General features: G+C 42.8%; 1 protein-coding gene and 4 gene segments (V, D, J or C); 2 read left to right on the plus strand and 3 right to left on the minus strand.

The window, feature by feature from the left end:
* The window catches only part of LOC115367544 (immunoglobulin kappa light chain-like), a 4,707-nt gene extending 927 nt beyond the window's left edge, over positions 1-3,780 (minus strand). Inside the window, exons 1-3 of the mRNA XM_030063342.1 lie at positions 3,732-3,780; positions 3,212-3,515; positions 1,592-1,625 (exon numbers count right to left, since the gene is read on the minus strand). Of these exons, the coding sequence (XP_029919202.1) occupies positions 1,592-1,625; positions 3,212-3,515; positions 3,732-3,780 (387 nt within the window). The remainder of the gene's footprint in view (positions 1-1,591; positions 1,626-3,211; positions 3,516-3,731) is intronic.
* A 14,071-nt stretch (positions 3,781-17,851) lies between these two features.
* LOC115367913 (Ig kappa chain V region 3381-like) lies at positions 17,852-18,324 on the plus strand. The segment is given in 2 exon segments: positions 17,852-17,903; positions 18,011-18,324. Coding segments are annotated over 2 exon segments (366 nt in total).
* Positions 18,325-28,521: 10,197 nt separating this feature from the next.
* On the minus strand, positions 28,522-29,094 carry LOC115367564 (Ig kappa chain V region 3381-like). The segment is given in 2 exon segments: positions 28,522-28,826; positions 29,043-29,094. Coding segments are annotated over 2 exon segments (357 nt in total).
* A 9,018-nt stretch (positions 29,095-38,112) lies between these two features.
* Positions 38,113-38,616, plus strand: LOC115367554 (Ig kappa chain V region 3381-like). The segment is given in 2 exon segments: positions 38,113-38,164; positions 38,272-38,616. Coding segments are annotated over 2 exon segments (384 nt in total).
* A 13,656-nt stretch (positions 38,617-52,272) lies between these two features.
* LOC115367546 (Ig kappa chain V region Mem5-like) lies at positions 52,273-59,411 on the minus strand. The segment is given in 3 exon segments: positions 52,273-52,786; positions 54,233-54,270; positions 59,116-59,411. Coding segments are annotated over 3 exon segments (666 nt in total).
* Between the last annotated feature and the right edge of the window lie 323 nt (positions 59,412-59,734).

The following is a 59,734-nucleotide window of genomic DNA, read 5'->3' on the forward strand; positions in this document are numbered from 1 at the left end:
GAAAAAAACAGACAAAATAATGTATCAAATTATTTTCATCCCACATGTGAAAAAAAAAAGATATGAGATGAAATTAAGAGTGTGAAAATTGGATACATTTATAGATTATAATCCTGATCCCCACTCTGTTCAAATTAGTTTTCATTCAGCTTCACATGTCATGTAAAAATATTAAATTAAAATCAGTTTGGTCAAACAGTCTGAAGGAACCAAAGCTTTGCATTCAACTTTTCTAACTTTGAGCCTGGTCAGTTTTAAACATTTTTCACAATTTATAATGAAAAGTCGAAAAGAAGTACTGAGCCAAACTAAGTTGTTAAGGAGAAAAACAGGCAAGAAAAAACAGTGACTATAAGTGATGGAAATGAACAAAATACATGTTAAAACCAGCCACTAACACTCACACAGAAGAATAAAAGTAACCCAGCAGCAGTAACACATTACATGATATTTAATATTTGTGCAGAAACTTACTTCCAAACTCCAGTCTGGTTCCTCCACCAAAAGTCAACCACAGTGATACAAACTCATTGAGCCGCCGTACAAAAACCTCTGACTGTAGAGAGACATGGCTCTCTCACTTTGTCAGAGAAAGCAACAACTACAAGCCCTCAAGATGCCACTTTAAAGAAATAATCTGGAATAAATGCTTTCTTTTGCTTTTCTTTTTCATTTTTGTTCTAATGAACTTCATTGAAAATAACTTAAATTAACTCAAATTAAAGAAATTTGATCGATCATTTGGATTCAGTTTTTCAAAGTCTCCTCTGATTTCACTACTTAGAGATCACTGTTGGCTTAAAATCAGATATTAACATGGAAAATCAAGTATGGCAGTTTGTTTCATGTAGTGCAAATAATATGAAAATGTAAATCTTTTTCTAATGGATTGATAAGAACATGAAATAATTAAACTTACTTCCAACATCCAGTCTGGTTCCTCCACCAAAAGTGTACCACAGTGATACAAACTCATTGAGCCGCCGTACAAAAACCTCTGACTGTAGAGATACACAGCTCTCTCACTTTGAAAACAACAAACTCTCCTCAGTCTCAGCCACCAAAACTGACCAGCTGATGGAACAATCAGCTAAACTATCAAACTATACCAATTTCAAACCCTCATTAATTAGATTTTTGCAGGATCTATTTTTGCAGGATCTTGTTAAACTTCTAAAGTAATGTTCATGTCTCCAAGTCAATAAAACAGAAAAAACAGCCCAGTCGACCTTTTCCAGGGCCACATCCAGCAGCTCCTCCTGGGGGATCCCAAGGTGTTCCCAGGCCAGCTGGGATACATAATCTCCTGTCAGCGTGTCCTGGGTCTTCCCAGGTGGCCGTGCCCAGAACACCTCCACCGGAAGGCAACCAGGAGGCGTCCTGACTACATCCCTGAACCACCTCAGTCGGCACCTTTAAACGTGGAGGAGCAGCAGCTCTACTCCGAGCTCCTCATACATGGAACAAAGACCAACTAGTAAACTGAGAGCCTTGCCTTCTGGTTCAGCTCCTTCTTCACCATGGCGGTCTGGTACAGCGACTGTACAACTGCTGCCGCTGCCCCGATCTGCCTGTGGATCTCCCGCTCCATTGTGCAGCTTCCTGACCTGAGGGTGAATGGAGCACTGCAAGATTTGGGTGTCTGTGTGTGCGGATCTGGGTCGAGGGAGGGCCCTCTAACTTGTAAATAATGTGCTGGGGGCTTTGGAGATCGTCTCGTCCTGCTCCATTCTCCCCTGAATCGTCAACAAAACCCTGACACTTCAACTCCTCCACTTGAGGAAGCAGCTCACTCCTCACACAGAGAGAGCAAAACACCTTTTTCTGACAGAGAACCATGGCCTTGGACTAAGAGCTGCTGATCCTCTTCCTAACCGCTTCACACTTGGCTGCAAACTGCCTCAGTGCATGCTGGGAGGTCAAAGGCTGATGAGGCCAACCGGACCACATCATCTGCAAAGAGCAGGGACGAAATCCTGTCCATAAAGATCACAAACAGAAGACAAGGAGCAGCCCTAAACTAAACTTGTAGATCTATCTTTTGTTTGAATTTGTTTTGAATTGGTTTGAAAAATCCTTGGTTTGTTAATATGGGAATCCTTACAGATATTGTTTGTCATGTCTTTTCTCATGATGGTGAATTAGATCTTAATAACATTTTCAACATGGTGAATAAAGCCTAAATTGATGGAATATAACTGGATGAATGTGACATGAATATTGAGCTCATTCCAAGGTCTCATAGTCTCCTTAAGATCAGAGAGTTCTGCTGTGCCTGGAAAAATCCTCATGAACAGAGTGTTGTTCAGCTTCCTGACCTGAGGCTGAATGGAGCACTGCAAGATGTGTGTGTGTGTGTGTGTGTGTGTGTGTGTGTGTGTGGCCCTGGGTCGAGGGAGGGCCCTCTAACCTGTAAATAATGTGCTGGGGGCTTTGGAGATCATGTCGTCCTGAGCAGGAACAAGCCACATGGTGGCGCTGGTTGGGAAGTCGACTCTCAGCAGGTTGGAGGTCGGCATGAAAAGGTCAAATATGAACAGAACTGGGTCCTGAGTCACGGAGCAGGATCAGTGATTGAGCGAGCTAACTTGTAGCTTCAACCTGGTTTAACAGGGTCACGGACGAGGCTCACCTCAAGTCCAGCTGGGTTGCCATGGTAACTGATGTCACAGAACTAACCTGCTGCGGCTCGGTTTTTGTCCAGGCTTTCTGATCCAAACAGGTAAAGGCTCAACCAATCAGCTGACCAATCAGCTGTTTGGAGAGATGCAGTGCTCATTCCTACAGGATCCTAGTGAGGACAAAAATGCTGTTTTTTAAACTTGAGGCGACAGATGACCTGCCATACGGTGTGTGATGTTCAGAGGGAGACGTGTGAACACACCAGCAGAATCACTTTTCTCTTTAAAGTAAACTGAAATACTTTATTATGCGCTGTGTTTGAATTTTCTGAGTTTGACTGAACAACAGCATTTCTGAACTCAAAAAACAGTGGAAAAAAAAAAAACAACGGAAAGTTGCCTTTGTAAATGTGAAAAAATGGGAAAAAGTAGGAATGTCTTACACTTCAAATGATTACAAAAAAATAACAAAATCTGTTTTGAATGTGTTTCTGTGGAACAAAATCTCTAGTGTTTTAGTGTCTCTGCAGCTGTTGAGTCAGATCAGTTCCTCTCCAGCTGAGGGAGGTTTTTGTACGACGTTGTTTCACTGTGTGAATGGGAAGCTGTTACATTGCTGACAGTAGTAAACTCCTGAATCTTCAGCCTGGACTCCACTGATGGTCAGAGTGAAGTCAGTCCCAGATCCACTTCCACTTAAACGATTTGAAACTCCAGACTGTAGGGTTGTGGCATATTTAATCAGGAGTTTAGGAGCTTCTCCAGGTTTCTGAAGGTACCAGTGGAGGCAAGTACTAACACTTGAACTGGCTTTACATCTGATAGAGACAGTCTGTCCTGGACTAACAGACTGAGATCCAGGAGACTGAGTCAGAGTTTTTTCTCCCGATGAATCTGGAAAATATCCAAAAGAGCAGAAAGGTTATTGAGACAAATACAGCTTGGAGAAAGATGATGAATATGAAAACAGAAGAGGAGGATTTCTTTAACATGGAGAACAGATGGAAGAAGGTGAATGCTGCTGGTCTCAGTGTTTCTCCATCACAGCAGAAGATGATTGTGGTAAAGCTGGTTGCATCCTGAAGCCAAGTTTTCAGAAGAGAGTCTCACCCTGAACAAGGAGCCCCAGGGTGCCCAGCAGGAGAATGTGTGACATCATCATTGTGCTGCCGGCGTGTCAGTGGCTCTGAAAGGCCTGGACAGCCACTGATCAACACTGGCCTCTTAAAGGGTGGAGAGCAGAGAGGCAGGACACATATGCAAACACACACAACTATTTGAATGATCCTCCAGGGAACAGCGGACCCCCAAAACCTTGCTGAGAAGATAGAGGTGACTGTGAATAACAAAGGTCTTTCACATCTGAGCGGCAACAGAGAAAAACTGCTGAAGACAAATGACTCATGACGAGGAAAATGTGCTGAGAAACACCATGGTGAGAAGCTGGAATAGTGACTCCAATGCTGAAGGAACGGCTGGAGAAGCAGCTTGATTTAGGACGTGGAGGATTTGCCGTCAGTGTGAATGGAACCAGGGGCAGGTAGCTAGGTGAGCGCTTTCTGAGCTGAAGAGCAGATCGGAAAGAGCAGGAATCTCAGATCTTTAAAGGGAGAGGCAGTTTGCCAGGCTTTCAGATGGACTGAGAGACGGATCCATCTGATGAAGAAACATGAGGTGGGTGGGTTTGATTGGTCTCTGTCCATTTCAGTGAGAAGACCAGAACATTGTGAGGAGAACAACAGGTGGAATATGCAGGGGGAAGCAGACAGGTGGAAGTCTATGGTTGAGGCTCTGAATATGGAAGATGTGAGAAAAGTGAAGGAGGCCAGCAGAAACTTGGCTTGAGTGTGTGGGCGTTATGTGGGTGGTGTCAACCTCAGGGAATAATGTTGATAGAAATGGAGAGAAGAACCAGTGTTGAGAGAAAGATGATGGGAAGGCAAAACGGACTCCTGATGTTGGAGGCCTCTATAGAGCAGAGACATTTTGGGCCGTCTGGATGAGGCTTGGAGCAGCAGTCAGCTGCTTGGAGAAGAAGCTGATGCTCCTGAAGCATCAGGCTTTAAGGAGTTTCTCTCAGATGGTTTTTCTGCTCCAGCAGTCACTCACTCACACACTGTTTCACTTCCCTTTAAGAAGCCTCTCATGCACATCAGCACACTAACATGATAGGAGCTGAAACCCTTTACATTACACTGGAAATTCATATTCTTAAAATTTCTCCTCCAGTTCAGGTCATATAAAGGCTATTACTGTATTTAAAGAACTGGAAATTAAAAATGTACTGAAAATATTTTTTTTTAATATTCTAGTAGAAAATCGTATTTGTTTACTTTGAGAGCTCAGTGTGAATGTACATTAATATATTGTCTGTTCTGCAAAAATCTGGAAAAGGAAACATTGAGGTATTATACTCTATTATGAAAGAATCAATTCAGAAACACCCTGATGAGAGTAATGTGTGTCCCTGTTGGAGTGGGTCCGAGCATTTCCATAGAGAGCCACTTTGCATCAGCAGCACCATGCTCCAGTGCTCTGGGAGAGTTTATAGTCCTGAGAGTTGAAGACTGGATGACTGACAGCTGTCCTTCATGACAACAGAAGCCCCAGAAATCCTCCTCATCCAAACATGACTTTGAGCTCCATCCTCATCTGGACTCTCCTCTGCTGCTGCTTGACAGGTAAAGTCCAGAGAATCAAAGTCCTCTCCTCTATGAAGATCCGTCCCTCTGAAATGAAGCGGAGAAAAGCATGACGCTGCTTTGTGTTTTTGTCTGTGTGTCCTCAGAGTCCAGAGGCCAGGTCACAGTGACTCAGCCTGGAGCAGTGAGGGCTGCTCTGGGAGCCTCCGCCACCATCACATGTAAAACCAGCCAGAATGTTTATGCTTCTGGAAGCAACCACTATTTACACTGGTACCAACAGAAAGATGGAGAAATTCCTAAACTGCTCATTTATAGGGCTAATACTCGAGAATCAGGGATTCCAGGTCGTTTTACAGGCAGTGGATCAAGGAGTGACTTCACTCTGACCATCAGTGGAGTCCAGGCTGAAGATGCAGCAGTTTACTACTGTCAGAGTTTCCACTATATCAACAGTCAAGCTCTGTTCACACAGTGAAAAAGCGTCGTACAAAAACCTCCCTCAGTCACACTGAACAGAAACTGAAGTGACTGCTGCAGCTGGAAGCTACTGCAGGGACTGATACAGTTCACTGAGGACACACACACACACACACACACACACAAACACACAAATACAGAAACACACACAAAAGACTTTTGATGGTGACAATGTAGAAATTTGATGATAGAGCACCAATAGGCCTACAAGATTGCTGTTGAATGAAATCCAGATAAGCAAACAAAAGCTAATAATGAACACAGAGAAGTTTTTGCTTCTTTGTGAGCCTTCTATCACAACTTGAAAAGTCTTCAACAAAACAATGAGTGGAGACCAAAAGAATTTAAGAATAGTAAGTAACCAGTTGTACTAGTACCTAGAATAGTGCCCCAACCCCCCATAGCTCCCCCTTGTGGGGCGTCCCTGTGTATCACCTGGTAGAGCTCGTACTTCATATTGTTATTGCAGTGGTCTGGGTTTGATTCTGGCTCAGGCCCTATGCTGCATGTCCCGCCCCCTCTCTCCTCTGACTTTCTTGCCAGTCTCTACTGTCACTGTCCAGTAAAGCAGACTTTAAATTGATCACAACTCAGGTACGACTTATTTATTTAGCTCTTCTATCAACGCTGGTACAGTGCAGAGACAGTGCAGTAAAGTTCAGTACAACACATTTAAAGTACAGAAAGGTAAATAGAGACAATGCATAAGGATTTCAAATTAAATTAAATTAAATTAAATTGAATAAATTCATAAATAATAGTCAATCTTTAACCAGCATTCACAAACACAAGTTTGAGTAAATTTAAATACATTCACATGATCAGCATAATAATCTCACAATCCCATGTACATGATGATAATTTAGTGGAAACGTCATGTCATGATGTGGACAGTTGCATTTCACTGACTCTATGTATTTGTTTGTTTGTGTGTGTGTGTGTGTGTGTGTGTGTGTGTGTGTGTGTGTGTGTGTGTGTGTGTGTGTGTGTGCGTGTGTGTGTGTGTGTGTCTGTTTGCATATGTGTCCTGCCTCTCTGCTCTCCACTCGTTAAGAGGCCAGTGTTGATCAGTGGCTGTCCAGGCCTTTCAGAGCCACTGACACGCCGGCAGCACAGTTCAGGGTGAGACTCTCTTCTGAAAACTTGGCTTCAGGATGCAACCAGCTTTACCACAATCATCTTCTGCTGTGATGGAGAAACACTGAGACCAGCAGCATTCACCTTCTTCCATCTGTTCTCCATGTTAAAGAAATCCTCCTCTTCTCTTTTCATATTCATCATCTTTCTCCAAGCTGTATTTGTCTCAATAACCCTTCTGCTCTTTTGGATATTTTCCAGATTCATCAGGAGAAATCACTCTGACTCAGTCTCCTGGATCTCAGTCTGTTAGTCCAGGACAGACTGTCTCTATCAGATGTAAAGCCAGTACAAGTGTTGGTGGCTCCCTTGCCTGGTATCATCAGAAACCTGGAGAAACTACTAAACTCCTGATATATTCTGCTACAACCCGTTACTCTGGAGTTTCAAGTCGTTTTAGTGGAAGTGGATCTGGGACTGACTTCACTCTGACCATCAGTGGAGTCCAGCCTGAAGATTCAGGAGTTTACTACTGTCAGCAGCATCACAGCTCCCCGTTCACACAGTGAAACAACGTTGTACAAAAACCTCCCTCAGCTGGAGAGGAACTGACTCAGCAGCTGCAGAGACAGTTTCACTGGAGAGACATTTATCAGATAAAATGATTGTAATTTCTTTATGAAAACATTATAATTACTTCAGTTAGTATACCAATAATACACAGTATGTACAATACCCCTTAGTTTTAGAAAGATTAAATTAGAGTTTGAAACAGGATCAGTGTCTATAGAAGGTGATTGTAACACTTCAGTGAAACTGAGAGTTGAAATTTTTTTTGAATATTTCATTTGAAAAATGTACCAGAAAATTATATTTGAATTTATTTAACCTTTATTTTGACAGGGTAGGTCCATTGAGAGCGGGCTCTCTTTTTCAAGGACGCCCTGTAGCAGCAGAATACACAGATATTACAGACACATCAAGAACAAAAAACAATGCAGTAAAAAATACAGACATAAAAACAAGGTAATAAAAATTTTGCAACATAGAAGAGATCAGGCTAAATGAAGCAGGTGCAAGCCTGGGACTGGGCCCCTGCTACTGTATCATGAAGTAATCTTTTAAAAGTATTCCGAGTAGTGCTTTATAGATGTATAGTAAGCAGTGCTGTTCTCTGCGGGTGGTGAGAGATGGCCAGCCAACCTTGCTATATAAAATGCAGTGGTGTGTTGAGTATGGATCCCCGGTGATAAAACGTATGACACTGTGGAAGATAGCGTCTAGGGGTTTCAATGTTGAAGCTGAGGCATGCTTATAGATTATGTCACTGACGTCAAGAATAGACATTACAGTGGCTTGGGCAATAATCTTTTTTACTCTGCGATGAGAAGCAGGACTTATTGCTATATAAGAAACCAAGTCTAGACTTAAGTTTGTTGGTGAGGTGATCCACATGATTACGAAAAGAAAGCTTGGAATCTAGCCAGATGCCCAGGTATTTGTAAGTGTTACCGATTTCAATGAGTTGACCATTTAATATGTGAATCTTCAGAGAGGAGTTCTTTTTGTGGGACCTTGTGAACAGCATAAATTTAGTTTTGCTAGAGTTCAAAACAAATTTATGAGCTACAAGCGACAGTTGGAAATGGTTGAAGGCAGATTGCAGGTTATCAACAGCTGAGTGGAGAGTAAGGGCAATGCTGTATAAGATTGCATCATCTGCGAAATAATGGAGATTGCAGGTAAGGGAAGGGGGAACAATATTGTTAACATAGAGAGAGAATAGAAAGGGGCCAAGAATTGACCCTTGCGGTACACCCTTGTGCAATGGAAGCGAGTGGGATCTAGCTCTGTCCGCAGTGACTATTTGCGTTCTCCCAGAGAAATAATTGGAGAACCAGTTAAGAGAGAGGCAGTCAAGTCCGATAGACGAGAGTTTGTATAGCAGGGTGTTGTGGTCTACAGTGTCAAATGCTTTTGACAAGTCAATGAAAAGAGCTGCACAATGCTAATAAGAGTCCAGTCCATTAACAATGTTATTGACAACAAGTGCTGTAACTGTGGTAGTGCTATGACTGGGTCTGAAACCTGACTGTTCTGGTTGAGGGATGCTATTTGAATCTAAGAAGGCTCGTAACTGAGAATTTACAAGAGATTCTAAAACTTTAGCTAGACAACAAAGCTTTGAGATAGGACAATAATTATATAAGTATTGGCATTACTTCCTTTGAGTAGCGGAACAACCTGTGCGGCTTTCCATACGGTAGGGATTTTACCAGATGAAAATGACACGTTGAAGATGTGTGCAAGTGGTGCAGCAATTAAGCAGGCACTCAGATGCAGTAAATGTGGGTCAAGGTCATCCTCACCCTTGGATTTCTTGGGGTCAAGGTGAGTGAGTGCTTTCATTACTTCGGCATGGCTTACCGGTCTCAGTGTAAACACTGCTGATGGATTGGATGCAACTGTGGAAACTGGATCTGGGGCGGGAACTGCTGGGACCATGCTATTATCGAACAAGTGACCGGAGGCTATGAAGTGGCGATTAAAGGCATCACACATATCTGATTTGTTAGAGATACAGGTATTACCGCATATTATTTGAGAGGGGAGAGAGGAGCTAAGTGTAAAATTTAGAGATTTTATGGTCTTCCAGAATTTGGCAGAATCACTTTGGCTGGAAGTGAGGGAGGATAAGTAATAAGCGGATTTAGCCCTCCTAATTGAGCTAATGCATTTGTTGCGCAATTTTCCGAAAAGCAACCAGTCAGATGGGTTGTTAGAGAGTCTAGCCCTAGACCAGGCCAGATCTCTGACATGGATAGCTTTGGATAGGTCAGCAGAGAACCAGGGATTGGAGCGATTTTTAATGAGGAAATTCTTGTACGGGGCATGTTTATCTATAAGAGAACTAAAAACACTCGAAAAATACTCAAAGGCCAGCTCAGAGTCAGGAATTAGGTCAACCCTTTTTAGGTCCGCATTAGCCAGGTCAATTAAGAATGCCTGCTCATTGAAATTTTTAAAGTTGCGCTTTCTAATGGTGCGTCCCCTGGAAGTCTGCCCTTTGGTCATGGGCATAGCTCTTCAAGCTTAGATGAGCAGGGAGACAACCAATCTAAGTTCAGATCACCCAAAACAATTAACTCAGAGTTGATGAAGGGAGAAAGTAGTTTTCCTAGCTCTTCTAAGGCCGAGTTAGGGGCTGAGGGAGGACGATAAATCCCACTAATTGTAAAATGACTATTGCCCCCGACACTGACATACATATTATGAGTCCCTTATACAACATTCAGAACTTAAGTAATCTTTTTTAAATCGTGGCATTCCTATAAATTTATGGTGTTGTTCAATCATGCAAACACTTCGTGTTATCACTCCATCAGAAAAATATAACTATAACAAATTAAATAATACTTTTCAGTGAATGTATTACATAACATTTTTTAAGATCTGTGAAGCAGACATCAATTCAGAAATGTGATCATTCAGCCCAGTGACTCTCATTTGACTTTTCAGCTCCCCATCCATTCAAAATATTTCTTCCACAACGTCTAAAAACAAGAAAGAGGCCACAAGTAAAATAATATATGATGATTCTAAACCTTTGTATTCACATTTTCCAGCTACTTCTTAGGAAATGGGAATACATCAAGGACATCCATTATCATGCCTTTTATTTGCCTCAGTACATCAGTCCTTTGTTGAGGCTTTATGCACACACAAAAGTATTTCAAGCATGAAAATTAGAAATCAAATTTATAAGATGTTCCCATATGCAGATGGTACTGTATTTTATTTTTATATTTGTAAATGGTGAAAATGACATTTGGCTAGATGAGAGCAATTTTAGCTCCAGTCATAAAAGCAGTAACAAATAATATGGAAAGATGCTTAGTGAAATCACAATACTATGCCCAGGAAGCATTCTTAATGAACTGAGGCTTTCCAGAAATTTGACACCCTCTGATGCACTTTGAAATTTTATAAAACATTATTTATGCCAGCTGAACCTAAAATCTATCCACTCCTCCATCCCCATTTTTTAATATCAGTGTAGATCAGGACAAAAGACCGAGCATCATGAGGCAACTGTTACTTTTGTTAATAAACGTAAAGACACAACTCATTTAGTATTTTTTTTTTTTATTATTATTTTAACATATATTGAATATCAGCATTGCAGCAAGAAAAACACATAGTTATTTAAAGATTTAATGTGTGTGTGTGTGGGGGGGGGGGGGGGGGGGGGGGGGGGATGAGGAGGATCTTTCTCAGATGATTCAGCACTGGGAGAGATTTGATGAAACTGGTCTTCAAGGTTTCACTTCCCTCTCTGAGCTCAGTAACCATGGCAACAGACAAACATCACTGCTCAACCATGGCAACAGACAAGTTTCACTGTTAAAAATAAAGTCTGAGAGCTGTACACTCTTGCTCCGATGTACAAAGTTTGAAACTTTGGTATCTGGTTTGCTTAAACATTTAAACCACCAAGACTTCTGTGCCACGGCCAACATGTTGTAACAGACAGTTTTCTACAAGTGTGATGAGAACAAAACTCGGTAAGAAACAGGAAGATGTGGAAAAACAGGACTTGTCATGTCCAGTGACAAAACTGTTTCTGTAAACAACATATGACTGCATGTTGCTGAAATTCTATCTTCATAATAATTGAGGATTTTCATTGGCAATTATGAAGATGCAGCATACCTTTAAAAGGATTAATCTGGTAGAATACCTAAGTACAAAAAAATGTTTTCATGTAACACACGTATGAACAACACAAGTTATCGTGATTTAAAAGTGATTTTAAAAAAATTGATTATTTTAAATAGTGAGAGATCTCAAAATAATAATAATAATGAAATACGTATAATGACTTTGAGTTTTTATTCTTTAATCTAGAGAACACTGATTTGCATTATCAAAAAGGTAAATTAAATTGAAAACAAATAATTCTTGAAACAATTTTAGAATTATCAAACTAAATATATCATAAACATGAAACATGGAACATGAAGTTAGTCACATTATCACGAGTTTATTAAAATTGATCCACTGATGAACATCCTGATGAGAGTAATAGCTGATATAATAAAGTTAAAAGTCTATCAAACTGTGCCACAATAAAACACAACATTCTTGAAGTAAAGATCAAGATGGCGCCGCTCTAGTGGCAGCTTGTTGCAGCAGCTCCCGTTCACTTGAACGTTTTTTTCCTTTTTTTTCTAGTTTAATCTTAACTTTTATTTCTATTTAATTATTTATTGGTTTATTTAACTGATCAGTGCACTATGGAGACCAAAGTCGCCGTGTTTGTTCTGGTCTTTCTTTTGTTTTTTTCACTTTTTTCGTCCGTGTCTGGAGAGCGCGTACGGGACCCTATTGTTTACAGTAGGGATCAGCTGTTGGCCCTCCATGGCACCGCGGTGCTCCCCCATGAGAGGCCCGACGTTCCCCGGGAGCTGAAGAGGAGGAGACGAGGGAGCCGTGCCGGAGCTGCTCGCCGCGCTAGAAGGAGGAGATACAGACCCGTCCTCCCGTCCATCATCATGGGGAATGTGAGATCTCTCCCCAATAAGATGGATGAGCTAGCGGCGCTGACTCGGCACCAGAGGGACTACCGGGAGTGCAGCATCATGATGTTTACGGAAACATGGCTGACTGAGCTGACCCCAGACACGGCCGCGGACCTGGACGGCTTCAAGCTGGTGCGGGCGGACAGGACGAGGGAGAGCGGTAAGAGGAAAGGAGGAGGGCTGGCAGTGTTTGTGAACGATAGATGGTGTAACTCTGGGCACATCACTATTAAAGAACAGCTCTGCTGCAGGGACATTGAACTGTTAGCTGTTGGTATGAGGCCATATTACCTGCCGCGGGAATTCTCGCATGTTATCGCGATAGCTGCGTATATCCCCCCCTCCGCTAACGCTGATGCAGCCTGTGATGTTCTCCACTCTGTCACAAGCAGGCTGCAGACAGAGCACCCACAGGCCCTCCTTCTTATCTCTGGGGACTTTAATCATGCCTCTCCATCCTCCACTCTGCCCACTTTCACCCAGTATGTTACATGTTGCACTAGGGACAGTAAGATACTGGATTTGTGTTATGCCAACACCAAGGAGGCATACACCTCATCTCACAGCCACCCCCCACTTCTCACCTCATCAACCCAACCCCCCGACTCACACCCTCCAGCACACAGCCCCCCTGCTCCAACCTGTCTCTCACAACGACCCAGGTGAGAAACCAGCTCCGGAGGATCAAGGCAAGAAAGGCTGCAGGTCCAGACGGCATCAGCTCCAGACTCCTCAAGTCCTGCGCAGATCAGCTGTGCGGGATTGTTGAGCACATGTTCAACCTGAGCCTGAAGCTGAGGAGAGTGCCACAGCTGTGGAAAACATCCTGCGTGGTACCTGTGCCCAAGACTCCGCACCCCAAGGATCTCAACAGCTACAGGCCGGTGGCGCTAACATCCCACTTGATGAAGACCCTGGAGCGGCTGGTCCTTGTTCATCTCCGCCCCCTGGTGGGACCATCACTGGATCCACTTCAGTTTGCCTACCAGCCTGGCATTGGGGTGGATGACGCTGTGATCTTCCTCCAACACCGAGCTCTCTCTCACCTGGAGAAACCTGGGAGCACTGTGAGAATCATGTTTTTTGACTTCTCCAGTGCTTTTAATACCATACAGCCTGTACTTCTGAGAGACAAGCTGGAGCACACCGGGGTGGACCACCACCTCACACACTGGATTCTGGACTATCTCACCAACCGTCCACAGTATGTGAGGACCCGGGACTGTGTGTCCGACACCGTAGTCTGCAGCACGGGGGCCCCGCAAGGAACGGTCCTGGCTCCGTTCCTCTTCACCCTCTATACTGCAGACTTCTCATACAACACACCCACCTGTCACCTGCAGAAGTTCTCTGATGACTCTGCAATCGTCGGCCTCATCACAGAGGGGGACGACAGAGAGTACAGAGAACTGACGCAGGACTTTGTGGACTGGTGCCAGCGGAACTGCCTCCAGATCAACGCGGGGAAAACCAAAGAACTGGTGGTGGATTTCCGCAGACGTGCACTCTGCCCCCCGGCACCGGTGAACATCAAGGGAACGGATATTGAGATGGTGACATCTTATAAATACCTGGGTGTTCACCTGAACAATAAACTGGACTGGAGCCACAACACAACTGCACTTTATAAGAAAGGCCAGAGCAGACTCTATCTGCTCAGGAGACTGAGGTCTTTTGGAGTGCAGGGGGCACTCCTGAAGACCTTTTATGACACCGTGGTGGCATCAGCCATCTTTTATGGAGTGGTCTGCTGGGGGAGCAGCATCTCAACGGCTGACAGAAAGAGACTTGACAAACTGATCAGGAAGGCCAGCTCTGTCCTGGGATGCCCCCTCGACTCAGTGGAGGTGGTAGGTGAGAGGAGGATGATGGCTAAGCTGTCATCCATGATTGTGAACGACTCCCACCCCCTGCAGGACACTTTAACTACACTGGAGAGCTCCTTCAGCGACAGACTGCTTCACCCAAAGTGTGTGAAGGAACGCTATCGCAGGTCCTTCCTTCCTGCAGCCGTCAGACTCTATAACAAGCAGTGCTCCCAGTAGACCACACACTCTCCAGGACTGCACTGACTGCACTAGAATGCACATTCTCAGCACCTTAACTACCCCCCCAACCCCCACCCCCCACCCACGTACACACATACACACACACACACACTGCACTACTGCACACACATAAAGACGGGAGGGAAGGGGAGATCCCATAAGGCAGGATCAAGTGTGACAGTTCCTGAGACCCAGTCCGGGAGTCAGGTTCTGCCACTTGGTCTCATGGGTTCACACTAACCCTGAACCTCCGGAGTGTGTTGTTCCCCAGGTTTTGGGTTTTTTTCTTCTGTGGTTTAAATTGTTCACAGAGTATTTTTCTCATTCCTTGTTTACAGTGTTTATATTGCTCTTTGGTAGTGTTATCTGTATATACTGTTTATTATGTAAATTGTGCTTTGTATCTTGCTATCCACTTTGCTGCTGTGATGCGTGAAATTTCCCCACCGTGGGACTAATAAAGGAATATCTTATCTTATCTTATCTTATCTTATCTTATCTTAAACATGTCAAGCCAAATGTAAATATGAACTGTCTTTATTAAAAAGTCAGTAAAAAGTCAATGGAGAGTAATGTGTGTCCCTATTGGAGTAGGTCAGAGCATTTCCATAGAGAGCCACTTTGCATCAGCAGCACCATGCTCCAGTGCTCTGGGAGAGTTTATAGTCCTGAGAGTTGAAGACTGGATGACTGACAGCTGTCCTTCATGACAACAGAAGCCCCAGAAATCCTCCTCATCCAAACATGACTTTGAGCTCCATCCTCATCTGGACTCTCCTCTGCTGCTGCTTGACAGGTAAAGTCCAGAGAATCAAAGTCCTCTCCTCTATGAAGATCCGTCCCTCTGAAATGAAGCGGAGAAAAGCATGACGCTGCTTTGTGTTTTTGTCTGTGTGTCCTCAGAGTCCAGAGGCCAGGTCACAGTGACTCAGCCTGGAGCAGTGAGGGCTGCTCTGGGAGCCTCCGTCACCATCACATGTAAAACCAGCCAGAATGTTTATGTTTGGAACAGCTACCAACGTTTAGCCTGGTACCAACAGAAAGATGGAGAAACTCCTAAACGCCTCATTTACGATGCTAATACTCGAGCATCAGGGATTCCAGGTCGTTTTACAGGCAGTGGATCAGGGAGTGACTTCACTCTGACCATCAGTGGAGTCCAGGCTGAAGATGCAGCAGTTTACTACTGTCAGAGTTTCCACTATATCAACAGTAAAGATGTGTTCACACAGTGAAAAAGCGTCGTACAAAAACCTCCCTCAGTCAGACTGAACAGAAACTGAAGTGACTGCTGCAGCTGGAAGCTACTGCAGGGACTGATACAGTTCACTGAGGACACACACACACACACACACACACACACACACACAAAGACAGAGGACTGTGTTGGCAGTAATTTAGAATTTTGTGAATTTTAGTGTCACTAACAGCCACCTCTAACCTCAAAAAAGTTAAAGTTCCCCGAAATGCAGAGGACAGTTGTGCCCGTTTGTGGTGTGATCTCTAACTGTCCTGACTGACATCCTCCATTAAAAACAATGGTAGTGAGCTCTGAGCTCCATGTGCCAAATGGCAAAATGTTTTTTTGACTCAGAGTCCATCCCGAGGTGAAAGTGGGCTGGCACAGTCCAGTACTTTTTACCACTAAAAGACTCTGTGACACTCACAATAGTTGCTTTTATCCAACTTGTACACACGTACAACCTGTATGATCACAGAGAGAAAACACATCTGCTGGTTCAACACAATCATGGGTAAAAACAGGCTGGCATGACACACAGGTGAAACCACTGGGACAAACTGGCAGAGATTACAGAGAACTGACAGGGATTAATAATGCTGGGTTAGTTAGCAGATTAGATGATTGGAAGAAGAGCGGTGCAGAAAGGCGGAGCTGGACATGTGGAGACAGGTGAGCAGGTGAGGTGACAGATGACTGGATGAGGTTTGGTGCAGGAAGGTGGAGACAGGGGAGAGCAGGAGAGGTGAGGCGGATGACAGGACTGACACAAGGAGGGCTGGGAATACAGGAAGTGCAGGGAGACAAACACAACCAACAGACACAAAAGGCAAACACAAAAATAGAGTCAGGGGATGACTGGTGAACAAAAGAGAAACAGACAAAACTGATCAAAAACCAGGAGATGTGACACCCAGAGTCTTTTCACACATAGGAAAACTCTTAGCTTTAACACTTTTAAATAACAAGTATTATTCCTGCAAACAAATCAAACATCTTTATATTTTGTCAACACTGAGTGAGACTGTGTCATGTTAATAATAAGATTTCAATGCAGATTTTAGTGTAAACATAATGAACATCCCATTTACAATATTTTCTTACCATCTTAGTTGGTCATACCTGATTTAAACTACTTTAACTGCTTTAAATGATCTAAAATGCACATAAATATTTGCTGTGTTTGTATGTGTACAGCTGTGTTTGTGTTTGACCTCTGACCTTCTTAAAGTCTGTTTTCCATCCACTGAGCTGTTCCTTCTCAACCTTCAAGACTGTGATGACTGATTCAGTCCAAACAGAAGCACACACTTTCAATCACTTAATTTGATGAAGTTTATTTTATAGCAGCTTTTATAAAATGGATAAAAATACTATATTGTACACAACAGGTATTCATATTTAGAAATGAGTCACAGTCTTGAAGCTTTTATTTGAAAAGGAAACACATGAAGGTTTTCCATACCACTTTTATTTGGTTCAGGTCTTCAGTGGTTTGTAAAGATCCCTTTAATGTTGAATCCCTTTATGCTGATGACACCCTGCTTTTTATTTCTGATCCTGATATATTTTCTACCTTAACATTTAAAATTTGTTTTAATATCCAAAAGGGGAATTTTGAGTTTTTCATTTCCTTCTTAGCTCAGTAACTATGGCAACAGATAGGCATCACTGCTGAACCATGGCAGCGGACAATTTTCACGAGTGAAGATAAATGATGAAAGATGTATCCTCTTGCTATAAACGGACTTTTTCTATTTATCAAGCTTTGATTTCTGTATTATAACGTTTGTATAGCAGTGATATGAGAACAGGAAACATTTTTCAGTCAGTTACAGCAAAAATCAATCAAACTCTGCCACAATAAAACAGCAGAGAAGAAATTCTTGGAGAAAAATGTTAACAGATATTAAGATAAATTAAAAAGCTCAATCAACAGTTTGTTAAATTGATTGAATTGATCAATTGATTAACATCCTGATGAGAGTAATGTGTGTCTCTGTTGGAGTGGGTCAGAGCATTTCCATAGAGAGCCACTTTGCATCAGCAGCACCATGCTCCAGTGCTCTGGGAGAGTTTATAGTCCTGAGAGTTGAAGACTGGATGACTGACAGCTGTCCTTCATGACAACAGAAGCCCCAGAAATCCTCCTCATCCAAACATGACTTTGAGCTTCATCCTCATCTGGACTCTCCTCTGCTGCTGCTTGACAGGTAAAGTCCAGAGAATCAAAGTCCTCTCCGCTATGAAGATCCGTCCCTCTGAAATGAAGCGGAAAAAAGCATGACGCTGCTTTGTGTTTTTGTCTGTGTGTCCTCAGAGTCCAGAGGCCAGGTCACAGTGACTCAGCCTGGAGCACTGAGGGCTGCTCTGAGAGCCTCCGTCACCATCACATGTAAAACCAGCCAGAATGTTTATGGTGGGAGCTATTTAGCCTGGTACCAACAGAAAGATGGAGAAATTCCTAAACTCCTCATTTACAATGCTAATACTCGAGCATCAGGGATTCCAGATCGTTTTACAGGCAGTGGATCAGGGAGTGACTTCACTCTGACCATCAGTGGAGTCCAGGCTGAAGATGCAGCAGTTTACTACTGTCAGAGTTACCACAGTGGTGGAGTGTTCACACAGTGAAAAAGCGTGGTACAAAAACCTCCCTCAGTCAGACTGAAAAGAAACTGAAGTGACTGCTGCAGCTGGAAGCTACTGCAGGGACTGATACAGTTCACTGAGGACACACACACACACACACACACACACACACACACACACAAATGCACACACACACAAACACAAATTCACAAATACACACAAAGGACTGGTAGTGAGAATTCAGAAATTTGATGATAGAGCACCATAACAGGAATGCTGCAGGATGAAATCCAGTTAAACAAACAAAAGCTAATAATGAACACAGAGAAGCTTCTTTGTGAGCCTTCTAGCACAACTTGAAATGTCCTCAACAAAAAAGGTTTGGAGAACAAAAGAATTTAATTATAGTAAATAAGTGACCTTTCCTCCCATAGCTCCCCCTTGTGGGACATCCCTGTTGATGCCAATGATATCCGGCTTTATACTTTATAATTCTACTAAACTTGCTGGTCCTGCTCTAGTAGACCTCTTTCTAGGATTGTGGCATATTTTCAAAAGCTGTACAACAAGAATTTCTTAAGTCAACAGGGATCAGTGCCTGATTTTCTGATGAATCAAAGTCTAAAAACTCAGTTGAGACTTATTTATTTTTTATTTACAGTGTTTTATTTACAGTGCTCTCCATGACATAAATTAACCCAGAAAAAAACAGCAAACTCAAAGAAATGAACTTGGAAATAAAGTCATGGCCAAACGGACAAAAAGACACATGCTCACAGCAGCACGGCCTCACCTCCTTCTTCTTGAGAGACTGGAGCTCCTCTGAATTTCTAGGGAGACTAATTCTCACCTAGGCTACCACAGCCAGCACCAAATCACTCGAAGGTAAACTCTCAATACCAAGTCTCAAAGAAATCAACAATCCTTCATAGAAATATACACAAGCTCATTTACAGTACTAAATGGCTTCATACCAGATAAGCATGCATCATACATGACATCACAACATGTCAAACAAACAGAAAGAAACATTGCAACTAAAATGAAAAACACTCCACATGTTTTGGCCCAATGATGTCAGTCATGACATCACAAACTCCATAAAAGTCAGGAAATGCTGGGAGGCGCCCTCCCAACACCAATCCTGCATAAGTGAGAGTAATTGTAAGTGAGATTATTATTGTTGTGTAACCCTACAACAATAATAAAAGTAACTGACACTAACTTAAGGTGGTGTGTTTGCTTTCAATCTACTAATGTGCTTTGATGTAAATTATGACATAATCCCAACACAAACAAACCCGGGGTAGTGAGTGCTGCAATGTTATGAGCAATTGGTAACTTATAGCAAAATGAACACATGTATAAAGTAATATGGTGTAATGTGTCAGATGCAACTCTCAGTGACAAATGATGAGTGCAGGACAGATCTCACCCACTTTGTCACAAGCTCCTCTAACAGCGTTGGTGCAGTGCAGTGACAGCACAGTGCAGTTAAGGACAGTACATTGACAGTACAGAAATGTAAATAGAGACAACACATAGGGATTTAAAATTAAAAGAAGAATTAAAATAAATAAACACATGAATAAAAGTCGATCTTTAACCAGCATTCACAAACACAAGTGTAAGTAAAATTAAATTAATTCACATGGTCAGCATAATAATCTCACAATCCCATGTACATGATGATAATTTAGTCAATGCTCTGAGCATCGAAGTGGAAACACCATGACATGATGGGGACAGCTGCACTTCACTGACTATGTGTTTTTCTGTGTGCGTGTGTGTGTGTGTGTGTGTGTGTGTGTGTGTGTTTGCATATGTGTCCTGCCTCTCTGCTCTCCACCCATTAAGAGGCCAGTGTTGATCAGTGGCTGTCCAGGCCTTTCAGAGCCACTGACACGCCGGCAGCACAATGATGATGTCACAGATTCTCCTGCTGGGCACCCTGGGGCTCCTTGTTCAGGGTGAGACTCTCTTCTGAAAACTTGGCTTCAGGATGCAACCAGCTTTACCACAATCATCTTCTGCTGTGATGGACAAACACTGAGACCAGCAGCATTCACCTTCTTCCATCTGTTCTCCATGTTAAAGAAATCCTCCTCTTCTGTTTTCATATTCATCATCTTTCTCCAAGCTGTATTTGTCTCAATATCCCTTCTGCTCTTTTGGATATTTTCCAGATTCATCAGGAGAAATCACTCTGACTCAGTCTCCTGGATCTCAGTCTGTTAGTCCAGGACAGACTGTCTCTATCAGATGTAAAGTCAGTACAAGTGTTTATAGCAACCTCGCCTGGTACCTTCAGAAACCTGGAGAAGCTCCTAAACTCCTGATATATTCTGCTACAACCCTTGAGTCTGGAGTTTCTAGTCGTTTTAGTGGAAGTGGGTATGGTACTGACTTCACTCTGACCATCAGTGGAGTCCAGGCTGAAGATTCAGCAGTTTACTACTGTCAGCAGGGTCAAAGCTTCCCGTTCACACAGTGAAACAACGTCATACAAAAACCTCCCTCAGCTGGAGAGGAACTGATCTGACTCAACAGCTGCAGAGACAGCAGAAGTTTCACTGCAGAGACAGTCATCACTTTCTCGCTGCTCGTGTGTGGTGTGTGTTTGCTACCTGTCGCCTACCTGTGTGGGGGTTTGCTACCTGTTGCCTACCTGTGTGGGGAGCCCTGATTTACTGTTTACTGTTCTGGATTAAAACTGCCGATCTGATCAGATCTTACCAGTGCTCTTCGGATCTGATCCCTCCTCGCCCTGAGTCGCTATACTCTCCTTGCTGGCGGCTCGGAGGAAGTTTTCCACCTTCTTTCTGTGCCGCCGGTTTTGGGAGTTGTGCTGACGCGCTAGCTAGCTAGCTGTTCCTCCTGCCGGTTGACCTCACCGAGGTAAGTGGAGACTTGTCTCGTGTGGTCGATTTTGCGGGGAAACGGTTGCCGGCTGTGGCTGGATCTCCAGAGTCTGTGACCGGCTTCTCATAAATTGTCATACGGATTTACCCCTGGAGGTCCGGGTGCTACACAGCTGCTCACCTGCTTGCGTGGGACGTTTATGTGTGTGTGAACAAGCATTTAGGCTCCGGCTCACTTGTGGTCGTTAGTGTGTGCTAGTTTTAACACCGTTATGCCCTGTGAGGACTGCCGAATCGCAAATAGGAGCATCACTAACCTCCGAGAGGACATTAAACGGCTGTCAGATGAACTCCGGAAAAAAGACTCTCTCCTGTCTGATTTCATGGACACTGCAGCGACGCAATCCAAAATCATTTCCATCATGAACTCACCCACTGCAGATACCATCCTCTGGGATCCATCTTTGTCCCGCTCCCGGCCCTCCTCCTGTTCAACTCCCAGCGCTAAGGCTCTCTGGTCGGAGGTGGTGTGTGGAGGTAAGAGGGTAAAGTCCCGAGTCACCTCTCCTCCCCAACTCAACCTCACAAACCGCTTCTCCATGCTACCACCCGATGTCACAGTTCACCCTGCTGATGTCCTCATGGCCGAGGATGATGCTGCTCCGGACCGTGCTTCTGCTGTGACGGTCCCTGCTGTTGCGGCCGTGCCGGTGGCTGCGGGGTCAGCGGCTATGGCGACAGCTAATGTTATTCCACCTCCAGCCGCTGTGAGTGTGATGGGGGCTCCGCTGTCTCCCGCCGCGGTCACGGCTCCTATTGCGGCGGCGGCTACTGCATTGGCCGTCCCGCCTTCCGCTGCGGGTCCTCCTGGAGCTGGCCGGAGGAAAGGCGGCTCTGCTGGCGCTGTCACCCCTCCACCTGATGCTGGTGCCAATCGGGCGACTGCCTGGTCCACTGCGAGACAGAAGAACAGCCAGCCGGGCAAATCCTCCGCGAGTGGGCTCCCCTCTCCGCAGCCTGCCGTGGTGCAGCCTCCATCCAGCACCACCTGCTCATGGGCCACCAACCACCACCGACCGGCTTCACCTCTGGCCCCCTCCAGCCCCCATCTCCCCCCCGCTGCTCAGGCTGCTAGCACAGCTAATGCTAGCAGCCTTTTCCGTTCTCAACCTCCACAATACATCCTGATAGGTGACTCCATGGTTAGGTCTGTTCCCATCCCAAATGGCATTACATATTCATTTTCTGGCGCAAAAATCCTGGACATACACAATCACATCACATCATCGACCGTCACCCGTCTGCCCACACAGTCGTAGTACACTGCGGTGTGAATGATCTCAGGTGCAGACAATCAACCAAACTACACGCTGATTACGAGCTGCTGGCTGAGACCATCGAAAGGCTGGGAAAAATTTGCATTTTCTCTGGTTTAATCCCCACCCTTAGACGAGGATCAGAAATGTTCAGCCGCCTCTATAGTGCCAACCAGTGGCTGTCCAATTTCTGTGCAGCATGTGGCTATGGATTCATTAACAACTTTGACTCATTCTGGAAAAAAACTCATCCGTATAGGTATGACAATCTCCATCTTAACAATAAAGGAATCTCTGTTCTAGCCTCTCACCTTTCCATCCATTTCTCCAGCCTTGCTGACTGACGCCATCACACCACTTCTAACACCACTTTGCAACCCACATTCATCCCAGTCATCACAAATAATAGGCCAATACACAACCACTGTTCTTTTTCTGTTAATCCTCCCCGCTTTTCCTGTCAAAACTTGATTTATGTTAATATTCAGAACAATTTTTTTTTTAACTTATATTTTATTGTTTTCAACAATTGAAGGAAAGAGAGACCGAACTTATTTAATGTTTTGAAAAGAAAAGGCCATTCAATGCGGTCGAAAGCCTTTTCGGCATCCAAAGACACCGCAATTGTTGGGTTTACTGTTGAAGTGGCATAATGCATTATGTGAAACAATTTTCTCATATTATCTGCAATTTGACGAGATCTTACAAAGCCAATTTGATCGATGTGAACAAGCTTGGGTAGGATTCCGTCCAATCTCTGTGCAAAAATTTTTGCATATATTTTCCTTTCTGAATTAAGTAGTGAGATAGGACGATATCCTCCACATTGCAGGGGGTCTTTATTAGGTTTAGGAAGAATTGTGATAAGGGAGAAATGTGTTGAGTTGGGTAAATGGCCGATACCTTTGGCCTCATTGAAAACCCTTTGTAATTTGTCAACTAATTTGGATGAAAAAGTTTTGTAGAAATTGATACTAAACCCGTCTTCACCTGGAGCCCTACCACCCGCCATGTTGTTAATGGCATCTAAAATCTCAGCTTGAGAGATTGGTCTTTCAAGAATTTTACTATCCTCTGTGGATAGAGTAGGTAAATTTACTTTGCTGAAAAACAATTCTAAATCTTCAGATGATGGGTTAAATTCTGAAGAATATAATGTTTTGTAGTATTCTTTGAATCTTTTATTGATGTCCCGGGGGGACTTTAGTATTTCACCGTTCTCTGATTTGATTGCAGGGATGAGACGAGAAGTTCTAGCTTTCTGAAGTCTATGAGCCAACAATTTACCAGCCTTATCACCATTTTCAAACTATTTGGATTTTAAACGATATAAATCAAATTCTGTCTTATTATTTAATAAATTCCTAATTTCTAACTTAGCTTTCATCATGTCAGTATATAATTGATCATTCTTTGGATAAACTTTGTGGGCTGCTTCCAGTTCAGATAATTTTTTTGTGTAGTCGTCTAATTTTTTAGCTCTCAGTTTTTTCTGAGTGGTTGCAAAGCTAATTAACCACCCTCTGCATGTCGCTTTATATGCTTCCCACACTGTTGTAAATAATTTGACTGATTCATTGTTTGTTTCAAAAAAGTACTGTGTTTCAGTGTTAATTAGGGATGAGCGAGTACACCACGGTCTGTATCTGTATCTGTATCTGTTTAACCATCTACATTATCCGTATCTGTATCCGTACTCGGAGTGGGCGGGGCCGGAACCGGAAGTGGGTGGGGTTTAGCCCGGAAGTCGGCTGAGTTTGACCGGAAATGGGTGAGGCTTTTCCGGTAGGTTATTTTAAGCCTGAAATTGATATGGGTTGATCAGAAGTTGCTATATTTATTGTTTATTATATTTACAGAACAGCCTCAGAAGCTTCAGATCAAAGTTTTTGAGCAGTTTTTGAACAGTAAACAAACTATTTACAGAACAAGCTTTTTATGAACACAGAACATGAATATTCTTAAGTGCATCAATGAATACAACACATGCATTAGGCAATTATGAAGTACTAGAGAGTGTATATATATATATATATATAGATAGATAGATAGAGATAGATATATTTATATAGATATAGATATATAGATAGCTTAATTTGTAATATTTATACTACTACTATATTTATTTTTTATGAACTTGTAGAGAGTCGGCGAAGCGGTGACTCCTCATTCTGCGTGGTGGAGAATAAGTAGAACGGAGTGGATTCTCTCTTTAGCCTTCACTTGGCATATTTATTGTGCATCTTATAACATTGCACGAACACGACTGCTCCGCAGTCCATCATTTCTTGTCAACCATACACACATGACTGGGGCGCTCTACCTGTGCGCCAGCGTGATGACATCATCACATTATCATAATAACACAACAGAATGTCAACAGGACATTTAGTACCGTAATACAGAGTAAGGGCGCATTTATAGAGCAGTACTTAACAGAACTACAGTGAGAAAGTGTCAGACTCGCCAAAATAAAATCAAAATAATAATATATTTTGTGTGTCGAGCTAATGTATGTGTGTAAGTGGTGTGTGTGTTAAGAGTGTGACCCTGTACCGCGTCCGGTACGAGCAAAGTTTTCCAACTAACTTTATATCAGAAACCAGCCGGTAAGAGGGAGCAGACGGTAAAGAAAAAAAAAAAAAAAAGCGCTGTGTCGGCAGTGAGAGATGCGACGCCAGTCGCATTCAGCCCCAACTCCTAAGCCTAACTCTGCTCAAAAGCAGCGCGTCTGTTACCAGTCAAGTTTAGTAGAAACTCTACTGACTATCAGTGATTACAGACCGAGGGAAGAGCGAGCTGGGAAAACACCTGACCGCTGAAGAGAGACGCGACTGACACCTGAGTGAGTGACAGCTGAGGTTGTCCCTGTGTGTGTGTGTGTGTGTGTGTGTGTGAGCGGGGCACACGGCGTAGGGGAGGGTCGCTGTGTGTGATGTGTGTGAGCGGCGCACCGCTGTACTGTGTGTGTGTGTGTGTAGGGGAGGGGCGCTGTGTGTGACTGGCCTATCACACAACGTGGACACAGTCAGCTACCTAATGAAGATTTTCATTCATCACGAGCACGGATATTGACTCATATTACTCGGATCATACTCGTACTCGGCAAAAGTGCTATATCCGTACCGGATACTCGTTTCAGCCGAGTATCCGGGTCATCCCTAATATATATATATACATATATATATATATATATATATATATATATATATATATATATATATATATACATATATATATATATATATATATATATATATATATATATATATATATAATTTATTTATTTATTTACTTATTTCTTCTCTATTCCGTTTAGTATTGATTGTATTAAATAATTTCTTTTTTTTTTTTTTACTTTTTAATACATATTTATGTTGCCTGCATTGTTTTATTGTTTTAATTTTATTGTTTTTAATTTATTAATACTCATTTATTACACTTAATTTTTTATATGTTTATATATATATATATATATATATATATATATATATAATTTATTTATTTACTTATTTCTTCTCTATTCCGTTTAGTATTGATTGTATTTTACTCTGTTATCTTTTAGTTTTCCTCATGGGGGCCTTCCATACCGGGAGCTGTGTCTGGCCTGCCTGCGGGGGGTGCCGTCCTGGGGCCTGTCCTGGCCTGGATGGTTGGGGGCCCTGCTCCAGGGCCTTATGGCCGTGGTGTGGGCTCCTATCTGTCTGGGTCGGGGTGGTTTCTGTGGTGGTGCCCCCTATAGTCGTGGGCTGGGATGCCTCTCGGTGTGGATGGCTCCCAAAGAATGAATGGTGTTTCCTCATCTGGTCCCTTAGTGCTCAGCCATGTTTCATTTTATCTTTGGGTTGGGGTGGGCTGGGGTGTGGTGGGGTGTATGCCTGGAGTGTATGCATGTGTGAAATATGTTGTACTTGTGTGTGTGTGCGTGTGTGCGTGAGTATGAGGGGGTGGGGGGTTAGGGTTGTATGTATTTTAATGTAAAGCACTTTGTGTTGCATTTGTTTTATGTATGAAAGGTGCTATATAAATAAAGTTTGATTTGATTTGATCTGATAAAATAATTGTGTGTTCTTTATGACAACACTGTACTTAATCATATGCGTATAATATACACTATAACCCCTCGTCCCCTAAGTATTTTATATATTTGTAGATAGATAGATAGATAGATAGATAGATAGATAGATATGTGTGTGTATAAAATATACTTATATACACATTTTTTATTTTTATTATTGTGAATAATGAGAATGACACTTTGGCTATATGAGAACAAATTTTCTCCTGTAATAAAAGCAGTAACAAAGCATTTAACAGTTATTTGGTCCAACCACTACTTTACCTGGGAAGCATTATTCTGAATTAAATGAAGCTTTCCTGAAGTTTGACACCCTCATTTACATTTTGAAATCTTACAGTATGTGTGCCAGCTGAACCTAAAATCCACTCCTCCATCCCCGTGCTTTAATATCAGTGTTTATCAGGACAAAGGACACAACTCATTTGGTAAAAAGACTTTTTTTATTATTATTTTAACATATATAAAATATCTGCATTACAGCAAGAAAAACAAATGAGTATTTAACGATTTAATGAGAGAGAGAGAGAGGCATGAGGCAGAGTGCAGAGTGAGAGCAGCTGCAGAGTGAAACCAGTAGCAGAAGTCCCAGTGAGTCAGGTCAGTTACTGGGAACACTGGTCTCTCCTCAGTGTCTCGGCCAGCGGACACTGGGAGCCCTGGGTGGCCTCACAGGTGACAGAGCCCAGCTTCCTCCACTGGTCTGCAGTGAGCTTCAGGGTGCTGCTCCAGCTGTAGAGGCCGTCCTTCTCCAGCACCCCGGGGCTCCTGCTCTGCTCCCAGCTGCTGCTGCTGCTGCTGCTGCCGTCCACCTTCCAGGCCAGCCTCCAGTCTGAGGGGAAGCCCTGCCCTGCCGCAGCTCCTCGCTGGAGGGGGGCAGCACCGTCAGGGTGGGAGGGGCGTCACCTAGGAGACACCAATCAGCTTAGAGGGCGGGAAATAAGCATTTTTCTTACTTTTTCTGCTGCAGTGATTTAATTTCAACCCAGGGATCAATAGTTTAGTTTAATTTTTTCCTTAAATGTCCAATCTCGATCTGTCCATGTGACATGTGATTGGCTGTTTGTTACAAACTCTGTCTCTTTCATGTGAACATGCTCAGAAATAAATGAGAAAACCCTGGTTTGACAGAGTTGACAATTCCCTTCGTGCTCCTGGTTAGTCATGATGGTCTTTGTCAGGTTTTGTGAAACCTGACAAATATCTACACATATCTACAGATTTTCCTTCATAACCACATTCTATTACACTACCAAATAAGCAATAACCCATGATGTAGCTACTAGCTGGGGAATGAGCTTTTCCCAATGTACTGCCTGCCTGTGACAAGGGAAACACTGTTTTAACATGAATGTATTTTTATGCTCATATTTTCTACCTCCTAGTAGTATGTGCAATGTACAGTTGTGCAATTTCTGTTTTTTTTTTTTTTTTTTTTTAATCCATTTTCGCTTTATTTATACAAAATATGTGCAATTTCTGTAATTTTCTATTTTTTTTTTTTTTTTTTTTACCCATTTTCTAGTTATTTATGGGGACTGTGCAATATTAGCATAAGATAACAGTGATCATCTGCCTGTTTCTTTTTGTCTGAACTGTTTATTGTTGTCTGAAATGTATACTTTTCTACAGTGTTTAAATGTTTGTTTTTATCTGCAACAGCATGCACTTATGCCCAAGAAAAATTTCCTTCGGGACAATAAAGTTGATTTGATTTGATTGAGGTGGTAAAATGTTTTGTACACTGTGATTGGGTTTCTAGAGTTTCTCTGAAAGGCACTGAGCAAAAAAAGAAACAAACAATTAGTTCCTTTTAATAAACACAATCTCTCTGAAAAATGAAATTCAACTTATGAACTTAAAATATGTTCACTTCTAACTTTATGTTTTTCTAACAAAGTCTCGATGCTGTTTTAGTGTCTCTGCAGCTGTTAAGTCAGATCAGTTCCTCTCCAGCTGAGGGAGGTTTTTGTACAACGTTGTTTCACTGTGTGAACGGTGTGCTGTCACCCTGCTGACAGTAGTAAACTCCTGAATCTTCAGCCTGGACTCCACTGATGGTCAGAGTGTAGTCAGACCCAGATTGACTTCCACTAAAACGACTAGAAACTCCAGAATGAAGGTTTGTAGCATCATATATCAGGAGTTTAGGAGCTTCTCCAGGTTTCTGAAGGTACCACTGGAGCCAGCTAACATATGAACTGGCTTTACATCTGATAGAGACAGTCTGTCCTGGACTAACAGACTGAGATCCAGGAGACTGAGTCAGAGTGATTTCTCCTGATGAACCTGGAAAATATCCAAAAGAGCAGAAGGGTTATTGAGACAAATACAGCTTGGAGAAAGATGATGAATATGAAAAGATAAGAGGAGGATTTCTTTAACATGGAGAACAGATGGAAGAAGGTGAATGCTGCTGGTCTCAGTGTTTGTCCATCACAGCAGAAGATGATTGTGGTAAAGCTGGTTGCATCCTGAAGCCAAGTTTTCAGAAGAGAGTCTCACCCTGAACAAGGAGCCCCAGGGTGCCCAGCAGGAGAATCTGTGACATCATCATTGTGCTGCCGGCGTGTCAGTGGCTCTGAAAGGCCTGGACAGCCACTGATCAACACTGGCCTCTTAACGGGTGGAGAGCAGAGAGGCAGGACACATATGCAAACACACACAACTATTTGAATGATCCTCCAGGGAACAGCGGACCCCCAAAACCTTGCTGAGAAGATAGAGGTGACTGTGAATAACAAAGGTCTTTCACATCTGAGTGGCAACAGAGAAAAACTGCTGAAGACAAGTGACTCATGACGAGGATAATGTGTTGAGAAACACCATGGTGAGAAGCTGGAATAGTGACTCCAATGCTGAAGGAACGGCTGGAGAAGCAGCTTGATTTAGGACGTGGAGGATTTGCCGTCAGTGTGAATGGAACCAGGGGCAGGTAGCTAGGTGAGCGCTTTCTGAGCTGAAGAGCAGATCAGAAAGAGCAGGAATCTCAGATCTTTAAAGGGAGAGGCAGTTTGCCAGGCTTTCAAATGGACTGAGAGACGGATCCATCTGATGAATAAACATGAGGTGGGTGGGTTTGATTGGTCTCTGTCCATTTCAGTGAGAAGACCAGAACATTGTGAGGAGAACAACAGGTGGAATATGCAGGGGGAAGCAGACAGGTGGAACTCTATGGTTGAGGCTCTGAATATGGAAGATGTGAGAAAAGTGAAGGAGGCCAGCAGAAACTTGGCTTGAGTGTGTGGGCGTTATGTGGGTGGTGTCAACCTCAGGGAATAATGTTGATAGAAATGGAGAGAAGAAGCAGTGTTGAGAGAAAGATGATGGGAAGGCAAAACGGACTCCTGATGTTGGAGGCCTCTATAGAGCAGAGACATTTTGGGCCGTCTGGATGAGGCTTGGAGCAGCAGTCAGCTGCTTGGAGAAGAAGCTGATGCTCCTGAAGCATCAGGCTTTAAGGAGTTTCTGTCAGATGACTTTTCTGCTCCAGCAGTCACTCACTCACACACTGTTTCACTTCCCTTTAAGAAGCCTCTCATGCACATAAACATGATATGATCCGAAAACCTTTACATTACACTGGAAATGAATATAGCAGATATTAAACTTCCTTTTCTATATCAGTGAATATATTTTACTTTATTTACAAAAGTGGGGCTAAAAAACAAACAAATCAGATTTTTAACACATTTTAAATTACTTTTTTTTAATTTGTTGGAAGAAAAGTCAAAGTAAACCATATTAATATTGTGGTTGTTCTGCAGATGTCTGGAAAAAAGGAGCCATAATATATAATATTAAATTGATGTACACATTTAGAAACATCCTGATGAGAGTAATGTGTGTCCCTGTTGGAGTGGGTCAGAGCATTTCCATAGAGAGCCACTTTGCATCAGCAGCACCATGCTCCAGTGCTCTGGGAGAGTTTATAGTCCTGAGAGTTGAAGACTGGATGACTGACAGCTGTCCTTCATGACAACAGAAGCCCCAGAAATCCTCCTCATCCAAACATGACTTTGAGCTCCATCCTCATCTGGACTCTCCTCTGCTGCTGCTTGACAGGTAAAGTCCAGAGAATCAAAGTCCTCTCCTCTATGAAGATCCGTCCCTCTGAAATGAAGCGGAGAAAAGCATGACGCTGCTTTGTGTTTTTGTCTGTGTGTCCTCAGAGTCCAGAGGCCAGGTCACAGTGACTCAGCCTGGAGCAGTGAGGGCTGTTCCGGGAGCCTCCGTCACCATCACATGTAAAACCAGCCAGAATGTTCATGCTGCTGGCAGCTACCACCATTTAGCATGGTACCAACAGAGAGATGGAGAAACTCCTAAACTCCTCATTTACTGGGCTAATCGTCGAGAATCAGGGATTCCAAGTCGTTTTACAGGCAGTGGATCAGGGAGTGACTTCACTCTGACCATCAGTGGAGTCCAGGCTGAAGATGCAGCAGTTTACTACTGTAAGAGTGTCCACATTATAAACAGACAGCATCTGTTTACACAGTGAAAAAGCGTCGTACAAAAACCTCCCTCAGACTGAACAGCTGGAAGCTACTGCAGGGACTGATACAGTGCACTGAGGACCCACACACACTCAGACAGAATCACAACGTAGACAAACACACACAAAGGACTGGGTTGGTGGTGAGAATTTAGAAATTTGATGATTGAGCACCATTACAGGATTGCTGCCAGATGAAATCCAGTTAAACAAAGAAAAGCTAATAATGAAAACAGAGAAGTGTCTGCTTCTTTGTGAGCCTTCTAGCACAACTTGAAAGGTCTTCAACAGAAAAGGAATGGAGACCAAAAAATTTTAAGAATAATAAGTTAGTCCCCGGGCGGCACGGTGGTGCAGTGGTTAGCACTCTCGCCTCACAATAAGAAGGTCCTGGGTTCGATTCCCACCCAAGGTCCTTTCTGTGTGGAGTTTGCATGTTCTCCCCGTGTCTGAGTGCGGGCACTCCGGTTTCCTCCCACCGCCCAAAGACATGCAGGTTAGGTGAATTGGAGAAGCTAAATTGCCCCTAGGTGTGATTGTGTGTGTGAATGTCAGTGTTTGTCTGTCTGCCCTGCGATGGACTGGCGACCTGTCCAGGGTGTTTCACTGCCTTCGCCCTATGTGCGCTGGGATTGGCTCCAGCACCCCCCTGCGACCCTAGTGAGGATAAGCGGTTAAGAAGATGAATGAATGAATGAAAGTTAGTCCCCAAACCCCCCCATTTTCTTCAACAAGTAGATCCTTTGTTGACCCCCTTTAACAAAAAAATCTGTGTGTTTATTAAGTATGTATGTCTCCACAATTTCCACATTTGCCCTACGGATGATGCTGGTTACAGGATGAGGACGGTTCCTCCTGAAGTCAATGATTAACTCCTTAGTTTTTTTCGTCACACCATTTCACAAATGAAGATAATGTGCAGCCATGGTCTGATTGGGCCCCCTGAAGAAGAGATAGTGGGGCCATGTCATCAGAAAATTTTACAAGGTGGCTGTCCACATGGGAAGACCTGCAGCTGTCAGTGTACATATTAAATAACAGAGGAGAAAGGACACAGCCTTGTGGAGAACCTGTATTTGAAGTGATAATGTTGGACACATGACCATTCACAAATACTCATTGGATTCTGTCTGTAAAAAAATTTAAAAGCAACAATAAAATCTGATCTGGTAGATAAAAGTAAGAATCAAGATGTTCAATTAAAGTATGTGGCTGCATCTTAAAAGCTGAAGATTTGTTTGTAAAGCTTCTTTGACTGTCAGTGCAGTACAGAGAACCATGCAACAGCATTTAAAATGAAAAATAAATTAAACTAGTAATACACATAGTTACACTTTAACCAAAGTTAACACAGAGAGATAGAAATAAATCCACATACATGCACTTGATCAGCATAATGATCTTGTAATTTCACAATCTCACGTACATGAGGATCATTTAGTCAACACTGAGCACTGAGGTGGAAACATTGTGTGTGTGTGTGTGTGTGTGTGTGTGTGTGTGTATGGGTGGGTGTTTGCATATGTGTCCTGCCTCTCTGCTCTCCACCCGTTAAGAGGCCAGTGTTGATCAGTGGCTGTCCAGGCCTTTCAGAGCCACTGACACGCCGGCAGCAGTCTCCTGGATCTCAGTCTGTTAGTCCAGGACAGACTGTCTGAAAGTTCCCCCTAATCAGATGTAAAGCCAGTTCAGGTGTTAGTAATGATCTCCAGTGGTACCTTCAGAAATCTGGAGAACCTCCTAAGCTCCTGATATATAATGCTGTAACCCGTTACTCTGGAGTTTCAAGTGATTATAGTGGAAGTCAATCTGGGACTGACTTCACTCTGACCATCAGTGGAGTCCAGGCTGAAGATTCAGGAGTTTACTACTGTCAGCAGGATTACAGCTACCCGTTAACACAGTGAAAAAGCGTCGTACAAAAACCTCCCTCAGTCAGACTGAACAGAATCTGAAGTGACTGCTGCAGCTGGAAGCTACTGCAGGGACTGATACAGTTCACTGAGGACACACACACACACACACACACTCACAGAAACACACACACACACACACACACACACACACACACACACACAAATCCAGAGGATTGGGTTGGCGGTAATTTAGAATTTTGTGAATTTTAGTGTCACTTACAGCCACCTCCCACCCCAAAAAGATGAAAGTTCCCCCAAATGCAGAGGACAGATGTGTCTGTTTGTGGTGTGATCTCTAACTGTCCTCACTGAAATCCTCCATTAAAAACAATGGTAGTGAGCTCTGAGCTCCATGTGCCAACTGGCAAACAGTTGTTTGACTCAGAGGGCTCTAGTTTCCCGGCGCAGCGCGGGGTGGCGCAGTGAGGCGAACCCCGCGCAGAGCTAGTTTCGACCGGCGAAACGGCAGAGGCGGACAGTGTCCAAGTTTCGCAGGCGGAGGTTCGCCGAGATGGGAGTGGCAGCGCAGCGGGGGGAGATGCCGACAGATTCGGCTTGGCGCAGTGACAGTTTCGTGCCAAAAGGCTTCGCCGAGGTGCGCCAAAAGCTCGCAATCTGAAACCACGTCTACTTTCAGCGCAAGGCGGAGCGGAGCCGGCGCAGTGGAAGTTTGGCTGGCTGGCGCACATCACCAAAACCTCACAATCAGCACAAACGGTGCCAATCTCCTTTGATCTGACATCAGCTGTGACGGGACAGTTGATATGGAGATATATGTATGTGCTGATTGTGATCGTAGCATTGAATAGTGTTTTTTTCGGTATTTATTGCATCGTTCATGTGCCTGACAATTCCGGAAGCCTGCCTGTGAGGTTTTGGTGACGTGTCCGCACTGCTCGCCGGTCTCCGCTCCGCGCCTGTCTCCTGAGCTCCGCTCCGCCTGCAGCAATAGACCTCCATGTCAGCTGTGTAAACTTTCATTACGCCTTCGCGCAGCGCATTTTAAAGGCAAGGACAGGGGCTCATTTGATTGGTTACATGTGAATCGGCTGCGCCAAACCCACTCCACGCCTTCTCTCCTCCCTTGCGCCGGTAGGAGGAACGGCGGAGTACTTGCGCCACCGAGAACGGCGTGCCAAACTTGGAAAATCCGCCTGGCCACTCCCAGTTGGCGAAGCACATCTGCGCTACGCCCCCGCCTCACCTGGTCTGCGAAACTAGAGCCCAGAGTTGCTACACAGGACATCCAGAGGTGAAAGTGGGCTGGCACAGTCCAGTACTTTGTACCACTAAAAGATTCAGTGCCAAAACAGGGGAAAGCAGCTGCCTGACAAAAAGTCACCTTTATCCAACTTGTACACACATACAACCTGTATGATCACAGAGAGAAAACACATCTTCTGGTTCAACACAATCATGTGTAAAAACAGGCTGGCACAACACACAGGTGAAACCACTGGGACAAACTGGCAAAGATTACAGAGAACTGACAGGGATTAATACTGCTGGGTTAGTTAGCAGGTTAGACGATTGGAGGAGGAGCGGTGCAGAAAGGCGGAGCTGGACCTGTGGAAACAGGTGAGCAGGTGAGGTGACAGATGACTGGATGAGGTTTATTATTATTATTATTATTATTATTATTATTATTATTAACCTTTATTTAACCAGGTAAATCCCATTGAGATTAAAAATCTCTTTTTCAAGGGAGACCTGGCCAAGATGGTCAGCAGCAAAAACACTAAGTTACAGACAGAGAAACGACAGAAAGAGTTAAAATCACAAGAGAAAATCACTACTAAACAAACAAACAAACAAACAGATAAACAAACAAACAGACAAACAATCAAACAAACAAACAATCAGCATTACAACAACACAACAGTACAATACAAGCAAGTCAAAAGATGAATAAAACAGAGCTTTCTGGGAGACTAATATAAACACTGATGTGCTAAAAACAACGACATTCAATGAACCTCAATTCACGATCTCTCATTACTGATTTAAAAACATTCATTGACACCAAGTCCTTTAGTTTCAGTTCACTCTGCAACAAATTCCACGTCAAGGGAGCAGAGTAACTGAAAGCCCTCTTCCCAATTACAGTCCGGACATTTGGGACAGAGAGCAGAAAGAATTCCTGTGGACGCAGAGAGTACAATCCGGTGTTTTTCTGTGCAATGAGATCACATAGCAAGCAGCTCAAGAATAGTCTTATAAATAAAAATGCACCAATGTGTGAACCTACGGGTCGCCAGAGCTGGCCAACCTACCCGAGCATATAATTCACAGTGGTGAGTAAAAGCTTTACAGTTTGTAATGAACCTTAAGGATGCATGGTACACTGTGTCAAAAATATGAAGACACTGACAAGAGGCATGCATATATAAAACATCACCATAATCCAATACAGGTAAGAAAGTAGCAGTGACAAGACGCTTTTTTGCATCAAAGGAGAAATACAGCCTGTTACGAAAATAGAAACTTAATTTTAGCCTTAGCTTCCTGACCAGGTACTGAACATGTGGTTTAAAACTGAGAGTCATCAAGTAAGATACCCAGGTATTTGTAAGACGTGACAACCTCAATCTCTTTTCCATTAGCTGTAGTTACCACAGGTACATTGGCGCTTGACTTAGAGTTGGTAAACAACATGAGCTTGGTTTTACCAGCATTCAGAAGTTTCAGCTCGCACAACGTATTTTGCAGAACAGAAAAGGCAGTTTGCAAATGATGAACTGCATGTACAAGAGTTGCTGCACAGGAATAGATGACAGTGTCATCAGCATAAAGATGCAAGGTAGCATTGGCTACATTTTGACCCAGATTATTTACATAAATCGTAAACAAAAGAGGTCCCAGGACAGACCCTTGTGGCACACCTTTAAGAACAGAAATAGTTTTAGAGCTTAGACCGTCAAATCTGATGCACTGAGTTCGATTAGAGAGATAGTTTGAAAACCAAGCAACTGCATCTTCTGAGAGACCGGATTGCAGCAGTCTAAGTTTTAAAACATCATGGTCGACTGTGTCGAAAGCTTTGGACAAATCAATGAAGAGAGCTGCACAATGTTGTCTCCTATCAAGAGCAACAGAAATATCATTTACCACTTTCATTGCAGCAGTGATTGTGCTGTGTCTCTTTCTAAAGCCTGATTGATGTGTTGATAAAATCTCATTGGTGTATAAAAACTCCTTTAGCTGATCACTAACAAGAGACTCTAGACTCTAGGTTTGGTGCAGGAAGGTGGAGACAGGGGAGAGCAGGAGAGGTGAGGCGGATGACAGGACTGACACAAGGAGGGCTGGGAATACAGGAAGTGCAGGGAGACAAACACAACCAACAGACACAAAAGGCAAACACAAAAATAGAGTCAGGGGATGACTGGTGAGCAAAAGAGAAACAGACAAAACTGATCCAAAACCAGGAGATGTGACACCCAGAGTCTTTTAACACATAGAAAAACTCTTTAGCTTTAATACTTTTAAATACCACGTATTATTCCTGCAAACAAATCAAACATCTTTAGATTTTGTCAACCCTAAGTGAGACTGTGTCATGTTAGTAAGATTTCAATGCATATTTTAGTGTAAACATAATGAACTTCCTAGTTACAATAACTCCACTTGCTCCCGGTTAAATTCAGAATTGACAAGAAAATCCTTCTATATACCTTCAAGGTCATCCATAACCTTGCCCCTCCCTATCTGTCAGACCTCCTCCACATTGCCTCATCCTCCCGTTCCCTCAGATCCTCCTCCTCCATCCACTTCACTGTGCCCTCCACCCGCCTCAGCATCATGGTGAGCAGAGCCTTCAGCCGCTCTGCTCCCAAACTCTGGAACTCACTCCCTCCGGACATCCGTATCATCGACTCTCTTCCTCTGTTCAAATCTAGACTCAAAACTCATCTGTTTAAAACTGCATACTCTCTGTTATTGCACTGTTTCCATTTCATTTTATACAGTTTTGTTTACCTGTGTTTTACTGTTTGTTTCATTTTTTGTAAAGTGTTTTTGAAAGGCGCTTATAAATAAAATGTATTATTATTATTATTATTATTATTATTATTATATTCTCTCACCATCTTAGTTGATCATACCTGATTTAAACTACTTTAACTATTTTAGATTCTCTAAAATGCACAGATAAATATTCTTTGCTGTGTTTGTATGTGCACAGCTGTGTTTATATTTGACCTCTGACCTTCTCAAAGTCTGTTTTCCATCCACTGAGCTGTTCCTTCTCAACCTTCAAGACTGTGATGACTGATTCAGTCCAAACACAGGCACACACTTTCAATCATTTTCTTTGCTTAAGTTATTTTAGAGCAGCCTTTATAAAATGGATAAAAGTACTATATTGTACACAACAGGTATTCATATTTAGAAATGAGTCACAGTCTTCAAGCTTCTATTTGAAATGGGGACACATAAAGGGTGTCCACTGTCACCACTTGGTTCAGGTCTTCAGTGGTTTGTAAAGATCCCTTTTATGTTGAATCCCTTTATGCTGATGACACCCTGCTTTTTATTTTGGATCCTGGTATATTTTCCCCTCACCATTGCGAATATGTCTTAATGTCCAAAAGGGGAATCTTCAGTTTTTCATTTCCCTCCGACTTCAGTAACCATGGCAACAGATAGGCATCACTGCTGAACCATGGCAACAGACAAGTTTCACTAGTGAAGATAAATGATGAAAGATTCTCTTGCTATAAACGGACTTTTTCTATTTATCAAGCTATGATTTCTGTTTTATAAAAGTTGTACAGCAGTGTCATGTGAACAGGAAACATTCTTCAGTCAGTCACAGCAAAAATCGATCAAATTCTGCCACAATAAAACAACAGGGAAGAAATTCTTGGAGAAAAATATTATACATATCAAGATTAAAAAAAAAAAAAAAAAAAAAAAAAAAAAACAGCTCAATCAACAGTTTGTTAAATTGAATAAATCGATTCATTGATTAACAGCCTGATGAGAGTAATGTGTGTCCCTGTTGGAGTGGGTCAGAGCATTTCCATAGAGAGCCACTTTGCATCAGCAGCACCATGCTCCAGTGCTCTGGGAGAGTTTATAGTCCTGACAGTTGAAGACTGGATGACTGACAGCTGTCCTTCGTGACAACAGAAGCCCCAGAAATCCTCCTCATCCAAACATGACTTTGAGCTCCATCCTCATCTGGACTCTCCTCTGCTGCTGCTTGACAGGTAAAGTCCAGAGAATCAAAGTCCTCTCCTCCATGAACATCCGTCCCTCTGAAATGAAGCGGAGAAAAGCATGACGCTGCTTTGTGTTTTTGTCTGTGTGTCCTCAGAGTCCAGAGGCCAGGTCACAGTGACTCAGCCTGGAGCAGTGAGGGCTGCTCTGGGAGCCTCCATCACCATCACATGTAAAACCAGCCAGAATGTTCATGTTTATAACAGCGACCACTATTTAGCCTGGTACCAACAGAGAGATGGAGAAACTCCTAAACTCCTCATTTACTATGCTAATACTCGAGTATCAGGGATTCCAGATCGTTTTACAGGCAGTGGATCAAGGAGTGACTTCACTCTGACCATCAGTGGAGTCCATGCTGAAGATGCAGCAGTTTACTACTGTCAGAGTCTCCACAATATCAACAGTCAGTGGCTGTTCACACAGTGAAAAAGCGTCGTACAAAAACCTCCCTCAGTCAGACTGAACAGAAACTGAAGTGACTGCTGCAGCTGGAAGCTACTGCAGGGACTGATACAGTTCACTGAGGAGGCACACACACACACACACACGGTTGATGAGAACATATCTTGTTCATAGTGTCAGTGTCAGTTTTCCCTGTGAGCTTCAAACAGCCACCTCCCACCTCAACAAGCTGAAAGTTCCCCCAAATGAAGAGGACAGTTCCAGTGAAGAAGCCCAGTCCAAAACATTAAAATCACAACAACATGGAGCAAAGTGAGCTGCCCTGATGCCGACCCCCAAACCACTGCTGAATGACAGCTTGAAGTCTCTGAAAATCCATTTTCATGTCATAGTGGAATGAATGGAAACCAATGGCTGTAATCAAAGGGAGGAAAATGATATGTGAGTTCTTAAATACCACTGCTTGCTTTGGGAAAAGATCAGCAGGAACATTTTGTAGATTTGACACTGAACATTCAGAGTCACTGGGATGGTCCTTTAAGGCCTCATGTCCTCTTATGAGAAGTTGTGAGCTCAAATGGCCAACTGTAATTGGCTGATCTGTGGTTCCAGCCCGGTAATGTCACCACCTGTTGTGCTCTGCAGCAGATGACATCACCTGGAACCAGCCAATAGCATGTCACCGATTCAGTGTCCTGATGTCGGCCAGCAGATGTCAGGCCTCACACACATTTGGGTTTGGGGTTTGGGGACTTTAAGATTGATTTATTTTTTCTTTCCCTCATCTTTATCCACATTCTGTTCAAGTTAGTTTTCACTGAGCTCAGAATTTCAGGTTAAAAAGTGAAATGTACCAATCAGTATAGTATAACACAGCAAAGGAAGTAATGCTCTTTTCACTCTTTTCTGACATGTAAGTTGTTGACTTTTCTTAGTTTGTCCACAATGTGTAAAGAAAAGTGCAATAAAGCAGCTGTGAGTCAGACATCATGGTGAAAGCAGGAAAAAGGATTTAATGAAACAAATGATATTAAACATGTATGCAGAAACTTTTTTCAACAATTAGTTTTGGTTCTCCGCTAAAAGTCCAGAGAGCGACTGATCCATTGAAAACCTCATGGTTGTCAAGATGACACGGCTCTCTCACTGTGGAAGGAATGATCTGACAGAAATTCATTTTACTTTGTGAAACCTGGATGATAGTGTTGTAGTCAAGACTGCACCAACTGAGACCAAGGCATTACCGAGACTAGAGAGTAGCAGCACAATGAAACGAATCTCAAATCTAAGGAAATTTGTTGTCTGACTTCTTGTAAAAAGTATGCCATCATACTTTTTAAAATTGCATTGACCTGGCAAGCAATGATAAGTATTTCATTTCATAAAGAAAGATTAAAAGAAAAAGGAATAAGGCCTAAATTAAATGAACTAAGTAGAAAAAAAAACATTTAAGCAAGGTTTCTTGAACATGGGTCTTCAACTTAAGCAATTTGAGAACATTTTGCATTTTAGTGCTTTGACAGCTATAGTTTGACTCATTTCAAGCAATTAAGGCTTTTTTTTTTGTTTATATCTTGAAATAACATGTTAATCTGGATTTGTCAGGTGAATATTGCTTATAATGAGTGTAAAGAGATTAATACACCTTCATCTGAAATATACGGAAGCCCTAAAGGGGTTTTTTCCTCCGTTTTCCCGTGATAACAAGATAAATTTCCTCCGTTTTCTCGTGATAACGAGATAATTAAATCGAGAAAACAAAGCGATTGTCTAGTTTATTAAAGCATTGCAGACATCAGTCAGTGTAGCAATGTCAGAGGAGCAGGAGAATATCGATCACCGCATCACTTATCTGTTCAATCAAGGCCTGACACAGGCTGAAATAGCTTTATGCTTTATGTCAGGGGTCACCAATCATGTGCCATGCAGGGCCAAGAGGCTGCGGGTTTTCATTCCAACCAAGACCTCCACCAGGTGATTTCACTGATTAGTTCCTCCTTTCTGATACAAGGTGAGGTGATCAGTGAAATCACCTGGTGGAGGTCTTGGTTGGAATGAAAACCTGCAGCCTCTCGGCCCTCCATGGCACATGATTGGTGACCCCTGCTTTATGTGTCCAAGGAGACGTCAGTCAGCATGACATGTCACGTATGATGGAAATCTCAGGCCTATCACGTTTCATTCATTCATTCAAAACGGAGGGAAAATATCTCGTGATCACGAGAAAACGGAGGAAAATTATCTCGTTATCACGAGAAAACGGAGGAAAATTATCTCGTTATCACGAGAAAACGGAGGGAAATTATCTCATTATCACGGGAAAACGGAGGAAATTTATCTCGTTATCACGGGAAAACGGAGGAAAATTATCTCGTTATCACGAGAAAACGGAGGAATTATCTCGTTATCACGAGAAAACGGAGGAAATAAAATATATTTATGTATGGCCCTTTAGGGCTTCCGTAGAAATAAGATACACCTTCTTTTAGTTTTTGCATGGGTCTTATAAAAGACACAAGTAGATTTCCAAAGATGCAAAAAAGTAAGGGTTCGGGGTTTTTCAGGATGATGAAATTGAATACTGAATATAAAATTCCATTTATGAGCTTCCATTTATATTTTAATGAATATTTATCAGGCTAAATAATGATTTTTAAGGAACCTTGCATGGATGCTATTTTTTTAACATATATTTCAGCATTATTACACAAGAGGGTGTGAAGTTACAATAATGACGGTCAAGCACACCCTCGAGTGTAATAATGCGATTATACAACTATTACCAACAAAATAAAATGTATAATCAAAATGTATTCATACTGTGGGCATTTTGCTCTCAAAATATAAAAGTTTTTTGCTAGCATTCTCTCCACTTCAGCGGAAATACATGAGATCTGACATTAACTAGTCCTTGTCAGCCAGCCAACTTGGGCTTATCGAAACTGAATAAATACCACACATAGCAACACAAAACTGCTTTGCTAGCTTAATCATATTGCAACTAGAATATTGGCTGAAAAAAAAAAAAAATCTTTATCTTTATCTTTATCTACAACCAACTTATATTAACAGTTATATTTACATATAGGCCACTGCTTTCCAGTGTCAGCGCCAAAACAAACATCTGTCTTTTCATAAACTCACCAGCAGATGTTTTATTTCAGCTGGGGGTGTGTCAGTTATATAATTTCAACCCCACCTTTCAGGGGCCTTTGCTAATCACCTTTTCAGGTTATCAATTTACCTCTGAAATAAAGACCACAGTTTTCACAGATGTGCTTCAATGTACAGATGCAAACAAATTGACAAATTAATTAAATCAATGGCCTAGGCAACTCATAAAGAATAAACAAATGAATAATGATTAATAGGCTAATTAATAACTGATAACTGATAACATTAACACATTAATAACAAGAAGAAAGTTATAGCCTGTACATCTCTGTGGAAAATCTTACAGGTACTGTCCGTGGTTCTGAATGCGCATCAGCGGCTACTGTCCATGGTGCTGAATCTGCCTCAGCAGGTACTGCTCGTGGTTCTGAATGTGCATCAGCGGGTACTGTCCGTGGTTCTGAATGTGCATCAGCGGGTACAGTCCGTGGTGCTGAATGCGCCTCAGCGGGTACTGTCCGTGGTTCTGAATCAGCCACAGCAGGTACTGTTCGTGGAGCTGAATCTGCCTCAGCGGCTACTGTCCGTGGTGCTGAAACTGCATCAGCAGGTACTGTCCGTGCATTTCATTCTCTTTATTATAGAAATTAAAGCCCCATAAAATTCACGGATCCTCCATGAATTTTATGGGGCTTTAATTTGTTTAGCTCTTCTTTACTTACACCTGCAAAATCAGCTGTTTGCCCGGTGTTTTTCAGGTAGTCTTGTAGACATTTGACGGCCCTCTTCTGTCTTGTCTTCCTCGTTCAGCCATTTACCCAAACTTAGGTCTCCAAAGAAATCAAAATTGACAACAAAACGGTCCATTATGCAGACTAACAAAGCTGACAGTGGCTTTTGATGCGGGTTTCAGTGAAATGTTCCGTGTTGCCATAGAAACCACACAGACTTGGGCAATAAGCTATAGGCGGAGTAATATTTTCAGTGATGAGGTATTTTTCATTTGAGCATGGCTAGCCCTGCTGTCATGCTCATTTGAGCATATTCTAAATGTCTGATTGACCAGCCAGATTGCTCGGTTGGATCTACGTGTTGTATAATTTTTAAAAATCTCACGTACCCCCTGGAGTTCCTCCACATACCTCCAGGGGTATTCGTACCCCCATTTGAGAAACTGTGCTGTAGGGTATATGCCCACATCAGCATAAGCACTGACATCTTCTGCTAAAAACACAACCATATAGGAAATCAAGTTGATCATATAATGATGTCCCTTACTGTATCGACCTCAGGAGCCATGACAGCTATGAAAAACTGTGACACTGCCATTTGGTTCCTGTTCGTTCTCATGTTTATTCTATGTTGATCCCCTCGTGCATGTTGCCGCACGTCAGCCAGTCCACCATGAGGCACAGAAAACACTCGCCGACACGTCTTGCAATTTGCCTTGTAGGCCTACTCGTTGCCATTGACGCTGTCAGGCCACGGGTTCTCTCTCTTTGCATTCACGTCTGTACTTTAGCAAACATTTTTGCTTTTGGAGATGTGGTGGAGTGTCGGTTGTAGCCAACATCTTTAAAACACGCGGGTGCCCTGGTGCGTGCAGTGCGCAGTGTCCGTGTGTGTAACTAGGCAACCCATGACAGGAGCGGGTAGGCAGGCAGACAGTCACAGAGAGAGAGACACAGCCACGGGAGGTGGAGCTCTATCCGCTGTACCTCGCGTCAGCTCCTCACTAAGCGGGTCCTGCCACAATTACATTAGCTGCCTTTAACATTTCCTGTGTTTTATTTGGTTCATTATTCAGTGTTGATGTGTGTGTGACAGACGTGTATGTGGCATTTATGAAAATACGGGACAAATTACGAAACATTTAATTGTCAATTTAAGGACTACCAAAATACCCTAATGGCCATGAAGAACTTATGCAACAAGAGAGAAAGCCAGCCAGAGTTTGCTGACATTTTTCATGGCGATTTCCCGGGACGCCAAACATAAGCACCACTTCTCCAGCCGTCTTTATCCACTCTTGTGTTCAGGGGGCGTGTCACTCAAGGTGTTGCAAAGGCTGTGTGACACTGGGAAGGCAGAGGCTGCACTTTCCTTTTTTCTCTTATCAAAGTATTGAGAGCCTGGTCTCGACTGGTCTTGAGCAAAAATCCCGAGTCCGCCCAGTCTGAGACCGAGACAAGACCGAGTGAAAATGCCGGGTCTCGGGTACTACAACACTAGTAATCGTAGTAGTAGTGGTAGTGGTAGCGTTAGAAGTAGTTGTGGTAGTAGTAGTAGTGCTGGTGGCAGTAGTAGTGGTAATAGTGGTAGTAGTAGTAGTGATAGTAGAGGTAGTAGTAGTAGTAGTGGTGGTGGCATTAGCAGTAGTAGTAGTAGTAGTAGTAGCAGTAGTAGTAGTAGCACCAGAGGTTTTGGGCAATAATACTAAACAAAAATTTCAGAGATAAAAGTGTCACACCATTATTGGTTATGGATCACTCAGGGACTATAATAATGGCAGTTTTATAATGAAATCTAATTACTGTCATTGCTGTAGGGAACCAACAAGTTCAATGCAGTCTCCAACTGAACCACTAGGTGGCAGTAAACCACCTGACAATGCTTTGCCTCTGACAGCTGTATCTGAACGGCGCCACTGTAAGCTGCACGATTTGCACATACCCACACATTTCATTGCATGTTTGTTTTGTACCACAAATTCATTTTTTTTCTATTGCTTTACTATTTATGTATTTTTTTTATGGGCACAGTCTCGGTCACAAATGTAGGATCCAGGTTTCCAGGCTTGGAGGCAGACACCATCAAATGGCACGCCTGCCGTTTGACTGCAGCAACCTTTACCAGTTTAGGGTAATAAAGGCATCCTGTTTGTCACCCCTGACCAACTGGAGCAACATACGAATAAACAGTGTGGTCTCACCTCCTCAAGGACTAATCACGGGACCACATGCTTCTCCCCTATAAGGACTTCTGGAGTAGATCAATGACGTGGTCAGTCATTGGTTTACATGTGACTGGGTCAAAGAATACCCTCACAGGAGATTCAGCATCCTCCTGATAATGAACCGTCTGTCTCAGGAATGTGGTTTTCAAAGCCCCTTTGTTGTCACACCACGATCATTCATTTACCCTAATGACTGGAGTTGGGGGGGGGCCTTGAAACCAGACAAAACATCTGAACAACACATCCTGAGTCTCATAGGACGTTGGTGGTACCTGAGAAAAGTGAACTTTAATGCACCAAAATGGACTGTAGGCAATAAGGGTTGCCAAACATGCATTTAATATCAATGACAAAGGTCAGGCTTGTTACAGGAGTTAAGTTTTATCAACTTGAGTGTACAAGCAAAGGTAGATGTGACCCTGGTATGATTTGTCATGTCGTGTTTGGTGTCGTTTTGCTGCACAGGGTGTAAGGAAATCAATTCTCAGGTGATTTTCAGAATTCCTCTGACAGATTGCATGATATGAAATCAAGTAGAGGAATATTTCATCTAATTCTGGTCTTTCAGCCTTCTCAAGGCGGTCTCCCCTTTTGGCCAGGAAGTTGAGACAAGGGGGTTTGCCCTTTGAAATTTATGACCGTCTTATGACTGTCGGTAACCGTGATTGGCCAAAGACCACCGCCTGGGGAGGGGCTGAAAGGGTTAAAACCAGTGTGTTCCCAAGAGAGAATCAGAGCTGATACCATCCAAGCCTCTGACCGAGAGCTTTTTCCATCGAGAGCTCATACCATTGAAGCTCCACACAGTGAGAGCTTTTACCATCACAGCTTCTCGCTGAGAGCTTACACCATGACGTGAGAGCTTAGACCATCAGAACTCCGAGCGTCTCATCGCCAAGCCTCCGCAGGGAGAGCTTCTAAGACCAACGCACCCGCAGAGAGCTTCTCCTGCGTGACTCCGTTCCAGCGAGCGTTTCATCCATCCCGAGCCTTAGCTCCAGCTCCGCACGCCGCTGTCTTCTCCTGCCTTCTGCTGCAACCAGCTGGTCCGCTCCGCAGTCAACCCCGCGAACTTCAAAACTCCGGCAAGACCTGCTTCCAGGCTCAAGCAAGTAACCTCACCCTCTAGTTGCTTAGACTCTGGTGCGGTCTTTTTAACTTTATTGGCTTACACGCCGCATGTCCAAATTGGCGATAGAAACAGTCAGGGCTCACTCTCTGGGTACACATTGGTTCATTTTGCACTGATGCGAAATCTGTTTTGTGCCATATTTTAGCCGCCGTCTGTTTTACCCGTCTCATGTTTCCTTACCATTTTGTCCATTTACCACATGCCTCATTGTTTGTTTGTCTGTTCGTTTGTGTTGTCTGCCTTAACTATGTATATATTTCATCTACCATAGTTAGTTGTACATAATCAGTAGTTGTAGTAATAAAGTGTGTTAAATTCACGTTCGTTGTTGAGTGGTTTTTATGAGTGGAATTCTTGATCCCTATTCGGAAAAGATCCGACTGCCCTTTTTATTTTGATTTGATTATTTCCAGGCATAGACTATCATTTCAAGGAGTAATATTTCCAATATAAACTGCTTTTCTGCCTGATCACCAGAAACGTAGTTTCATCGGTCCTTGTTACGTCTTTTCTCCGGCCAAGTTGCCGTGATAAACTAATCATCACTTTCAAAGTGTTGAATAGTTTATTCTTCTAATTTCCCCATTGTTTTATGATAGTCAAACTAAGCGAGTAATCCTACACAAACGAAAGGTCTCACTGGAAAGGGGAATGGAACTTGACATACATTGACGTCCATCCTCCCTCTCCATCTCCCTGCATGGACTTTCTCACTCTTTTTTTTCCCCTTTCTGCTTTATTTGACAGGCACCGTAGAGAGAGACAGGAAACTCGGGTTCGAACCCGAGGCTGCTGGTTCTGAGGATCTTTCTCAGATGATTCAGCAGTGGGAGAGATTTGATGAAACTGGTCTTCAAGGTTTCTCCTCCTGCTCTGAGCTCAGTAACCATGGCAACAGACAGGCATCGCTGCTCAACCATGGCAACAGACGAGTTTCACTGTTAAAAATAAAGGCTTAGAGCCACATGACCTTCAAAGTACCAAGGTTTTACTTACCCACTGAAAATGAATATAGTATAGAATAGCCTTTATTGTCATTGTACTACAAGTAGTTCCAACGAAATTGCATTTGTTATATGCACCATATAAAACCACTGATAACAAAAAGATCACAAGAGGTATAAAAAGAATAATATATATATATATATATATATATATATATACATATATACATACATACACACACACACACACATATACATATATACATACATACACACACACACACACACACACACACACACACATATATATATATATATATATATATATATATATATGGGGGGGGGGGGCTTATGGCGGGCTGTCTGCGTGTGAGTGTGTGTGTATGGTCCAAGGGAAGCAGCTGTTTGTCAGTCTGCTGGTGCGAGATTTGATCGACCTGTAGCGTCTACCAGAGGGCAGCAGGTCGAACAGGGGGTGGGCGGGGTGTGTGGGGTCTCCTGTGATGGCCTTGATCTTCCTGAGGCAGCAGGATGTGGCCAGTTGTTCCAGGGTGGGCAGAGAGTGGCCGACGATCTTTTGGGAAGTTTTAATGACCCACTGCACTGCGGTTTTGTCCTCAGCTGTGGAGCCTGAATACCACACATTCAGACCGTACATCAGGACACTCTCCACCGACAAGTGATAGAAGGCCAGCAGCAGCTTCTGGTCCAGGTTGTTTTTCCTCAGGACACGGAGGAAGTGAAGCCGCTGCTGAGCCTTCTTCACCAGGGTTTTGGTGTTTGGGGTCCAGGAGAGGTCAGCTGAGATGTGCATGCCCAGAAACTTAAAGGTGGAGACAGTTTCCAACTGCTGTCCATTTATAAGGAGGGGAGAGTGGGCCGGTCTGTGTTTCCTGAAGTCCAGGATCAGTTCTTTAGTCTTCTGGACATTCAGGCTCAGGTTGTTGTGAGAGCACCAGGATGACAGCCTTTCCACCTCATCCCTGTACGCTGTTTCATTCCCATTTTGGATAAGTCCAACTACGGTGGTGTCGTCAGCATATTTTATGATGCTGTTGGTTGGATGGGACGGAAAGCAGTCGTGGGTGTGTTTAAATGTAGTTTACATTTACACATTGGGGCAAGAATGTGAGGTCATTTAGTCTTTCTTATCAACATTTTGTGTGTGTGCTGAAACCAACATCTCACTTTACTGTAGTTGTGTTTGCCACTGAGTGACACTGATGGGTTTCACAACTGAAAACATGCACTAACTGAATATATTCTACTTCTCCTACAGCAGGCTGGTCAATTTTGGTCAGAAAAAATCTTTATTTTCTATGATCCATTTTCATGGTCTTTAGTCTTTATTAAGAGCTTTGGAAGACATCAGTTATCACATATAAAACCATCTTGGAAACATATTTAGAATCATCATACTAAACCAATGGAAATATAACTTAGGAATATTATTTATCAGGGGTTTATTGAAAATTCTGATGAGAGTAATGTGTGTCCCTGCTGGAGTGGGTCAGAGAATTTCCATAGAGAGCCACTTTGCATCAGCAGCACCATGCTCCAGTGCTCTGGAACATCCGTCCCTCTGAAATGAAGCGGAGAAAAACATGACGCTGCTTCCTGTTTTTGTCTGTGTGTCCTCAGAGTCCAGAGGCCAGGTCACAGTGACTCAGCCTGGAGCAGTGAGGGTTGCTCTGGGAGCCTCCGTCACCATCACATGTAAAACCAGCCAGGATGTTCATGTTTATGATAGCAAGTACCACAATTTAGCCTGGTACCAACAGAGAGATGGAGACACTCCTAAACGGCTCATTTATGATGCTACCACGCGAGCATCAGGGATTCCAGGTCGTTTTACAGGCAGTGGATCAGGGAGTGACTTCACTCTGACCATCAGTGGAGTCCAGGCTGAAGATGCAGCAGTTTACTACTGTCAGAGTTACCACGTTATCAACAGTCAGTATCTGTTCACACAGTGAAAAAGTGTCGTACAAAAACCTCCCTCAGTCAGACTGAACAGAAACTGAAGTGACTGCTGCAGCTGGAAGCTACTGCAGGGACTGATACAGTTCACTGAGGACACACACACACACAGACACACACACACACACACACACACACACACACACACACACACACATGGTTGATGAGAACATATGATCTTGTTCATAATGTCAGTGTCAGTTTTCCCTCTGAGCTTCAAACAGCCACCTCCCACCTCAACAAGCTGAACGTTCTCCCAAATGAAGAGGACAGTTCCAGTGAAGAAGCCCAATCAGAAACATTAAAAGCACAAAAACATGGAGCAAAGTGAGCTGCCCTGATGCCGACCCCCAAACCACTGCTGAACGACAGCTTGAAGTCTGTGAAAGTCCATTTTCATGTCATAGTGGAATGAATGAAAACCAATGGCTGTAATAAAAGGGAGGAAAATGATATGAGTTCTTAAATACCACTGCTTGCTTTGGGAAAAGATCAGCAGGAACATTTTGTAGATTTGACACTGAACATTCAGAGTCACTGGGATGGTCCTTTAAGGCCTCATGTCTACTTATGAGAAGATGTGAAGTCAACTGGCCAACTGTAATTGGCTGATCTGTGGTTCCAGCCAGGTGATGTCACCACCTGTTGTGCTCTGCAACAGATGACATCACCTGGAACCAGCCAATAGCATGTCACCGATAATGTCCTCCAGCAGATGTCAGGCCTCACACACAGTTGGGTTTGGGGTTTGGGGACTTTAAGATTGATTTATTTTTTCTTTCCCTCATCTTTATCCACATTCTGCTCAAGTTAGTTTTCACAGAGCTCAGAATTTCAGGTTAAAAAATGAAATGTACCAATCAGTATAGTTTAACACAGCAAAGGAAGTAATGCTCTTTTCACTCTTTTCTGACATGTAAGTTGTTGACTTTTCTTAGTTTGTCCTCAATGTGTAAAGAAAAGTGCAATAAAGAAGCTGTGAGTCAGACATCATGGTGAAAGCAGGAAGCAGGATTTAATGACTCAAATGATATTTAACATGTATGGAGAAACTTTTTTTCAACAATCACTTTTGTTTCTCCACTAAAAGTCCAGAGAGCGACTGATTCATTGAAAACCTCATGGTTGTCTCGATGACACGGCTCTCTCACTGTGAAAGGAATGACCTTACGAAATTCATTTTATTGGTAAACCTAGGTGATATAATAAAGTTAAAAATCTATCAAACTGTGCCACCATAAAGCACAACAGAGGACACTCTTGAAGTAAACATGTCAAGCCAAATGTAAATATAAACTATCTTTATTAAAATGTTAGTAAAGTGTCAGTGGAGAGTCCTATGTGTCCCTGTTGGAGTGGGTCAGAGCATTTCCATAGAGAGCCACTTTGCATCAGCAGCACCATGCTCCAGTGCTCTGGGAGAGTTTATAGTCCTGAGAGTTGAAGACTGGATGACTGACAGCTGTCCTTCATGACAACAGAAGCCCCAGAAATCCTCCTCATCCAAACATGACTTTGAGCTCCATCCTCATCTGGACTCTCCTCTGCTTCACTCAGGGTGAGGAAAATCATTTTTCTGTGATGTGAAAATCATTTGGAGTGCAGCTGAGTTTCAGCTCAACATCTCATGTCCAGTGTTTCTTCTCTGTCTTCAGGGTCTTTTGGACAAAGTATTGTCTTGACTCAGCCAGCAGCCAAATCAGTCCAGATTGGTCAAACTGTCTCTATTGACTGTAAGGCCAATCCAACAGTTCGTCTTTACTCTGGCTCACAGTATTACCTGGCTTGGTACCAACAGAAACCTGGAGAAGCTCCTAAAGCGCTGATCAAACTAACATCAGATAGGTTTTCAGGAATTTCCTCCAGATTCACTGGAAGTGGAAGAGGGAATGGAGTCGACTTCACTCTGACCATCAGTGGAGTCCAGGCTGAAGATGCAGCAGTTTACTACTGTCAGAGCCAACACTATATCAACAGTCAGTACCCGTTCACACAGTGAAAAAGCGTTGTACAAAAACCTCCCTCAGCTGGAGAGGAACTGACTCGACTCAACAGCTTCAGAGACACTAAAACACTAGAGGATTGAGAATGAAGGAACAATATCAGTTCACAAATTGGCATTTTATTACGCCAAATAAATACTTAGAATTAATTAACACTTGTAGTATTCAATTTACATTGGAAAACAAATAAATTTCCCTATTATATTTTATTGCAAACAGGTTCATTATCATTCACACAAATCAAATAACCAAATTCAAATATATTCAATTTTCAGATAATTGATTCAATTATTCATTAGGGGCAATTCATGTTAATAATGCTTATATATGAAATATTGAGTGATCAAATGATTCTTTTAAGTTTAGAGTAAAATAAATTAAATTAAACGTCTGAGTTTCCAGTGAGTCTGAAGGTAAAATTTACGTACAGCACAGATGGTTATTCCAGGCAGTTTGGATTCATCCATTTTATGTTCAACCATCCCATGCTGACCTCCAACCTGCTGGAAGTCAACTTCCACTGCATTCAGTTGTTCCCTCTTCACTCTGTCAGTCCAAGACTGGGAAGACTGGGGAAACTGCTGCAGTCCAAACACAAGCACACACTGAACTTCTTGTGCCTCATTCAGGCTAAAACGTGGAGTATGATGTTAGTGATGATGCCATAGCTGATATCAGAAAAATGGATTCATAATTTATTAAAAATAAAACTATTATATCATTCACTCCCAGCCTTGGTATTCAAATGGGTTTGTCCTCTTTCTTTATGTAAAAAGGGGCCACATCAAGGCCGTCCCTCTTCACCACTTTGATTCACCTCAGTGCTTGAGCCCCTTTCTGTAAAGGAACACACACATTTTGAAATATTTTAGAGGTCATCACAGATGTTTTGTTACTTTATGCTGATGATATCCTGCTTTTCATTACTATTTCATATATTTCTTTTCATTTATAATTTCATGTAGGTTATTTAAAGCTCTCACCTGAGATACATGGTTTTGTCTGATTTTTAAGGTAGTAAATAATATTTATTGAGTGAAAAAAAAACCCAAACCAAAGCAAGATTTTATTGAACATTCACAAACTGCTTGGCCATTAATAGTGGAGATTGGCCTGTTGTTGACAATGACATGTATATAAAATGTTGTGTTTTGTTCAGGACTTATGAAACTGGCACATGTTGCATGAATGATCAGATACATTAAGAAGTGACAGAGACTTCTAATTTCTGGAAATCCAAAATCTCAGCCAGTGACATTTTCATATATCATGTTTTTTTTTCATGAATTAAAACCAGAGAGAGAAATGATCAAATGTTGGTGAAATGTGTGACACTCATTTTTCAAGTTTGATTTTTCCACAGTCAGTATAATTTTGGCCTTTTGGTGCAATTTGAAATGCTGCAAACTATTGAAAGACAAACTCTGATAGCTCTGATCTTACGTTTCAGTTGAATGAACAAATGTTATGTTTGATGTGAATTTGACCTGAACAGAAATAACCAGCCTCACATCAACCTGTGAACTAAACTCAGCACTTGTAATGATGTTCATGGAAACAGAGCTGATTTGGTGAAAATATTTTTATTGTCTTAACATAGAGGGAATACTGACATGAGTGCAAGCAAGAAAACATTATGATTAGAAGATATAATGATGCTTGTGAGAGAGAGGCATGAGGCAGAGTGCAGAGTGAGAACAGCTGCAGAGTGAAACCAGTAGCAGAAGTCCCAGTGAGTCAGGTCAGTTACTGGGGACACTGGTCTCTCCTCAGTGTCTCGGCCTGTGGAGACTGGGAGCCCTGGGTGGCCTCACAGGTGACAGAGCCCAGCTTCCTCCACTGGTCTGCAGTGAGCCTCAGGGTGCTGCTCCAGCTGTAGAGGCCGTCCTTCTCCAGCACCCCGGGGCTCCTGCTCTGCTCCCAGCTGCTGCTGCTGCTGCTGCTGCTGCCGTCCACCTTCCAGGCCAGCCTCCAGTCTGAGGGGAAGCCCTTGTTGGCCAGGCACATGAGTGTGGCCCTCCCCTGCTGCAGCTCCTCTCTGGAGGGGGGGAGCACCGTCAGGGTGGGACGGGCGTCACCTAGGAGACACCAATCAGCTTAGAGGGCGGGAAATAAGCAGCTGGCAGTGAGTCAGCGGGCGGTTGGACACCTTTACTGTGTGAGAGTCCATTTTCCCCTTTAAGGACTTTCTGTCAGATGGTTTTTATGCTCCAGCAGTCACTCACTCACACCCTGTTTCACTTCCCTTTAAGAAGCCTCTCATGCACATCAGCACAGAAAGAGTCCTCATATGAACACAAATACATCAACAAACATAGCAGATAAAAATGAAAATTATCTGGCTACTCCCTAAAAATGATCACTCATCACTTATGCTTTGTTTCTTAAATAATTTAATGAATAGAAACAAACTCGAAATTTCACAATTTCAAATTTACGGTGAAGTTAGTTTTTTTTTTTTTTTTTTTTCAGCACAAATTGTGCTTTGTATAAAGTCAACTCTAAAATAGTGGCTGTTTTGAAGAAATCTGAACAAGAGAATCTTTAACTTGAATATACTTTTGTTGATCATTTTCAGGTAAAAAGATGTTAGAGCCACAAAATTCTGTTCATCAAAACTGATTTCAACCAGCAAACACACAAAGTAATGCATCAAATTATTTTCATCCTATGTGTTAAAAAAATGAGATGAAATTAAGAATATGAAATTTGGCTACATTTTCAGATTTTAATCTTAATCCCCACTCTGTTCAAATTAGTTTTCATTCAGCTTCACATGTTATGTAAAAATACTAAATTAAAATCAGTTTGGTCAAACAGTCTGAAGGAACCAAAGCTTTGCATTCAACTTTTCTAACATTGAAGATGGTCAGTTTTAAACATTTTTCACAATTTTATAAAGAAAAGTCTAAAGAAGTACTGAGTCAAACTAAGTGGTTAAGGAGAAAAACAGGCAAGAAAAAACAGTGACTATAAGTGATGGAAATTAACAAAATACATGTTAAAACCAACCACTAACACTCACACAGGAGAATTAAAGTAACCCAGCAGCAGTAATACATTAAATGGTATTTAATATTTGTGCAGAAACTTACTTCCAACATCCAGTCTGGTTCCTCCACCAAAAGTCCACCACAGTGATACAAACTCATTGAGCCGCCGTACAAAAACCTCTGACTGTAGAGAGACACGGCTCTCTCACTTTGTCAGAGAAAGCAACAACTACAAGCCCTCAAGATGCCACTTTAAAGAAATAATCTGGAATCAATGCCTTCTCTTCTGTTTCTAATGAACTTCATTTTAATAAACTTAAATGACTTCAAATTAAAGAAATATGATCAATCATTTGGATTCAGTTTTTCAAAGTCTCCTCTGATTTCACTACTTAGAGATCACTGTTGGCTTAAAATCAGATATTAACACGCAAAGTCAAGCATGGCAGTTTGTTTGATAAAGTGCAAATAATATGAAAAAATTAATATTTTTCTCATGGATTGATGAGAACATGAAATAATTAAACTTACTTCCAACATCCAGTCTGGTTCCTCCACCAAAAGTCAACCACAGTGATACAAACTCATTGAGGCGCCGTACAAAAACCTCTGACTGTAGAGAGACACGGCTCTCTCACTTTGAAAACAACAAACTCACTGAAATCAGCCTCAGGTTTTAAAACTTAACAACAACTGACTGACATATCATTATCCATCAAACTGTGTCAGAAATGGTCAATATTGATTATATTTAATTTTGAAAATACATTTAATTTTTGGCAGTGAAATTGTTTTCTTTACCAGTAGAGTAAAACATGACAGTTAACATTCTTGGAGAAAACATGCATGTATCAACCGAAAACTACATATGACATAACTTTGATCATTTTTAAAACTACAGTTTGAAGCTTGACAACCTGGGTTGCCATGGTAACTGTTTCCACAGAGCTAACCTGCTGCGGAGCAGGTTTTGTCCAGGCTCACTGATCCAAACGTGTAAACCATCCACCCATTCAGCTGCTTCCCTACAGGATCCCGGTGTGGACAAAAATGCTGCATTCAAATGAAAGCGTCAGTCGACCTGCCGTACAGATTGTGCTGTTCACATGGAGACGTGTGTGCAGACCTGCAGAAGCACTTTGCTCTCCATCAGTTATTATATCAGAGATGTATGTTTTGGTAGCACTGTACGGCGCTGTATGCCTCCTTAGGAAGTCCAAGGTCTCATCCCCACATCACCACTACCAATGGTGAAATGTAAACAAACTGAAAATACCTGAGGCAGATAGTTTGGCTTCAACCCCACAGCCAGCAGCTGCACATCAGGCATACAGATGTTGTCATATTAACATGCTCTGGACTGGACCATTTGGAGCCCTCTGGCAATAATCTTGTAAACTTTATGGTGTAACGTCTCGCCCTGCTTCACAACTTATGTCTTTCTTTTTTCATTCATTGAGTCATTTCTCCAGGGCATTTAACACCATCCAGCCCCTCATTCTTAGAGACAAACCAGAAACTGTGTCTGGGCTGGTCAGGAGCAGCACTGGGGCCCCACAGGGGACCGTTTTAGCACCGTTCCCGTTCTCCCTGTACACAGCGGACTTTAAGTATAGTTCTGAGTCCTTTCACTACAAAAAATGATACAGCTATTGTAGCATGTATCAGGAGGGGCAGGAGCAGGAGTGCAGGGACCTTGTGGAGGCCTTCAGGAACTGGTAAAACAAGAGCTGCCTCTACCTGAATACCGGCGAGACTAAGGAGATGGTGGTGGATTTCAGGAGGGCAAAGACATACCCTCTATTAGGTCATTGAGGTGGTGAACACCCACAGATACCTGGGCATCCTCATGGATGACAAGCTGGACTGGTCCCCAAACACCGACGCCCTCTACAGGAAGGGACAGAGCCAACTGTTCTTCCTGCGGACACTTATGTCCTTTGATGTGTGCAGTGAAATGCTGCACATGTTTTATCACACTGTGGTGGTCAGTGCCCTTTTTTATGCTGCCGTGTGCTGGGGCGGCAGCCTGACCGACAGCAACACCAAGTGGTTGGACAAGTTGGTGAAAAAAGCCAGCTCGGTGCTCGGCAGGAGGCTGGACTCTGAAATCTGTGGTGGAGAGGGTCATACTGAACAAACTGAACAGCAGACAGCCTCTCCACAGTCTTTTCACCTGACAGAGGAGCAGCTACAGCACTCGGCTGTTCTCGCTGCGCTGCAGAACAGAAAGCTTCAGGAGATCCTTTGTCCCCATGGCAATCAGACTCTAACAGCTCGTGAGTCTCACATAATGACCACGCCACAGCCTTGCTTGTAAAATGGACTATTTTAACTCTATTTATGCTATTTTAAACTTACTTGGTAATATTTTAATTCTATTTATATAATTTTTTTTAAAGCTAGTTTGATACAATTTGACTGTGTGTAGGACTGTGGGTATGATTGTTGTTGATTGTGAGCTGCTGGACACTTGAATTTTACTGTGGGGATTAATAAAGTTCTATCTATCTATCTATCTATCTATCTATCTATCTATCTATCTAGCTAGCTAGCTATCATTGTTTTATTGTTGAAATCCTTACCTCTCCTCTCCTTTCAGACAACTTGACTTCCTGCCCTGTGTGTGTTCACTCCACTGTGATTATGCTGCCACGCCCTGATGAGTTTCACCTGTGTCTAGGGCTGGGCGATATACCGAAAATTTACCGATACCAAAATTTATGATGATAACCGACGTCACTTTGCTCATGTCGGTATGTTCGGTATAAAAAAACAAAATAAAAGTCGTTTGGCTGTGTGTAGGTAGGCCTGTTCATGTCCCTTTAAAGAGCATATTGCAGGTTAAATTTTTTACAAAATTTATACTTAACATTGTGTGAAAATGACCATGTGAAAGGTTAATGCAGGATTTCATATGTTTTACAAGATATTAGGGCACGTATTTAGAGGAAAAAGTGGCCGTTTTGAGCAAAGCTCCTAAAAACGCTCTTTTTTTCAACATGGCGTCATATGACGTAACAAGAGGGAGTCGGTCTCCTCAGCTCTGCTCCAGCTCAGTGTGCAGCAGTAGGTGGTTGAGTCTGAGCGGTCTTGGTCTAATGAGTTGGTCTGTTTTCAGTAGTTTTACATAGCATTTATTTATCATCATCATGGTAAATTATTTTTTTTGTGCTGGCTGCACAAACTCCAACCTGTCAGGACGTCGGCTCCACCGTTTTCGAGGAGAGAAACTCAGAGCGACCATAAATGGCAGCAAAACACAGTAGACACTCACACTGAGCCTAAAAGAAACAAGTTCACATAAATTAGATAAATAACATAAATAAACAGAACCTATTGCGTTTTGCTGTCATTTATGATTGAGCTGAGTTTCTCTACTCTCCTCTGTTTGACCGCGGGCAGAGCTGAGTGCTCCGAGCTGAGCGAAGCAGAGCAGAGACAGTGAACCGGGTTGGGTTGACAACAACTACACTCGTTACTGTACTGTAAAGGGCTGCTCACACAGGGCAGTCACATTACCTAAAGCGATCGCCCCAGGAATGCACGTCATCACGTTGAAATACAACAACAAGCATGGTCCGATGTCATCATAAATCAATATAGTTCAAATACATTCATCATGTCTTCCTTTTAGCTAAAAGACGTTTTTGTTTCTCTTAATCAGACATGGGATGTTTATTTACCTTGACAGTTTCAGAGGTAACTCCTCCTTCTTCAGAAAGCGTCTGACTGACAGCCGGAGTGGCACCTGTCAGATCCGGCAGACCGGGTGCCGCGGACCGGGGGAGCGCGGTGCCGGAGCGGCATGTCAGCCGGCTGCTACTTTAAACCTGGTGGCGGCGCACACCGGCCAGCCCACCTGATGCCAGCCGGCACCGCGCCCACCGGGTCAGGTCTGCCGGATCTGACAGGTGCGCGGCGCACAGAGACTGCCACACACACATATATATATATATATATATATATATATATATATATATATATATATATATATTATATATAATATATATATATATACCTTTCATCATAAATCAACTTTTGTTTATACGCGGTTGAAGCAGCACGACAGCGACAGACGACAAGGCGGCGGCTTTAAAATCAGTATCTTTTATCAAGAAGCTGTTTATCTCTCTCCTGCGGTAACGGTAAAGCGCTATACGACGCAGTGTGGAGTTATATGATGCAGTGCGAAATACGACTGATAGAAGCTCATTAGTTTCCGTTATGGGTAAGTATCAATACTCCTGCTGGTATCAGACGAGCATTACTAGTTATAGCCTGATACGTGATAGCAAACTTTACAGTGTTGTGATGTGAACACAGTGTTAAATAACGCTTGCAAACATTCATAGATAAACGCGTATATATCTACAAGCTAACCGTCACTGACCAACACACCTGCCCAGTCCTCCGCTGGTTCTCCTCGCAGCACAGCTGAATCTCTCTGTCCGTTATTTCTTCTGACCCTGGTCTGTTCCTGGTCTCTTTGACGCCTAACAGGCTCATAATTATAAGGCTGTGGTCCATCATATTGATATGAATACACATTCACAGCTTCTTCAGCGTCACAACTAGCATTAAGATCCATTATATTCCTATTGTTCAAATTGACCGCACTCCCTCTTCCTACGTCACTTCAGGTTTAGCTTTTTCAGATGCGGAAGTAAAATTCTGTCACAAAAACAAGTCCAGAGGTCTCTGTAGAATATATATATGCATATTTCAATGACAATTCAGTTCCCACATCATTTTCCTACACATTGATTCACTGGGGTCTCCAACCTGCAATATGCTCTTTAACACGCTGTACTACGTGTACAGCGTGTGTAGTCACGTGACTCCACCCCTCCAGTCTGCAACAAGACGGGAAAGAGACGCTGAGGAAACGGAGGACGGCTCAAATGTAGGAGCGGCTGCGGCTGCAGCTGAGGCAACTGAAGGAGATTCAGTCGAGGACGACTTGCTTGTCATATTTTATACTTTTAAACTTGGTTTGAATGTCAGTTGTTCAATAAATTTAACTAAAATTATTTAATATGTATTTTCTTGAGTTATTCTCAGACAGCACAGAGTTAGAGTCGCACTTCTCAGGCATGCAAACTCGTCGCCTTTCGGCTACAATCGCGTTTTTTTTTTTTTTTTTTTTTTTTTTTGGTCAATCGGGTCATTCACGTGAATCGCGTAGTTTGAAAGAAACGCCTGGTTTCCGAGTCCAGTAAATACAGCAGTTATAGCAAGTAGGAGGCATACTGTCAATAAAACTGGCTGTGGAGCAAGAAATTATGCTGCCATTGCCCCATCTAGTGGCAAACGGAAAAAAACTTTCCTTCCATTGCAATAAATAGGTCCAGGGTGGCATACTGTCAATATCACTGTCAATCCCCCCCCCGCTACCCGTTCACTGTGTGAACGGGTAGCGGTGATGCTGCTGACAGTAGTAAACTCCTGAATCTTCAGCCTGGACTCCACTGATGGTCATAGTGAAGTCAGTCCCAGATCCACTTCCACTAAAACGACTTGAAACTCCAGACTGACGGGTTGAAGCAGAATATATCAGGAGTTTAGGAGCTTCTCCAGGTTTCTGAAGGTACCAACTGAGCTCATTCCTAACATATGTACTGGTTTTACATCTGATAGAGACAGTCTGTCCTGGACTAACAGACTGAGATCCAGGAGACTGAGTCAGAATGATATCTCCTGATGACATCTCTGATAAGGTAAGGTGCAGGTAGCTAGGTGAGCGTTTTCTGAGCTGAAGAGCAGATCAGAAAGAGCAAGAATCTCAGATCTTTAAAGGGAGAGGCAGTTTGCCAGGCTTTCAAATGGATTGAGAGACGGATACATCTGATGAATAAACATGAGGTGGGTGGGTTTGATTGGTCTCTGTCCATTTCAGTGAGAAGACCAGAACATTGTGAGGAGAACAACAGGTGGAACATGCAGGGGGAAGCAGACAGGTGGAACTCTATGGTTGAGGCTCTGAATATGGAAGATGTGAGAAAAGTGAAGGAGGCCAGCAGAAACTTGGCT

This window comes from Myripristis murdjan, chromosome 11 (assembly GCF_902150065.1).
Source record: "Myripristis murdjan chromosome 11, fMyrMur1.1, whole genome shotgun sequence".
Lineage (NCBI taxonomy): Eukaryota > Metazoa > Chordata > Actinopteri > Holocentriformes > Holocentridae > Myripristis > Myripristis murdjan.